This window comes from Hyaena hyaena, unplaced genomic scaffold (genome assembly GCF_003009895.1).
Source record: "Hyaena hyaena isolate Hyena2069 unplaced genomic scaffold, ASM300989v1 scaffold_798, whole genome shotgun sequence".
NCBI classification, from domain to species: Eukaryota; Metazoa; Chordata; class Mammalia; order Carnivora; family Hyaenidae; genus Hyaena; species Hyaena hyaena.
The window spans coordinates 483,873-555,961 of NW_024081428.1; the positions used below are offsets into that span (position 1 = coordinate 483,873).

Consider the following 72,089-nt stretch of genomic DNA (forward strand, 5'->3'; position numbering starts at 1 on the left):
TGGAAAGTCTTACCCTTAAAATTAGATGGGTATTCCAAGCATAGAATCATGGGTTTATTTCTATTTTGTGTAAACTCAACATCTGTTGCATCAAAAATGATAATCTTCCACAGTGTTGTTTTAAGTAAGTTATCTATTAAAAATCTATGAAGATATGCATTATTTAGCACCATAATGGTATATGAGGGATTTTTTTTTCTCTTAGTAATTATGTTCAGGAAAATAAACAATCTGTGGCACATTTGATGTCATCTAAACTGAGGTGTGGAATTTCATTAGCTTTGGGATGTATCTAATTTATCAACGTCTGAAAAGTCAGAGACTGTTGTTACTCTAATCAGAAGTGTCTTTACTTATAATGGAATAAATTGGTGAAATAGGTAAGCAAAGTTAGCTAAATAAGATTTGGAAAATTGATCTCACTGTAAGATGACTTTAAGGAAATAATATTATGGACAATAAGTCAACTTAGAATGGTGTCTTAAAATAACTAATTAATGATGTCCTTTAATGTGTTGTATGATGGTAAATCCCTCCTTACATGTCCACCTGCCAAAGCACTTAATCTAAAAATGGCGAAGAATCACTTTACGGATTATATAATTAGTATCACACAAATAGTGGTGTTTTTCAAAGCATTCTTGGCACAGGAACTCATCGTTATGTGCATATGCTTTTCCCTGTGGGTCCATTTCACTGACAATTTCAATAAAAGTACTATTTTCCAGTGTTATATCCAGAATTTTAGTTGGTGTTTATAGCCTTCTGGTGTCACTAAACCATACATTGTACCTACCTTCAAAACTGGCCTTGGGACAAAGATAAGCAAATATGAGCTTAACAAATAAATGTTTCACTTTCTTCTTTTTCAGTTACTATGATCAACCAACCACGGTCCAGAAACAAATGACCTTTCTGATGTATCATCATAAGGTCAATAGTAGCCTAACACTATGTCACAATGTCTACGCATATACCTCACTTTATCTCACATCATCACAAGTAGAGTGAGTATAGTACAATAAGATATTTTGAGAGAGAAAGACCACTTTTGCATCACTTTTATTTGAGTATACGATTGTAATAGTTCTATTTTATTATTAGTTATTGCTGTTAATCTCTCACTGTGCCTAATTTGTGAATGAAACTTAATAATAGGTATGTATGTATAGAAGAAAACAGTACATGTAAGCTTAGGTATTACCTGTGGTTTCAAGCATACACTGGTGTCCAAGGATAAGGAGTGACTACTGTACACAGAAGTGATCATCATGACTTTGGGTTTTGCAATGGATTATTAGATACAACACCAAAAGTCCAAGTAACAAATTTTAAAAAATTAGAATAGTGTCTGGGTAGCTCAGTTGGTTAAGCATTCCATTTTGGCTCAGGTCCTGATCTTGAGGTTCACAAGTTTGAAACCTGCATAAGACTCTGTGCTTACAGCTCCCTCTCTCTCTCTCTCTCTCTCAAAAATAAACAACACATTAGAATTGTTTTTAGAAATTAGATAGACTTTATCAAAATTAAAACTTTTGTGTATCAAAGGACACATCAAGAAAGTGAAAGAAAACCCACAGGATAAAAGAAAAAGTAAATAAGGGCAAATGACATGTGTTAGAGGAGACATGGAGAAATGGAAATATTTGCCCACTGCTGGTAGAAATGTAAAATGATGTAGCCGCTGTGGAAAAATGTTTGGTGGTTCTTCAAAAGTTAAACATAGAACTACCATATGGCTGAACGATTCCACTCTGAAATATATACTTACAGGTATTCAAACAAATATGTGTACACAAATGTTCATTGAAACACTTGTCTCAATATCCAAAGGGTGGAAACACAACCCAAATGCCTACTAATGAATGAATGAATGAAGAAAATGTGGCACATACATGTAATAGAATATTATTTACCTATAAAAAGGACTGAAGAGCTGATACAGATTGAAACATCGATAGTCTTTGTAAAGATTATAAATTATATATATATACAAAAGTTCACAAATTCCACAAATCCATTTATATAAAATGTTCAAAAGAGTTAAATATATGGAGACAGAAAGCAGATTGGTGGTTCCAATGAGCTTGGAAGAAGTAGTGAGAAATGAGTCACTACTTAGTGGGAATGATGTTTTCTTTTGCGGGATGGAAATGCTTGTAATACATACAGTGGTTGCACAACATTGTGAATGTACTAAACGCCATTTAACTTTACACATTAAAATGGTTAAATTTATGCTATGCAAATTTAACCTCAATTAAAAAATACTTAGCTATTGGCAGGGGAGGATGTGAAAGGACAAAGAAGTTTGTGAAGCGTAATCATATGAAGACTGTCCAAACAGATATTTTAAGCTGCTAAAGATTTAAAGAATATATTATAAAAAATTATGCATGTACTCCATTATGCAGTACACTTTTTGAGCAGCTATAATGTGCAATCCACGTGCTAAAACTGATAATGCATTAATTCATGTTTTTGTCTTAATAAAGCTTGAATTATAATAGAGAAGATAATATTAAATACCTAAATATATTTGTGTTGGGATACATATAGACATGGAGGATTTTACAAAATCATGTACCTGGAAGAGATTTGGAAAGACATTTCTGAGTAAGTGACATTATCTTAGCTCTGCAAGATTCATATATGATGGATAAGTAATAGACAGTGAGAAATTTGAAACATAGGGGAAAATAAAGACAGAACAAGGTCAATATTCTGAATTGCATGAGACTACAGTTTGTGAATATTGAAAATAATTAGAATAGAAAATTAAGCAGAATGAAAAGGTATGTGTATCACAGGATAATTGTTACATGTGTATGTTTCTATATTTCTGAGTATTTCTCCATATACACTTAAGAAATGTATATTTTATCCACACCAAATTAACTAACTGGGCAATATTAATAATCTTAACATAATTATAATTATTAATTTGGGAATTTACTTATGCCTTTATTAATATAGCAGATTGGTAGTCACCAAAGGCTGGGGGAAAAATCAATGGGGACTGAATATATATAACAGAGAAATACAGAAGTGAGGTGAGAAAAGAGAGAGAGAATTTAACAAGATGCTAGCTGCAAATGTAGACTGTAAGGTTAAATTGATAGAACTGAATACAAAATTACAGATTAAATACTAAAAGAAAGAGATTTTACTTATTTTCATTTTCTGTGTTAGTAAATGTTAATTAATTGGTTTCCATTTGGACACCTTCTTTAAAAGATTTAGAAATTTGTAAAATATATTTCATTCTTGGGATATTGGAATTCAGATATTTGTTTCATGAGGGCTGCATTATGATTTGTTTCTTCCTTTTTTTAAAAAATAACATTAGGGAAAACTGGATCAAATATCTGTTTAATTCTGTATATTTCTATTTAATAATTATGAATCAAAATTCAAGAACTAACTCTGGTAGAATCAGTATATTAAATTTAATTAAAGTCACTGCTATTATGGTTCTTGGCAGTCTCTGGATTAGTGCCAATTTCTTAGGTAAAGAAAAAAATGGTATTTGTAAGCTGATATAATGGTTGTCTTCATGCAGCTGGATGGTAATACAATTCATACTAAATTTGGTCAAGCATCTTTTTAATACAGACATGGATTACATACATTAAGAACAAGACAATATAAATAAAAACCAAATAAAAGTGTAACCAAGAACTAAAAAAACAAAAACAAAAACTTGAAATTATCCAAAACAGCTGTTAAAGATTTACAAACTCATTTTGCTTATGACTTAAAGAGCTATATCAAAGCAGAGAAAAGGATAAAAATTATTGATAGAAAAAAATCAGTAAAATCATGATTATTAATTTCTTTTTTAAAAATATTTTCATTAGATCTTTCTGACTATAAAATATATTGATTTGTCCAGAAATAAAATAGAAAAGGAGAAATACTGGTTATTGATATAACTAAAATTATGTTGGAATATTTATTTTATCTATACAATATTTTCATAGAAAGAACATTCTTGTATACACAATAAAAATAATTACTCCAATAGTTTTTAATCATTTACTTATGAATAATTTATAATCCAAAGTTGTATTCCTTTTTAAGTTTTTTATATATTTTCTTTATTTGAGAGAGAGAGATCATGCTAGCGGGTGGGGGGCAGAGAGAGAGAGACAGAGAGAGAGAGAATCTTAAGCAGTCTCCACAGTAAGCACAGAGACTGATGTGATGTTGAGAGCCTATCCTGTGATCTTGGGATCATGACCTGAGCTGAAATAAAAAATTGGATGCTCAATCAGCTGAGCCACCCAAGCTCCCCTAAAACTTATATTACTTATATTCACAAATGCAAAATTAAGAATGACAAAAATTTTAAGCAATTTTCTGAATAGAAAAAAATTTATTTTATAAATTAGCATGTTTCAAAAGATCACTGAATGCTAGTTGCTTATAATGTCTCAACATAGTTAATAAATAAACAAGTCTATTTGGAAATTGCTTTATGAGCCCAATTCGGCATAGAGAAGAATTTTTAGCCTCATAGATGTAGCTGCTATAGACTTTGAGCAAAATGGGCAAAATCCTCTGGCAAAAGAAAATTTCAGTTATACATTTTCAGGAGCTACAAGATCAGCAAATTAGTCATATAGAAGTAATACGCTCTTACTCGATCTGATTTCACTAGTACCTGATATTGCTTAGGTCTCAGGTGTTGTACTATGTCTACAAGATGGAATGATTTTTATGAAATACTCTCAATTATAAGATCTAGGAAAGTAAAACATAATTTTTAATGGATAAAAATAGTATATAGAAAGTACTTAGTGTATAAGAAAGTATTAACCTATAAGCCAAGATTTACTCTTATGAGAGAGATTAGTATATTTTAGAAACTTTTGGCAACACAGGAGAACACTATGAAATGGACATGAATGAAAGTTGGATAGCATGAGAAGAATATGTAAAAGAAAGAAACTTACACCAGTAAAAAGCAGCAACAAAAATGAATGCAAACCTAAGAATAAGTGTGATAATGACATGTAACTACAAGCCTGTTTGTTGAGTGACCAAAAAGGCAATGAAGGCAATGAGACAATTAGGCAGGGATCAAAATTACAAAAGGAGCAAGAAGCAAAGAAGTTTTAGGTAAACAGGTAAAGATAATTACCCAAAATCATATTGAGGCTAAGATGTTTACTCCAATAAACCTCACTATATTTTACTTACATTTTTTTGTCACAGTAAAATGCATTATAAACAAAACTTGACTTTGTTTTCTATTGTGTTACTTGCTAAATATTCAAAATATAGAAAATAAGTATTGAATCTGAATACAAACATTTGAGGCTCTCAATTGCCCAAAAAAGGACAGTAATTATGTAGAACACAAACACCAACACACTTATATAAACATTTTCACTGTACTGAAATTCTTATAAATATGACATTATTTTTTTTCTTCATAGATATTGTGATAGTCTGTTTGATGTGTAAAATTGGTTGGATAAGAATCCCCAGTTATTCAATCAAACCCTAATCTAGGTGTTTCTTGGAAGATAGTATCTTGGAAGATACTTTCTAGGCATCATTAAAATCTATAATCAATAAGTTTTAAGAATGTCAACCAGAAGAAAAGAATATTATTCTAGATAATCTGAATAATCCCATCACACATTGCCTATTTCTATTGGTAGAGAAACAAATAAAGTCCATGCATGGCATGGTGTGGCAATAGAAATTGCCACTGGATAATTCTAATCAAATACTTATAGACAGCAAAATCTGGGTCACCACATGTTTCCTCCCGGAGAATGATGTAGTCAACAACACTGAGAAAATGGGCAAAGAAAAGAAACAGCTCAGGACTCTAAATTCCAAGTTCAATCTTCACATAAATTACTTGAAACATTCTATATCTGCCTTGACAAAACCTGTTATCTCCTGTATTTGTAGGCCGATGGCTTATGAAAACCAAGCTCAAAGTTTAGTTCTTTAAGTAGCTAAATTACAACACAAATTTCTGTTAATATGAAAACATGATTTGAAAGAAATGGAAACCTAAAAATTGGAGTAGGGATATATGGGCAATCTTGATGAAGTTGGAGGCATTGATCCTCCAAATTATGATGAGTATTATTTTCTCTCTCACTTATTCCTGAGGAGTTTAGCCTTCCTTTGCCTAAGCATCTTATAATGGCCTCCTCTGAAATAGTTGCCATCCAAGGCACTACTGATTCCCCTCATGACTTACCCCCAACATTTTCTTTGTTTTTAGATTTATAACTAGTTTCATGTTGGAGCACGCCCTAAAGGATGAGGTACAAAGTGTGATTTCACGATGAGTTGCATGACTTTTCAAATTTATACAGACAAATTTTGAAATGTGTGAGAATTAATCTTAATGATGTGAAATTATTGTAGAAAGAATAATCAGGTTGGATCAGGCTCAGTTTATTGATATGGTCCTCCTAAACAGAGATTCTGGAGGCAGTGTTTCAATTCAAAGGGTTAGAAAGGGCTCTAATAGTTTGGTGGGCTGAAAGATGCACTCACAGTTTGCCTACGGTAAATAAAAGTGAAATTCTATAGGTGTCTTTGTTTAATATACTGAAAGATTTGCAGAGACTTATGGATATTGGAATATTAGCATTAAATTATTTTATAAGACTTACTATCCTGTTCTGTAAAGGCCCAGGGAACAATTTTTTACCATTTTTTTTTTTTTTTTTGGAAATAAATTGGTGAGGTAAATGTCATCATCTTTGAAAGAATGGCATGATTGCTTTTTTTATAAGCCAGAAATTACAATGCACCCAGTTTCTATTGAAATGAGATACCTAAATGCAATAGGAACAATAGATAGTGATGGGGGCCAAGTGGTGGTACTTAATGCCAAAGAGAGGGAGTGTGTGTTTAGTATAATAGACAATGGAGTCAAAGCTCTAATATGAATGATTTGACTTGTGGAGACCTATGGCATTAACTATTTGATCATGGTCATGGTATCCCCTGGCCTCAATTAATTCCCAGATTTGAACCAGTTTATAGACCTAGAACCCTCTGAATGAGGGAGAGACCATGTTCCCTTGAGACAGGGACTTCCTACAATATCAAAAATTTATTCTGTTAATCTCACTCTTAGACTTCCCCAAAGGCACTTATGTCCATTTACTAGGGCAACTGTGCATTGAGAAAAAGGAAATAATCAGAATTTTTAGGAATTACTGGATAAATGGCTCTTAATCAACAGTCATTCCTGAAAACACAAAATAATGTTGTTATCCACAACTCTGAATAGAGGTCTATAGTGGTCAGGTAATGAATGGAGTTTTAGCTCAGCTCTATTTTCCAGTGGACCCAGTAGGGTCTCTGAGCCAACCATCTGGTTATTTGTCCCTTTTCAGAATGCATAATTGGAATAGACCAGCAATTGGTGAATCCTCACATTGCTCCCTTGACATTAGAGTAAGGGCTATTATGGTAGGAAAATCCATAAAAGTGCCACTACCCACAAAATCTAATGTAGGCAGACTCCTACATTCCTGAAGGGGTTACGGAAATTGGCACCAATGTCAAAGACTTAAAAGATGTAGGGATAATGATTCCCATCACATCCTGATTCAACTATTCTATGTAGAAAGCCAGCAGATCTTAGAGAATGAATGTGTATTATTAATAACTTAATCAAATGTTGACTCCTATTGCAGGCGCTGTTCCAGATAGTCGCCTTGCTTGAACTAATTAACACATCCTCTGATACTTGGTATGGACCTATTGGTTTGGCAAAGGCTTTTCTCTCCATACCAGTTAGTAAAGACCACTAAGAGCACTTTGACACTGGACATCATGCCAGTCAATTATTGTCATGACATGCTTATGGGATCTGAGAACAGAATATAGCAAGTACTCTAGATATATGGGCATAAAACATTTGCATGTCACAAGATGAGAAAGAGATCCCACAGTCCCATTTCAGGAGCTTTCCACCTCAGTGAAATTACTAGGTGCTCAGTATTAATGGCTATGTGGACATATTCAGTTTAAGGTGAAAGATAAGTTGTTGCATCTTGTGCTTCCTACCACCATAAAATAAACATGATGCCTAATGACTTTCTTTAGATTTAGGGGGCAAAATATTCCTCATTTGAGTACTATTGTTTTCAGGGATCTGCTAATTTTCACTGGGGCTCAGAATAATTAAGTCTCTGCATGCAAATTGCCTTGCCACTTGGAGCATATGATCCCACAGATCAGAGAAGTTTTAAAGTGTTGGTGGCAGATGAACACATGTTTAGAGTCTTTGGTCAGCTCCTATAGATGAAATCTTTCAGACCCTTAAGATTTTTTTTTTTTTATCAAAGACTGCCATCCTCTGCATTTAACAACAAACCTTTTGAAGACCAACTTTAGGCTTCCTGTAGGGCCTTAGTAGAGACTGAACGCTTAACCACGGATCACCACATTTGCATGGAACCTGAGTGGCCAACATAAACTGAGCTCTGTCTAATCCAACAAACCACAAGGTTGGTGTGCATTTCTAATGGGCCTATCTGACATTGGGCTTTACCAGGTCCTGAGGATATAAGAAAGTTACGTGAGGAAGTGGCCCAAATGCCCATTGTCCCTACTCCGTTACATTATCATCTTTCTCCAAGTCTATACCTCTGGCTTCATGGGGGTTCTCTATGGCCAGCTGACTGAAGAAAAAAAAAATAGGCCTTATTTACAGATGCTTCTGCATAATATGCATGCATCACCGAAAAGTGGACAATGGCCTCTATCTAGGACATTTCTAAAGGACAATGGTGAAGGAAATCCTGCTAGTGAAACAGCTTCAATCAATGCCCATGGCTTTTCATTTTGCCTGGATGGAGAAATGTCTAGCATTTCAATAAAAGTTTATATTGACTCATGTATTGTGGCCCATGATTTTGTTAAAAATCAAGGATTAGGAAAGAATAATGAAGAAAATGATGGTAAACAAAATGGGGAGGAAATATGTAAATAGACATCTCTGAATGGGGACAGGATATGAAGGTATTTATGGTATTTATACATCATCTAAATGCTCACCAAAGATGGTCTTAACAGAGAGTGATTTTTTTAATAATATAGGACATTATTACAACCCATTCAGGGGCTACCAGTCAGCCTCCTTCCCCAGTCCCTGCTATCATTGTTCAATGAGCATATGAACAAGGAGGCTATGGTAGCAGGGAGGGAGACTTTGTATGTGCTCCAGAACTGGGCTTCTTTCTAACCAAGGTTACCTTGGCTGTAGTGCTGCTGCTGTCCACTCTACCAACAGCAGACAATAACAATGAGTCCTTGATTCAGCACTATTCCCAGAGGTGAACAGCCCAGCTACTTGTTTGTCCATTGATCACTTTGTGCTGCTTCTATCATGGAAAAGACAGTGCTTTATTCTGCTGGAATAGATAAATTGTGTATTGCCTTCTGCCAAATCTACCATCTAGGGACTTAGAGAATGCTTTATCCATCATCTTGGTATTCTACACTGTTTTTTATCCAGTAATTTGTTTCACATTAAGTGCAATGTGACAATGGGCCCATGAATATAGAGTTTCCTAGTATTACCACCCTCTCAGTCATGAAATACTTATCTATATCGAAGGGTGAGTTTGCCTTTTGAAATCTGAGTTACAACAGGAATTAGGTAGCCATACAGTTCAGAGCGGGGGCACTCTCCTCTGAGTTGTTGTATATGCTATACAGTGCTGCCCACTAAATGGTCTTATTTCTCGTATAAAATAATTTACTGGTTCAGGAATCAATGGAAATAGGAGTGACTCCCCTCAAAATTATCTCTAGATAACCCACTATAAAAAATTTTTGCTTGCTTGTCTCTAAGTTTAGGCTTTGTTGATCTAGAGGCTTTACTTCAAAGAAGGAGAAAATCTTCCACCAAGAATCAGTAACCATCAGGTATCACAAAAAAGATTCCACTAAACTATGAGTCAAAAGTGCCACCTGGTTACTTTGGGGTCCTCATGTATCTGAATCAGTAGGCAAAAAAGTGGGTCAGTGTACTGGCCGGGAAGATTAATTCTGATTACTAATGCAACACCTCACTGCTACTACACAGTGAAGCTAAAACTATGTCTGGAATACAGCGGAACCATTACAGTGTCTCTTGGTACTGCCACACTGCGATTGAAGTCAATGGAAAACTGCTATAATCCACTGCAGCCAGGACTGCTAATAGCCCAGAACTTTAAGGATATATGGTTTGGGTCATCTTACCTAGGAAGAAAACACAATCAGCTGAGTCTCTTTCTTAGGGCAAAGCGAATATGGAACAGATGATAAAGGAAAGAAACCATGACTATGTGCCCAGTTTTAGAAATGAGAACAAGAAGGGGCACCTGGGTAGCTCAGTTGGTTAAGCTTCTGACTTCAGCTCAGGTCATGATCTCACAGTTCTACTGTTTGAGCCCTGGGCTCTGTGCCAACAGCTCAGAGCCTTGAGCCTGCTTCAGATTCTGTGTCTCTCTTTCTCTCTGACCTTCCCCCACTCATGCTTTATTTCTAGCTCTCTAAAAAATAAAAAAAACATTAAAAAAATAAAAGGAAATGAGAACAAAAATACTATAATTGTTAGGAGTATTTCTTCCTTATTCTGTTATGATTTGGAGCCATGCACACAGTCACAGATAGCTAGCTATGTAGAGATGATAGATAGATAACAGATATATAGGAATATATCTGTGTGAAAGGAAAGTTTTAAAACTACCTAAATAGTAGTTTGTATCATAAAATCATTGTTTATAATCAAATATTACCATAATGAAATGATAAAGCTTACCTCTTGTATTTTAAATGCCTAAATTTTAAATACATAGCATTAGAGGTCACAATAGTAAATAAAAGTAGTCATATCTTTACTTTGCAGCCCTTCATAAAGGACAGTTTCTCTAGGAACCACATTTTACCCAGACGGTGGCAGGGATAATTTTCAGCCTACTTGAGACATTGCACTAGATTCCACTGCTGCTATTCAGCTGATCTCCTCTCATTTACAGGTAATTTGGGTTTTTTCACCATTGCTCTGGCCTGATTTTCAAATTTTCTCTTTATTTAAATTTTTTTTTCTTTTTCAAAAGGATAGATTATCCTTTATTTAAACTGCCTGGAGGTGGGTGGTTGTTGGCCATGTGAAATTTCATACTGGTCCCTTTCATCATATTTGAAAAACTCCAGCCATCACTTTCCAAATATTACCTCAAACCAAATTTTGCTCCCTTTTCCTTCTGAAAATGTGGTTAAATATATTTCAGAACGTATTCTATCCTGCATGTCCGTATCTTTTTTCATATTTCCCATCTCTCTGCCTCTCTGCACTGCCTTCTGAATAAAATAGTTTCTTCTGTCATATTCACTTCACTAATCCTTTCTCCATTTGTGTCTAATATGTTTTAAGTCACTCATTGAAGTTTTAGTTACATTTTGTTCCCATTCTACTCTTATACCTTTTGCTTATTTTTTCCCCCCAGTTCCACTAAGTAACTTCGCTTTTGTTCTGACTGCAGATATTTTAAGCCAGACATTAATTTCTTCAAAAACAGCAATCAGTCTCAAATGTCTAGAATGTAAATGTATCTAATTAGCAACAGCATTTGATGTTGTTGGTATGTATAAAATGATTCATAACTGAGAATGTTATTAGCTGAAATGTTTGCAGGTCTGTAGCTAATGGCTACCACCTTGGAGCCTAATCCTCCTATGTAATTATATTTAATTCTCTCATGTTCTATTGTCCTTGAAGATAGCTCTGTAGATACTTTTTAAACCCTAAGGTGAATGGGTTATTCACTATGGAAGAATTGAATTTGTTTGTGCCAGGGACATTAGAATTCTGGTATGCTGTGACTACTGTACACTACATGTGTGGCTTGATGCCTTTTATGCTTTTTTCCAAGCACCAGATAATTGTTCTTGCCATTCCCTAGATTTTGGGGACAGTAGGAGAGTAGGAAAGTTCATTTGGGTTTACTCTCATCCTAATAATGCAGTTTTTTAATAACCCCAAGTGGGTACTCATGTGTGTGTGTGTGTGTGTGTGTGTGTGTGTGTGTGTGTGTCTAAGCAGGATTTTAGTTATAGTTAGATCCTGAAATCTATGCATCTTGTCTTGTATGGTTGAAGCAAATGCTAAGATATGGAAGATTCAGAAATATGCTTAAATACAGATATTTGTTTTCATTTACATCTTCCTGGTATTCCCTTATTATTTTACAATTAATGCTTTAAAGAAGATTTCATATTTCTTATGTTCTGCATTTTCATAGAGTTCATTGGGGAAAACACAGCAAAGTGTAAATGGCAAATTTTTATAGGCAAACAACCAGATGGCCCAGGCAAGCGAGTCATTTGGGGCAGTCAATGAAAATTTGACTTGACAATAGAAATTATTTTTCTCAAGTCAGATATTGTGTAGAATGTCACTTATTTATGTGATTATGTTAATGCTTATTTCTCTAGAAAGTTATATTTACAGTATATTGAATGTTTAGGTGAGAAAATGTGAATTTAAGCAAAGAATGTAACACAGAGAAATAATTTGACTTATTTTGAATAAGGAGACTTTTGGAAGAGTGAATGAGAAACAAATTTCTGGAGTAGTTATATTTATTAACAGATCTAATCTATATATTTGTTCAGTTTTCCACCTTAAATCGTCTAGATGTAGACTATCTGAAACTGTGAAAAACTGATTTTTAAAAATCCTATCTTTTATTTTAAATATATATGTACACACACATATATAAGTGTATGCTAATCCAATAAACTTTTAATTATTCAGTTGTGGCACCATTTTCTGCTGAAACAAAACATATAAACACAGGATGTGCTCTGAAGAACACCATTTAATGTGCACATTAAACAGGTAATAGCACATTCTTTGTCACTACTTAATAAAGTTCAAACCAGGTGTTCTAAATGTAGAATTATCTTACTAAATAATACCAAATAAAATTATTATTTTCAAAGGCAATGCTTATGCCCACATATACATGTTCAGAATGTCTGTTTTTGTACTTATTCTATATAATCTGCTAACAGAAAAATTAATATTAATAATTAATATTAACTTATTTTGATGATTATGAGATATTCTTGTCATTTTTTCATTTTAAGCCTAGTTCTCAGTTTTAATTTTTTAAATGTTTATTTATTTATTTTTATTTTTCATTTAAATTTTATTTTATTTTATTTTTAAAATAGTTTATTGTCAAATTGGTTTCCATATAATACCCAGTGCTCATCCCACAAGTGCCCTCCTCCCTGCCCATCATCCCCCCCTCCCCTCCACACCCATCAGTCCTTAGTTTATTTATTTTTGAGAGACAGAGCATGAGCAGGGAAGGGGCAGAGGAAGGGAGAGACACAGAATCTGAAGCAGGATCTAGGTTCTGAGTGGTCAGCACAGAGCCCAACCCGGGGCTCGAACTCATAGACCACAAAATCATGACCTTAGCCAAAGTCAGACGCTCAACCAACTGAGCCACCCAGGTGCCCCGCCTAGTTCTGAGTTTTGTACTGACCAGTGAATGAATACTTGGACTTAAGTCACATCCAAGCAAGCTCACGCTCTTCTCTAGCTTAAAAAAATATATGTGCACAGAGATAGTTTTTGAAAGTAAATAATCTAAACAAAATCTCTTTGAAGTATTTACCTTAACAATTTGCATAAATAAATTTTTGTTAAAATTACAGTTTTATTGCTGCTGAGGTGCCTCAGAGATATGTCATATGTGATATATCTCATTGAGTCATGTTTTGCTTATTGTTTGGGCTGTCACATCAAACAGTGAAGGTTTTAGAAAATGCTTTAATAAAGCATTTAGATGTAAATTTACTCGAAATTCTAGTAATTAACAACATATTGGTTGTTACAGTACATTTAGATAGGAAAATATGTGGGATATTTGAAAGATAAACAGTATATTGATTTAACAATATTTGAAAAATGTCTTAATAAGCTCTGCCTACAAGTAACAAAGTTCCATTAAGGATTTCTCAAGTATCGACAGTTCTTTAAAAAAGGTATGTGACAATTGATAATGACAACTTGCAAGATTCTAATAAAGGGGAATGTGATACAGTGAATCATAGAAATTGGAAATCAGTTGCAGACGTTAGCAGCTGTATTTATTATGTACATGTATATATACTAACTCTCTGTCATTAACCTGAGACTGTTATTCCCGTTAGTATTTCTCTTCATAAAATAGAAATATTTTTATATGGAATATATCTTTCTTTACCAACTAATGATTTCTTTAAGGATTTACACATTGAAATTCATAGGGTAGAGTTAAATACCTCACATTCCTCGCACCCCCAGCATAATACACACACACACACACACACACACACACACACACACACACAAATACAAATTCAGATACCTTAAATTTCAATTTGACACTGCAGGGTTATTCTCTCCTTTTTGCATTTGTAATAACAACAGAAATCTTGCTTTTATCATCTACAACCTATTTACTTACTCAGTTCTAAAAATGCAGAGAAATTATTTTCAGAATTGCTAACCTATGCTTTTGTCAGTCAGAAGCATTCTAGCCATGCTTCATAATCTGCTTAAGGGCTTTTTCTTCTCTAAACTTGGGGCATAGAGTCTAATTACTGCGTTACTGAGTTCACTGATGTAGTTCTTTCTGTTCATCTTCAGTGTGGTTGTTTCACTGTTGAAAGACTACAATTCGTTTGAGTTTATTTGTTTTATTTGCAGCTCATTTTAGCACCCACTCCTCCATGTGGACTTTATTTTCATTAATCATGTTGCTGGTTTTTCCAGTCATCACTTGTTTGGAAGAGATTTTCTTGTGGTAGATCTTAATGAATGGTTCATTGATATAAAATATACCAAGCTCTTTGATATTTAAAACATTTTTCTGTAGCTTTGCTAAAGGAAAGATAGCTTCACTTGATAGAAGATCCTAGGTTAAAAGTTTCTTTTCTTTATAGTTTTGAAACTATGGTTCAATTTTTATTTGTTTATGTATGTTGATTTTGAGAATCCTGATGTCAGCTTCATTTTACTACACATGTAAGTTACTTCATCTATCTGGCTAGAGACCCTAAGTGTTTATTCCTTATTTTTGAATTATAATTGCTTTATCAGGATTTATCATGAGATTGATCTTGCAGGTGAATTCTTATTCCCTATTGAACAAGTTGGTATGCATTTGAATCAACCAATTATCCTCTTTTTTCTCTAGCACATTTTATTTTTTTAAATTTTTTTAAAACGTTTTACATATTTCTGAGAGAGAGAGAGAGAGGCAGCGTTAGCAAGGGAAGGTCAGAGACAGGGAGACAGAATCCGAAACAGGCTCCAGGCTCTGAGCTAGCTGTCAGCACAGAGCCCGACTCGGGGCTCAAGTCCACACGCCGTGAGATCATGACCTGAGCTGAAGTCGGCCGCCCAACTGACTGAGCCCATAGCACATTTTCATTAGCTAAGGGTTTTCCTCCCTTTCTTCAATTCCTTCCATTACATTTTTATTTGAATCTACAAGCCAGCTTGTTACTTAGTCTTTACTACTAATATTCTTTTTTTCTTTTTTTTCTATTTCTTTTTATAATGTCAGTCAATTCTGGTTTCATTTATCATTTTTGCGCATTCTTTTTGAATTTTGATTCTTTTTTTTTTCCTCCTTCAGTTCCAAACACTTCTTTCAGGGAACTAAAGTTTGACTTGTTACAACTTTCTTCTGCTTCAGAGTTCTCCTCAGCTGAATTCCATGGGCTCTCATTTTTACTCTTCCTTTTATCAATGTTTTGTGTGCATCCACACTGGATGCATTTCTGAGGACATAGCATGGCGGTGTGACTACAGGATTGCGAATTCGAATGCCTCCTTTTTTCAGAGTCGAAAACATGATTCATTTACTGAATGCCTTTTTGGGGGAGGGATATTTCATACGTTTAATTTTTTGATATTCTTTGTCTTCAAGGATTTAAATTCCCTGTCCATTGTCTGTGTTTCATCAGACAGTTTTCAGTGGTTACCTCTTTCTTCCATCGAATCTTCTCCATTGAAAAAATCACATTTCCACAGCTACCACTTCATGCCTCCTTCTAATTTTTAAGTTCTTCCCTTTAATCAGTGTGCTGATCTACCATGGTAGATCAGGGTAGATTTTTCTCTTGCTGGCTATGGCTGCAGATTATTTGTAGGATTTTGGGTAACTCCCTTTTTCTCTATTCTGCATAGTTTGTTTTTATTTTGTTTATTACTCAAACTGCACTTGCTGTTTGAGGAGACTTGGGGTCGGGGTGTGAAATAGAAGTATGGTTCACTGGAATTTGATGGTTAATATTTTACTTACAGGTCATTTAAAATTTGGATATTCTGTCTTTTTGTTTTGTTCGGGGCTTAAATTTTATTTATTTCTCATTATTACTATTTAGCTTTATAGTTCTTCTTGCTCTTTGCAGGATTATTTTACAGTAAGTTAAGAAGTACAGATTTATGCCCTAACTTAAGTCTGGAATTTATTTTATAAATTAGTAATTATTTCTGGATATTACATGTTGTGTATAGTATGTACATAGACAAGAAGGATCTATAAGTCATGTAAAATATAGTACAGTTTAGAAACAGTAATATGATATTTAATTTATAGCACATATTATACTAACTATTCAAAGTGCATTATAGAATAGATACTACACAAAGCATAACTTATTTATTTTTTAAATTAATGTTTATTTATTTTTAGAGACATAGAAACAAAGCATGATCTGGGGAAAGGGCAGAGAGAGAGACACAGAATCCGAAGCAGGTTCCAGACTCTGAGATGTCAGCACAAAGCCCAACATGGGACTCGACCATGAACTGTGAATTCATGATCTGAGCTGAAGATAATCGTTTAACTGACTGAGCCAGCCAGACTTCCCACAATGCATATTTAGGTAAAAAACAAGAGACACTATTTGCATAAAACATATTAGATATGTTCTTTCTGGTATATTTATATATTATATCAAATGTTTTAAAATTGTTTTTATATATAGTATATATTATAAATCATACACATATATAATTAATATTTTATGTCAATCATAAAACATACATATGTGTAGCTATTTATGCTTATATATATGCAAAATGTGTATTTATGTAGACTGTATTAAAAATGTGCTGTTCTAACACAAACTTTTCATTTTTCCATATTTTAATGTAATTTAACTTTCAATTGAGAAGACCCCCTTCATTACAATTCTTTTTCAAAAAGGTCTGAGAATTTCCCAGGTTTTTATCTGTATAAGTTTGCAATCATTTTATCAGTTCAATTCCCATAATATTAAACAAAGTTAACTTGTAACAATGTATATCATTTCAATATTGATTATTTGCTTTCTCGATAACAATGTTCTCTTCTTTTTTCAAAATGTTTTATTTATTTATCTTGAGAGAGAGAGAAGGAGCAGGGAAGGAGCAGAAAGAAAGGGAGACAGAGAATCTTAAGATGATAAGTTCTTTGAGTTTTAATTTGTCTGATAATATATTATGCTTATCTTGAAAGATAGCTTCCGTGGGTTTATAATTCAAAATACATGGTATTACTCTAACCAATTTAAAAACCTTATTTCAGCATCTCTGTATGAAATTGATGCCATTGAGAAGTTAACCTTCAGTCTTATGATCATTGCATTTTAGTTGCTATGTTGTTTCTTGATATCTAGAGATACTCATCTCACTCTTTTTGTTGTTCTCCAGCTTCACCAAAATTATTGTAAGTGTGTTTGTATTTTCTTTATTTTTATTAAAATTTTAGGTCTCCAGAGTGTGAGATTTGATGTTTTTCAGAAAGCATTTTTTAAAATATTTTTCCTTCATTCTTTCCTTAATGTAATTGCCATCCTCTAGAGTTCTGAGGAAACACATCAGTTCTTCTCCCTGTATCTTTCATATTTCTTAAGTTGTATGCTACATTTTCCTTCCTTATGTGTGCTAGATGGTACATGCGTTGTTCAGATCTATTTTAAATTAATGTTTTGGGTGCACTAAGTAATCATTTTCCTTTGTAACCCATACTTTCAATGCATAAGGATATTTCTTTCCTTTGTTATTTTTATCTCCTCTAGAATAAAAAAAGCCAGTAATTGCATATTTATAAGGTAAGTGGTTGTTGTTAAATTTCTCACAATTTCTAATTATTATTAAGTCTTTCACTAAAGTGAATTAAAATGGGATAATCCACTAATTCTGTGCAAATAGTCCACTAATTTGTTCTGATTGCATAATTCTTTTATTTCTAGATATTATATTTTTTTCATGGCTGTTTTCCATTTGTATAATTTTTATTTCCAGTTTATATTTTCTTTTGCTTCTTAATACATAGTATATGTAGTAAATATTTTATATTTTATATACCGTTCCTGATAAGTCAATGCTGATCTGATTCAGATATCTGCTTTCTTCTGCAGTAGCTCGTTCATGGCTCATGGTTCATCATTTTGAGAATTTTGATTATCAAAATGTTCTAGGTATTTTTCTTTGGGAAACATACAAAGCCTGGGTAGAAGCTGTGATAGGATTTGCTCTTGCTTTTCCCAATCTCTGGGGTAACTGTTTATCTCAGATCACTATCGTTTGAATACTACGACTTAAACTGCACAGGCAGTGTGAATATTCTATTTAATTTCACATGACGCCTGGATTGTGCTTATGAATATTCAAGGATTGTGTGTATGTGTGTGTTGTACAGTAGCCACAAACTCAACACAAGTAAATTTCCTTGATGAGCACTTCTGGGTAGCAGAATCATATCTTCTTGTTCACTTTTGCACTGTACGTATTATCATTTAAAGTTAGACTAATGGAAAAGTGTTTCATTAGACTCCCTATTGCTGGAGAAGGGACTTAAACTTTAGCTCTCTCTCTACTCATCCATTCAACAAAAAAAGTAACGTTAATAAATCTTTCCCCGTTATCCTGAGGGTGAAGATGCTTAGGGTATGTGCTTAATAAAAAGAGTTCTTAATTTTTCTTAGATTTTGGCTTCTGGGATTCCATATACCTAAGCCAGTGATTAACTTAAGCATGTTTTAATTTTTTTAATATTTATTTATTTCTGAGAGAGAGAGACAGAGCGTGAGAAGGGGAAGGGCAGAGAGAGAAGACACAGAATTGGAAGTAGGCTCCAGGCTCCGAGCTGTCAGCACAGAGCCTGATGTGGGACTCAGACTCACTGACTGCGAGATCACAACCTGAGCCAATGTTGGACGCTTAACCAACTAAGCCACCCAAGTGTCCCCTTAAGTATTTTTATTATGAGGCACCTGGGTGGCTCAGTTGGTTAAGCATCCAACTGCCACTCAGAACGTGATCTCACAGTTTGTGATTTTCAAACCCCTCCATGGGTTCTCTGCTATTGTCAATGAAAAGCCCACTTGGGATCCTCTGTCTCCCTTTCTCTTTGCCCTCCCTTGCTAGGGTATAAGTTCTCTCTCTCTCTCTCTATCAGAAAAATAAATGAACATTAAAAAAGTTAAGATAATTTTATTGCCTATTTCTAATTTTTAAATTCATTTTACCCTGAATGGGGTGACTCTTTTAATATATTAATCCACCATATTGATACATATAGGAGTCTAAAATCTTTTTGAAATGATTTTGTGAATGAAGTCCTTAAACATTTGTATGATTTTATTTTTTCTTTTGGAGGGTCTATGGATCTCCCTTTCACTTATTTCTGCATGCTGTATAGGGAGAAAGTGCTTACAAATGGACAAGCTGTATGGCTCATCTTAATTTCAGCTAATAGTCAAAATTTCAAATTGTAGCAAGCATTCCACTGTGATTTGTTAATTTAGGAATTTAAATATGTTCCTACTTTCCATATTTCTTTCCTATTTTTTTAAAGTTTTTTTAATGTTTATTTATTTTTGAAAAAGAGAGAGAGACAGAGTGCAAGCAGAGGAGGAGCAGAGAGAGAGGGAGACACAGAATCTAAAGCAAACTCCAGGCTCCAAGCTGTCAGCACAGAGCCTGACATGGGGCTTTAACCCATGAACCGTGAGATCATGACCCGAGTCAAAGTTGGATGCTTCACCTACTGAGCCACTCAGGCACATTTTTTAATTCTTTTTTTCTTTATTCTTAATTCAAGATAAACTCAAGAGTTACTTATCTTAATATTCATTGAAACCTTTTTTTCCCAAATGGATATAAAATATAGAGGATTTTTAAGAGTTCCATGGGCCCCCATTTTAATAAATGCATCTATGTGTTAGTGGAATATTTGTTTAATTTGGCTTTCTGTCCTGGGTGAGAAATGAGGCAGCCAATGATAACCTACTTCAAAAAGCATATCATACTGGACAGATAGTCCAAGATTTAAGCTTGGGATGATTAAGTATTTTTGTTGCTGTTTATGATTTGAAAATTGGATCCATAGTTATGATTAGAGATGGGTCACTATTTTAATAGTTTCCATATTTAAAAAAGTTTTTCTGTTTTTACTTTCTTCATTGGAACTTGAGTGAAGATATAAGGATTCAATTATGCACACATTGCTAATTTCAGCTAGAGGTTACAATTGCAAATTTCAATAAAGGGAAAGTTATCATATTTGTTTCTTTCCTCAAAATAATATGTTCTCAGTCATATCTTTGTAAAGGAGACTTGGAAATAACTGAAATATTTGTTTTTAAATTTTTCCTCCCATTGTCTTGCCTACTTACTAGCTTTACACTTCCATGTTTTCCTCTCTAAATATCAAGACATCGATTGTATCACAGAATATAAAGTTTTGAGACTATGGAATAATAATAATAAAAAGTATGTTAAAATAACAACAGTTCATTATTTGGATCTTTTTGAAAATGGAGGAGGAGAATGAATTCAGGACAATTATCCAATGAAGTGTTGTATTAAAGCAAATTGGGTGTTCTTCTGCCCTCCCATACATGGTGAATTAGTCACAGACCTCTGATGAATCAAAGCTCCTTTTGATCTGCAAGTTATTAGCAAAGGCATAAGGGCTAGAGTGCATTTGAACAAACATGTAGTTGTCAAGTGTTTATTCTGGTGATTACAACAGATTGACATGAAGTTCTTTGAGATTCTGCTCTGCTTGCCTTTTGTAAATGTAGAGTACTTCAGGTTGTGGAAAATGTCTGTTGTATGAATCAAGTGACAGACGAGGGCAGAGGTTATTGACAGGTGAGAATAGTTATTCTGTGACATAATCTCCTTAGAAATAGCTATTATATTAAAGAGCTGATGCTTGGAGTGCTCCAGCAATGCTTATTTCAAATGTGATCTACTCCTGGTCAAAACTGCTTCAGTTAACTGAGATCATGAAACGGTAACAATAATAAAATTGACCATTTTAATGAAATATAGTATCAAGATTGGAGTTATTGTAACATCAAAATAATTTGATGATCCAGGTACTGAAATGTGAAACTGTGCTTATAGATGAAGAAATGTTTTAACATATTTTCCTTGCCCCAAGTCTCTTGTTGGAAATTATCTTCTAGTTTTGCTGTCTTCTCTATCTTTTACTAAAACCCCTGTAAACAAACAATTGAAAACAAAATCACAACAATCAAAACTTTTCAGGGGCTCCTGGGTGGCTCAGTCGGTTGAGTGTCTGACTTTAGCTCAGTCATGATCTCGTGGTTTGTGAGTTCGAGCCCTGCATCAGGCTGCGTGCTGACAGCTCAGAGCCTGGAGACTGCTTCAGATTCTGTGTCTCTCTCTCTGTCCCACCCATGTACGTGCTCTGTCTCTGTCTCTCAAAAATAAACATTTAAAAAAATAATTTGAAGGAGGGCATCCGTGGGAACAACCACATTGGCCTCCTTTCCATTCCTCCAGGGCGTTTGTTTGCACATCCTGTTCCCACATACTGAAATGTTCTTTCCACCTCCTCTCCTCTTCACCCAGAAGTCTCCTGCTCATTCTAATGGTCTTGGTTTGTATGCGACTACTCATCGAGGCCTCACCTGGGGACTTTCTAAGAGCTTCCACTCTGTATTCCCTGTTCTCTTCATAGCACAGTGTCTCTCTTAGAAGAGGTTCTCAAGAAATATTTGTTGAACAATGGACGAATGGGTACTTTGCCCAGTTGAATTTTTATTAGTGTTTTAATATTTTCTTGTTAATTTTTAAGAACTTCAAGTACTTCTTATATATTAAGTATAGTAATGCTTTTTCTTTTAAAAAAATAATTTGAAAAAAAGGAAGAAAAAAAAACCCCAAACCCTTCAGCAATGTATTATCTGTATCCCCCCACTTTTGTTTTCCCTTATCATGGGCTTCCAAAGCCTCAGTAGAAGTCAAATCATTGAGATATTGGAGCTTTACTTCCCAGATACTTTCACTTCCTTTTTCACAGAGCCATATTTTATTCTCATGAATTCAGTTAGTTTAATGTATTCAGTACCACACACATCCATTTTTAAATGTGTCAATTTACAGATCATCAAACAATGGGCATTCTCCCTACACAGGAAAACCATTGTCTCTCCCTTATGGCTCACTCGAAGGCATATTTAAATAAGCTCATTCCATATTTATTCCAGAAGACTATAGCATCAAAGCCAGACATTGCTTTCTTATACACAGTTTCACTGAGAGAAATTACCCATACTACCTTCTGAAGGATTTAACCAAATAGGACATGATTTTTCGGAATTATTTTATTTCCCCCTAGCTACAAATGATTCTGGGAATGAGATATGCCATCAAAAAGTGGGACTAATACCAAACGTATCATTTTTCCTGCAAATTTGGTTTGGATATGAAAACTAAGTTCCATTAAATAACCCTGGGAGCTTAAGCTTTTACATTAGAGAAACTCAATGAGTACAGGTTCATGCTGGTCCATATGCAATCCAAAGTAAGGTTGTTCTTCAAAAGGCGTAACAGAGATAATGGGAAATGAATCACATGAATCATAAGAAAAATAGTACAGAGACAATGGTTGTACGTAATCCAGTTCTTATGTAATGTAATTCTACTTCTTGTTTTTTTTCTTCATATAAGCTGATTTTAATATATTTCTATTTCAAATAGCTCAAAATCCACTAGATAAAATCCTTCTGTGGCTATGCTTACTTACACTCTTTTATTCTTCAACCTCTGAATTTTTGACTACTCCTGTAAATTGCTGATTTAAAATTTCATTTTGTTTGGTAATTGTTTCAGTTTTGTTGTTTAAAATTTTTTTGTTAATGTTTATTCATTTTTGAGAGACAGAGAGAGGCAGAGTAAGAGCAGATGAGGGGCAGAGAGAGAGGGAGACACAGAATCCAAAGCAGGCTCCAGGCTCTGAACTGTCAGCACAGAGCCCAAAGTGGGGCTCGAACTCACAAACAGCGAGATCATGACCTAAGCTGAAGCTGGATACTTAACTGACTGAGCCACTCAGGCACCCCTAGTTTTGTTGTTTTAAATGCAGGGTGTGTTTACCATTTTCTGCCCTTTAGATACAAGTTTCATAAAAACAAGAACAATATTCTCTCATTCTTTATTCACTGTATAATTCCACCAGTATAGGATAGCATTCATGTACACACTGATTATATATATACAAAAATATTGTTTACTATCATACATTAAGCATATCATATTCATATATAATATGTTTATTAATATTGTATATAATACATATTAACCACATAATATTTAAAATATTTGATCAGACAAACATAATAAGATGGTCAAGCACAAGTCACCGTGTTTTAAAAAACACAAAAAGAAAGCTTTCTTAAGGCTGTCACGCGCAAATGTATTGTCATATTTAAGGGTTTGCGTGAAACACCATTTCAAATTTAATCTGTTACCTTGCTAAGATAGAAAGTATTTCACTCTCAGCCATATGCCTAAAATACATTTTAAAAACGCAGCCTCATAGAGAAGAAACATCTATTTTCACCTGAATGTATTAGAAAATATATTTAGCCCTATGTGAGGAATATAGTTTGTAGTTAACTATGTATTTTTCTTACAGATGACAGTATCTGTCCTCATAGGGCATGATTCAATTTACGAGAGACACTTAAAATGAGATTACAGAGTCACAAATGTACAAGGAGTATCTAGTGTGAGAAAAACTGAGTGATACTTTTCATATTTCACCCTGAGGAGGCAGCCCCACGATGGGCCAGGACAAGCATGTGAGAGAACAGCACATCAGGTGAGCCTGGGTGCTATTTTGCATGCTGAAATCTCATTCTGGCCTCACTGTCTTCACAGTCTGTTCAGTGAACTATAGTTACACCCCCCAATGGCGTATGTCACCTTTGATGCATGCTACATTTTCCATAGTATAGAAATAACTTAGGATCCTGCAGGATAATAGATGTCCCGGCAGGAGAATGATGATATGCACGAAGCTTCTAAAATGAAGTTGTCTATCCTGTTCGGGAGCGTTGAGTCAGACATTGACTTCTCAAATATTACCGAGAGAAATGTCAAACTGTGCAATGTTAATTAACTGACTTATATTGACTAAAACTGAATGAGAAACTAAAGGAAAACTAATAAATTTGGACTTGAAATAAATTTGGGAAAGGATGAGAAAAGTCCCTTTTGTCATGTGAACTTTGGTATTTTTATTACCCAAGAAAGAGAGATAGGTGAGATCAAATATTGCATCATTGAAGGAAGATCTGACATTGCAAGAAAATCAGCATTTGATAAACAGCTCAATATAAAGTAGAATTTTAAAGGATGTATGCAAATATTTGAAAATTAATGCTAAGATCATAAGGTGATTTGCTATGATGTACAATTTATAAAAGCATGTATTTTGGTCCTTTTTCTTTAAGTTTTTTAAAAACATCACCATTTTTAAAATATACTTTTTCCCTATGAAAAGGTAGTATGTATTTTAGCCAAATACTGCCATTGTGAAAAAAACACCCCTAATAATTATCTGTAACCTAGAAGCATAGAGAAATTCCCATTAATACAGATCAACCATTTCTATAGTCTTGGGACAATGGCCCTGAAAATTTAATTTCTGAAAATGTTACTAATACCGAATGCTTAGTAAAAACACAAATTTCTGCACACTTATCCCAGAAATCAATTTATTTGTTCCTGAGGGTCCATGTAGCATCCAATACACTTTTTAAAATTTCTATGTCTTTTATCACTGTAAAGCTGTAACGGCCCAGAGACATCTCTTCTGCGGAAGTCAGAAATGAAATTCCTCCAGAATATTGCAGGACATTTGTTGGTAACAGCCTTAGAACCTCAAGCGTCTCTCAGAATCTTCTAAGAATCATTTGACTCTGGAAGGTACTTTTGGACGGCCATTGCTACATGACTTTCCACATAACAAGTGGGAAGTGAAAATTGTCATGCTGTAATTGTCGAAGGGAGATACACTGAGGTATGTTCGCTCTCTAGTCTACTATAAAACTTACTCCATTTCTAGGATTTTTCTAGATATAAAAGGAAGCAATGAAGTGGCTATCATATATTCTGGTATTAAGGAAGAGAGGTAAAGATGAGGTTAGATTCAAGCCATGAAGTTCAAAGTATTTAAGGTACCACTGCCAGCTTTGAAGATAGAGTGATCCACGTGCCGAGAAATGTGGGCAGACTTGAGCTGAGAACAGACCACTGGCTGACAACTAACAAGGAAATGGGGATCTCAGTCTACAACCACACGGGATTAAATTCCACCAACAGCCTCACTGGAGGAGTTCTCTGTCAGAGTCTCCAGATAAGTGTCCAGACCATCTGAAAGTTTGATTTAGGCCTTGTGTTACCATAAATGGGGAAATCAATTAAACTCACCCAGACTTCTGACTTACAGGCCTGACAGCTAATAAATAGATATTAATTAAAGGTGAAAAACCTGTATAACTTATATGCTGTAATAACAAATTAATACAATTTTATAATGCATCTAGGTCCTATTGAAGACCATGGGATCTTTCTCACTGGACATCTATGGATTTCCCATTGTGGGGTTTCTTTGATCTTTACATACAATGACTATATTAAAATGCCATCAAGGTCTTGGCTGACATCTGAATACTGGCACTAGAAAATTAATACAGTAAGAGTACAAATGTCCAGGATTTGAGGACTGTGCATTTAATGAGGCAAAATATCTACTTTTTATCTTATTTTATTTAAAAAAATAATGTTGTTATTTAATTTTGAGGGAGAGAGAGACAGAGCATGAGCTTGGGAGGGGCAGAGAGAGAGACACACACAGAATCTGAAGCAGGCTCCAGGCTCTGAGCTCTCAGCACAGAGCCTGACGTGGGGCTCGAATTCGTGAACCACCAGATCATGATCTGAGCTGAAGTTGAACACTTAACTGACTGAACCACCCATGCACCCCAGAATATCTACTTTTTAAAGTTCATCTGCTATTTGGGGCGCCTGGGTGGCTTAGTCGGTTAAGCGTCCGACTTTCGCTTAGGTCATGATCTCGCGGTTCGTGGGTTCGAGCCCCGCGTCGAGCTCTGTGCTGACTGCCAGCTCAGAGCCTGGAGCCTGTTTCAGTCTGACTCTCTCTCTGACCCTCCCCTGCTCACGCTGTCTCTCTCTGTCTCTCTCCTAGAAATAAATAAAACATTAAAAAAAAAAAATTTGAAGTTCATCTGCTATTAACAACAACCGTCACTAACGTACAAACAATATCTCTAACAGACAGACATACCTACTAGCTCCCATGTCACTCAATCCAAAGAGGAGAGTCTGATATCCTAGGGTAGGGGAGGGAAAGGTTTGAATGCGGACAATACCACAGGAACAAAAGGACTTTTCAAACTTCCAACCACACACCTAAGGAACTTATTTCTAAATAGCAACAAATGTTTCATTTTTTCCTTGACTGTAACATAAGCAGAATTAAAAGGCCAGCAATCTGTCCTCCACCCCCTAAATGGGAAAATAAAGAAGCATGTAGATGTTTTATAATTCTATAAGTAGTACAACAGATGAATGCCCATTACATTATAATTTTTGATAATTTTTATTCCAACTTGCAATGAATTTCTAGGACCTACATGAACCAAGTGGTATAGCTTTTTCTCTGTCAATACAGAATGTAGAATGATAGGCTATAAATGGTTAAAAGTAACAATAAAAACAACTAGACTGACTTCCTCTATTAATCAGACAACAACAGCTGAACCAAAAAGATGTGCCCTTTCCAATTTAGGCATGATGTTCTCTAGACAGTGGGAGTGACTTTGAAGCATAAAAAGTCGTTAACCTTCCTGGCATGATGCTGTAAAAGGTGTCTCCTTAGATCTATCTGCTTCCACAATCATTTGGATCAAAGAAAGGTGCCACTGGTCTGGTTTTCTCTTGTGACTCAGACTTCCATTTCAGGGGAAGTAGCAATGTGTTGCTTATTTTGAATCAATTAATCGTTTCGCCTGTGACTGTAGAGTTGTTCTGTTGTACTCTGAGGAAAAGAAACTTGGGCAAGTAGTTTCAGACAGCGTACCTTTTTTGCTTGCAGCAATTATCATCATTTGCTTTCACTTAGTAACACTTCCAGAGTCGTCTTAGTTTCTTTCCTCATAAAAATGACAGCACCTCAAAAATATTAGGAAATAGATGTTATAGGATTATATATTAAATGTGAAAACTAATGAGGCAGAGAAGGTAACATTGGTTGATTATCTGACTAGGAACAAAATTAAAATTTGAACAAGCACACTTGAGAACAGCAGATAAAATACTAGAATCAATTTTTACTCATACTTTCCAGCTGATGTTGGGGATGAATGATGGAATTTCTGCCCCAGACTGTTAAGAAACAGATACTTTGCAATTGGCTTGCCTGCGAGAAGGGGAAAAGTAATTGGTGAAATACTAAAATGTAGCTTGAAAATGGCCTTAAATTGAGTTCTTATTGGTAGTTAACTGAGATCCCTTCACCATGTCTGTCTCGGAGTGGATAAATTTATTATATTTTTGGCTATGGGTACAAAAGTAGTGGAGGGAGACAGCTCTGGACAATGAACAAGACAGCAGTATAAAGAGACTAACCAGGTATATACAGGCAGCTCGAGTTGATAAGATTATTTTGTTTGATTTGACAGTTTATTTAACTCCTGCTTGAGGTTTTTGAGATTTTGTAATTGCTGAATGATATATTGAGATGGAAGATCTTAAAAATGCTTTCAATGAATAAAATAAGAAGCAATGGTGGCATAACTTTCTCACTTTCAAAGTTAGCAGTGAGCTACTCTAAGGATTCAGAATGGCACATGGCAATGAGTGATCAAGGCAAACCAGGCCCTAGGTTGTGGAGGTTGAACATTTGGTAACAGAAAAGACACTGAGATAAAACAGAGTGATTAAGGGGAAGCTTAGTTAAAAGGAAAGTTTAATAAACCTTAGGTTGAGATATTCAGGATTTGTTCAGGAAAAATCAGGAATCAGGGCACTGGGTGTCTCAGTTGTTTGAGCATCTGACTTTTGATTTCGGCTCAGGTCATGATCCCAGAGTCATGGGATGGAGCACTTCATCGGGCGCTGCACCGAACTTGGAGCCTGCTTAAGATTTTCTCTCTCTCTTCCTGTGCCACTCTCCCCTGCTTGCACTCTTGCACTAAAATATTTTTTTTATTAAAAAAAAGTCAAGAATCTATTTCTGTCAAAAAAAATAACAAAGCCACACACAGGGCACTGCTTGTCACTTATTAGATTGGTAAAAGTCAAAATGTGTTGTAAACAGAATCTGCTAGTGTTGGTAGGATGACACTTTAATACATTATTGGTGGAAATGTAAACTTTTAAACACGATGAAGGAATGACAATTTAAATGCTTATCAACAGTTTAAAATATACACACTTTTTAAAGTTCATTTTTATTTATTGAGAATGATACAGAGAGCAAGTGGGAGAGGGGCAGAGATAGAAGGAGACAGAATCCCAAGCAGGCTCCACCCTGTCACCGCAGAGCCTGATGTGAAGCTCAAACTCAAAATCCATTAGATCATGACCTGAACCAAAATCAAGAGCCTGATGCTTAACAGACTCAACTTCAGACTAAATCACCCAGGCACCCCTGTACATACTAGTTGTTGTTGTTGTTGTTTTTTAATTTATTTCTGAGAGAGAGAGACAGGGTGAGCAGGGGAAGGTCAGAGAGAGAGGGAGTTACAGAATCTGAAGCAGGCTCCAGGCTCTGAGCTAGCTGTCGGCAAAGAGCCCGACCTGGGGCATGAACCCAGGTGCCCCATAGTTTTCAAAACATTACAGAACTGGGTGCCTGGGTGGCTCAATCGGTTAAGCCTCCAACTTTGGTTCAGGTCATGATCTCACGGTTCATGGGTTTGAACCCCTCTTTGGGCTATGTGCAGACAGCCAGCTCAGGGCCTGGAGCCTGCTTCGGATTCTGTATCCCCCTCTCTCTCTGACCCTCCCCTGCTCACGCTCTCTCTCTCTCAGAAATAAATTTAAAAAATTAAAATTTTTCTTAAAAAGTACAGAACCTAGGAAAATTTCTCACAAATATTGTACATATATACAGCAAAACACAACTGCAAATGTAATCATTAAAGCATTTGTTTGTATTAGCTAAAGATTGGGAAAAATATAAATATTGAACAACATAAAACATGTTAAGTAATGCACAGTCATGTCACAGTATGCTTTGGAGCCATTTTCAAGAATGGGACAGGTCTAGGAGGATTTCCTGAGAACTCCAAAATAGAGAGCTAAATGAAAAACAAAAAACGAATTGCAAAAGAAGATATAGATGTGCTATAGCTTGCAAAGTTTTGGTCCTTTCAGGTCTTCCTGACTGCAAGACATAGTGAGAACAATAAGCGTATTCCCAAAAAGGCAGAGCAGACAGACAAAAAATATTGAGCTTTCTGATGACATCATTAAATCTACTTTTTTTCAAAGTTCTCATCACATGGGAAATATAATTCCAATTGCATATACTTTTCTATCAGCAAGAACTATTTTAAGAAAAACTTCCAGCTGATACATATATTTACCATATTTTTATTGTTAGCATTAGTGGATTGGAAAGTGTAAAATAATATAGAAAGGTAATGCTTTATTATGTTTCTTTAATGGAATATAATAGGAACAATATTAATAACTATATGCATATATTTCCTTAAGGAATATGACAATATTGTAGTATAGATTTGTTAAATATATGATGTACATAATTAACATATGCTTATATCCCAGCATATTTCTTTAAGGAATATACATATATATTTCCTTAAAGAGAATGGAATAAGTTAATATAGGGAAAACTATTTCTATGAATTGCTTTGAAGAATTTTAAATTCTATCAAGTTTTCCCTAAATCTTATAATTATGGATTATAGATAATTAAATTTTTATGTTAGTGGTTTTGAAGTTTGTATTAGTGCTTTTATGTTGTTGACTAGTAAGAAGACATTCACCAGAGCATGGCTTCTTGATGATCAGACATGTACTTAACAATATTTGAAAAAAATAACTATTATGTCTTGAGATGGTGTGTTGACTATAATTTTTTTAATCCTATATTTTATTTAGGATTTTAATTATACTATTTCTGTTTCAACACTTCACATATCCACAGATTTAGTTTCTGGTAGAAGCATATGCCAGTTATTGTACATTGGTTTATAGGATTAAATACAGAGCTGACATAAAAATGTTCTGTAGGGATTAAGATATTATATAAACATATATTTCAATCCTTCCATGTGTATTTCACTAATATAATGGTTGAGATTACAAGGACATATTTTACTGTACTAAGGTTTTAAGAAAATAAATCTTAACAATTGGTGTAGCTACAGCATAATTTCCTTCCAAGCAGGCAGTTTGGTTGCGAGACAAGTAATCCCCTGGGTAATCAGAATTGCAAAAGGCACTGATGATCATTTAGATAAAAGAATATAATACCAGAAATAAATCAGGGTAAGATGTCCAGCCCATATAGCACAAACAACACAGACATGAATTAAAAACAGAATTACTTAGAATCTTCCAGGAAAGGAGAAATATCCCATCAGTAGAATGAGTGCAGAAAATGTCATCTTTAAACAGAAAAATATCTTTAAACAGAAAAATACTTCAAAAGTAAAGTTAGTTATACTAAAGATTATGTCAAATGATACAAAACAAAACTTTAAACCCTGGCAGGAGAAATGTCAATAATGCTGCTTCATAATAACTGTTCAGAAAAAGGGCTTCCAAATTTTTAGCATGAATTTGAGGGAACCAAACCTTTAAGAATGATGCTATGAGGACACCACCTAACTACTGCTCTAAACAATAGAGAGAAATATTTAAACCAGGGGAAATCTTGCCTTGACTTTGCAGGATTAGAGAAGACTATCATTTCTTGTCATAAATGTCAAATATAGCACAGGGTCACAGATAAATAATACAATAATGGGTTAAAAATCACTTCTTGATAAAGTAGTTTGGGAATACAAAAAGATTTGTATCTACATTCTGTATTTTGGTAGGGTGTGGAGAGAATAAAGAAGTGGACCCAGAGAGGCGCCTGGGTGGCTCAGGCAGTTGGTTAAGCTTCCAACTTCAGCTCAGGTCATGATCTCATCATTCATGAGTTCGAGCCGCATGTCTGGTTCTCTGCTGTCAGCTCACAGCTTGGAGCTTGCTTTGGATTCTGTGTCTCCCTCTCTCACTGCCCCTCCCGAGCTCCTGCTCAGTCTGTTTGTCTGTCTGTCTCTCTCAAAAATGAATAAAAACATTAAATAAAGAAGAAGAAAGAAAGAAACGGACCCAAAATCATCTTAGACCAAATTCCACAGTGCACTTGTAGTAGAAGAGCGTTGAGCAGTAACAGATATTGAAAAGTGGCTGTGAGCATGGTGGCATTAGCAATCAAACAAAAGACAGAAAAAAAGCCACTTTTGTTAAAACCAAATACCTGTTTCTGAAATTACTGGAGATCCCAGATCTCTCCCCAAATCCACAGAGTGCTAAATACATTAACTAAAAAAAAAAAAAAACCCAAAAACGAAGCAAATAAAAAGGCTTATTTAATAATTATTTCAGCTATAGAGCTATAAGAAATACGTGAAAAGTATTCCAAAGAACAGAGAAGATATAAAAAAAATATTATTTCACAGTTTGGGGATAAATAAACAAGGAAGAATGTTCAAACATTAATAAATAGTATAAAAACAACATCAGGAACAGAAAGAAGATGAGGCCTTTGGAGAGATTCTATAACTCAACTAAGAAGAAAAACAAGGCATTTATTAAGTCAAGAGCATAATCTAAACCAGATATTAAATTTATAAATTTTAAACCTTGTTTCTGTTATTAAATGATTTCAAATTATCTGAAGCAAAGACTAAGAAATAAGAGGTGAAAGATCAGAAGTTGACTGGCAAGTAATTTTGATACACAGTGTTGATATAGATTAAATCAACAATATTAATTGCATTATTCACCTCTCTGTATTATTTTAATAATGTTTTGCTGAATTGGTCTGTGAAGAAATGAGAGAGACAGATTAATATTCCAATGTTAATATGTACTGTCAATTTTTCTTTATATGAATAACTTGATGTTAAATTAATGGATTTATAAATGCTGATGATTATGTTTCCTTTACTTTCTACCTTATCTTTCACTGATGCAGAGAATACAATCCTTTGCTTTTCAATTATACAAGATCCTTTCTTTAAAGGCCACCTATTATAATTCTCAAAAAAAAATTAACATATTTCAGAAACATCATAGAGAGTATAGGTCAAATTGCTGGGCAACAATTCAATAAAAGTGGATATTAACATGAAGATAAATAAATAGAATCTGACTGCTTAGACTTAAAGAAAAGATATTATATTAATATAGCTTGAGCTATTAAAATTCCAGTTTCAGGCCGTTTTGAAATTAAGTATTATAAACATAAATTTTAGAAAATAATATTAGCATTAAAATATATGGGTGCAGGCAAAGCCTTATCTATAGAATAATTCAGTGGTATACCTTTCAACAGAAAACATAAAAATAAAAAGTATAGAAATGTAATACAATTTTTAGAAGAACATTAAAAGAAGCTAAGAAAATCAGAAGGTAGAAATAGTAAAATAAAAACAATTTAGTTGATACATATCTTCTAGAATGTTCTTTAAAAAAATTATCTAAATGGGGCACTTGGGTGGCTCAGTCAGTTGAGTGTCCGACTTTGGCTCAGGTCATGATCTCATGGTTCGTGAGTTCCAGCCCCGCACTGGGCTCTGTGCTGACAGCCTGGAGCCTGCTTCTGTATCTCCCTCTCTCTCTGACCCTCCCCTGTTCACACTGTCTCTCTCTCTCTCAGACATAAATTTAAAAAAACATTAAAATTTTTTTTTTAATTATCTAAATGAATAAAACAGTAGCCGGTATAAACAATGGCAAAGTGAGAACATTCACCTTGTTTAATATATATATATGTACTTCTGCATGCCAATATATTTAAAGATGGTATTAAACATGTAAGTTTTCAGAAAATTTGTATAAATGAACACATATGATTCAAGGATATAGAAAATTTACATGGATGCTTCATGAATTTAAGTTTTGATGTTGCCAAAGGAACTTTAAAAAGAAAAATGTCTATGGGTTTGCATGTTTCTTGCTGGTTTTAAAACCCTTAAGAAAAAAAATAAATAAATAAAACCCTTAAGAAAAAAATAATATAAAATAAAACCCCAAGAAAAATTAATTAAATTTTTAAATCTATCTATGTTAAATTTATCTATTTTAATCTATCTGTGTTGAATCTATATGTTGAATATTGGACATTGTAAAAAGCTTATAAAAGTTGAAAGTTATTAGAAAATGCCAAAGATTAATGTGGTTTAAATAAGTACTACCCAAACAATAATAGTACAATATTGAAGTATTTGAAAAAATATGTCATAAAATATTAGGTGTTATTTCAGAAATAATAGAGGTGTGGCTTCATAATATTACCTGTTACTGGGTAAAATGTATTTCATTAATATTAATATATACATTCTATTTTATATTCCCAAGCAGCTTCTATTGCTTCAAGCAGCTTTATACAAATATGAATTATATCTGTTTAGTAGACTCTGGCCAAAAATAATTCTCTTCTGGTGTTATCATTTTCCAACATAGAACACCTTTAAACATATTTAAAAAAATCAAAATCTCTTTCTCCAATTATATTATCAGAAAGTCCTTTGGATCATGGCTTTGTGTAACCATGAACAAATCGTCTCATTTCCATTTCTTGAGCTGCTAATTACATGCAGCACATTAAATCAAGTCCACGTGGGGAAAGACCACTTAATAAATTAATTTAATTAGCAGTAAGACAGATGAGAAGATATGGTTATCATATGATAATCACTCCTTTGGGATATTTTTCTGGCACAATGTGCTCCATATTTGAGTGGTAAAAGAGTAGACACTCTTTATTAGTTTTATTAAGTTGCACCTAGATGAACCCCTAACCACAAATCATAGGATAATGTATTTGCACTTAGAATTCAGACAAAAAGAGATTTTTGTGGAATCTCAAAATATTTAAGAGCTTTTAATTTTTTATAATTCAATTTTTTTGGTATTTGTGAGTCAGGGTTATTGATAAATGCAGCGGTTTGCTTCCAGGAAATATTTGCATACTGTTGAATATATATTTTACAACTAGTCAAGTTCAAATGTAGAATTAATACTAGTTTGAATGGTTTTTAGAACCTTCAACAAAATACTGGGCTTTTTATCAGTTTGCTACAAATTCAACTAAAGAGAAGTTCTTTATTACTTAGACAATGGAAACTATAAAACAAAATCTTTTAAAATTGAATATAGTCATGGTGATTAGCTAATAAACTAGAGGTGCATTACTGCCCTCCCCCCCTTATCCATGGTGGATACATTCCTAGATCCCCAGTGGACCGATAGGCACAGACAGTGCCTACATATATGTACTATTTTTTTTTTCTATACATACATGTCTGTGAGAAAGTTTTATTTATAAACTAAGTACAGGAAGAAATTAAAAATAATAACTAATAATAAAACAACAATTATGACAATATACTCTAATAAAATGTTGTGAATGTGTTCTCTCTCAAAATGTTGTACTATACGCACTCTTCTTCTTGTGATGATGGTGATGCTAAAATATCTACATAATGAGATTAAATGATGTGAATGATGTAAGCATTATAACATGGTATTAGGTCTTCCGACAATACATCAGAAAGAGAACCATCTGCTTCCAGATTGCAATTGACTACAGGTAACTGAAACTGCGGAAAGTGAAACTGTGGATAAGTCTTTTGGATAGATAACTATATAGCTTAATAGTTTTATTTTTAATATTTATTTTTGAGATAGAGAGACTGAGTGTGAGTGGGGGAGGGTAAGAGAGAGAGAGGGAGACAGAATCCAAAGCAGGCTCCAGTCTCTGAGCTAGCTGTCAGCACAGAGCCTGACATGGGGCTCAAACTCATGAGCCCTGAGATCATGACCTGAGCTGAAGTTGGACACTTAACGGACTGAGCCACCCAGGCATCCCAACAGTTATATTTTCAAATGTGGTAAATACACATAACATAAAGTGTGTTATATTAACCACCCTAAGTGTACAGTTTAGTGGAAGTACGTTCACATTTTCCTGCAAACATCACTACCATCCATCTCCAAAACATTTTAATTTACCCAGATTATAATTATATACCCTTTAAATACTAATTCCCCACACATTCCTCTCCCTAGTTCCTGCCAGACACCATCCTGACTATGAAATAACTACTCTAGGTTTGTCACATAAGTAGACTCAGGCAGTGAATGTCCTTTTGTGGCAGGTTTTTTTAACTTAGCATGATGTCTTCAAAGTTTATCCATGTTACAGCATGTGTCAGAATTTTCTTTTTATTTAGTGCTGAATAATATTCCATTGTATGTGTAGATCTCATTTTATCTATCCATTCATTGAAGGACAGTTCTGTTGCTTTCTCCTCGTGGCTACTGTGAATAATGTTGGTATAAACATGGATGGAAAAACAGCTGTTTATGTACTTGCTTTCAATACTTTTGAGTATTTACCAGAAGTGGAATGCAGGGCCTTATGATAATTCTATATTGAATTGCTGAAGAATTGCAATGTTTTCCATAGCAGCTGTTTCTTTTTACATTCCCAAAGCAATACTCATGCATTCCAATTTCTCTACATCTTCTCCAACACTTATATTTTTGTTTGTTTTTTGTTGTTGTTGTTATTTTATTTTATTTTATCTGATTTTATTTATGTTTTATTTATTACTGTCATGCAGGGAAGGGTCAGAGAGAGAGGGAGATACAGAATCTGAAACAGACTCCAGGCTCTGAGCTGTCAGCACAGATCCCAACGTGGGGCTCAAATCCACGAATCCGGCGAGATCATGACCTGAACCCAAGTTGGACGCTTAACCAACTGAGCCACCCACGCGCCCCTTATTTTATTTTATAATAGCCATCCTAATCGGTGTGAAATAGTATCTCATTGATTTCAATTCCCATAACGTTGAGCATCTTTTCATGTGCCTATTGGGCATTTGCATGTTTTTTTTTTTGAGAAATGACTATTCAAGTTCTTTATTTTTGAGTCAGATTAATTTGTAACTGTTGTTGTTGTTATTGAGTTGTAGAGTTATTTATACATTCTTGATTTGACCTGTTATCAGACATACGATTTACAAATATTTATAAAAATATGTATAAAATATATATAATTTACACATTTTACATACATTATAGATATATGATTTAAAATATTTCCAATTCCATGAGTTACCTTTAAACTCTGTGTATAGTGTTCTTTGTTGCACAAAAGTTTTTAATTTTTATGTAGTCCAATTTATTTATTTATTTCCTTTTATTGCCCGTGGTTTCGGTGTTATAAGCAAATAAATTATTACCAAACTCAGTGACATGAAGGTCATTCCCTATGTTTTCTTCTAAGAGCTTTATAGTTTTTGCTCTAATTTGGTTTCTGATCATAGTCAGTTACTTTTTGTGAATGATGCGTTTGTAAAAATGCTACTTCATTCTTGCGCGTGTGGATATCCAGTTCTCCCAACATTATTTGTTGAAAACATATTTTCCTATTGCACCATTGTCAAAAATAATTTGACCATATGCAGGAAAGTTTATTTCTGAGCTTTCTTCCATTCCATTTGTGCATATATTTATTTTTATGTCAGCATCACAGTTTTGATTGCTATCAATGTGAAATATGTTTTGAAGTCAGGAAATGTGGTCACCCAAGCTGGTTCTTTTTCAAGATTGTTATAGCTAATTGGATTCCCTTCAGATTGTATGGTGACTTTAAGATGGATTTTTATTTTTTGCAAAAATGCCATTCATATATTGATTAAAATTGCATTGGATATGTGGAAACTTAGGGTAGTATTGACATTTTAATAATTTCATCATCAATCTATGAATATGATAAGGTTTTCTATTTGTGTGAGTCTCTGTGTGTGTGTATGTGTGTGCCTTTTTAATATGTCTCAGTAAAATTTTTTAGTTTTTAATTTACCAGTCTTTTGCCTCTTTCATAAAATTTATTTCTAAGTATTGTATCTTAGTTTTGATGCTATTACAAATAGAATTGTTTCCCTAATTTCTCTTTTGGATTGTTCATTATTAAAATATAAAAACACAAATAATTTTTCAGTGTTGATTTGGTATCCTGAAACTATGCTGAATTCTTTTATTCATTCTAACAGAAGTTTGTGTGTCTTATTATTTTGTGTATCTAAAATCTTTTGGACTTTATTCATGTAAGATCTTATTTTCTGTGAACAGAGACTACTTCCATTCCAATTTTAATGAATTTTATCTTTTTTCTTGCCTAATTGCTCTGCTTAGGATTCTAATACTGTGTTAAATACAAATGAGAAGGTGGAGACTCTTGTCTTGTTTCTGATCTTAAAGGAAAAGTTTTCATTTTTACATTATTGACTACATGTGGTTTTCATATATGGCTTTCATTATGTTGAGGTTATTTCTTCTAGTTTGTTAAGTATTTTATCATTAAAGGGGCTGAATTTTATCCAGTGCTCTTTCTACATGAATTTAAATGATGAGGGGTTTTTTTTTTCATTCTGCTAATGGGTAATAAAAAAAGGTCATTCTATTATTCTAAAGAGTTATTAATGTGATAGTTTTCTTTTGCCAAAGAAAACAAGGAAAATTGCATACAACAACTTAATATGTCAATAGCTAAAGTAAATTTAAAATTGTTTCTCACTTGTTATCTTAAAAAAAAAGAAAGAAAACATGTTCAAGGCAACTATTATCCAATTTAAATTATTTGTCTCATACTTAATGACAATGACCTGTAATCTACAGAATAAAGCCAACTTTTCTTTTACTAGTCTTCAATTAGTTTATGTAGCCCTTTGCCAGTGATAACACCATTGCATTTGCTTTGAATACACATCCTAATTTGTTCACTAGTTGAGATTTTTAAATTCATCCCTTAAAATAGAGTTTAAATTGCAGATGTAACATTTAAACTCTATCTTAATTATATTAAAATTCATATTATATTAATGCTCTATTATATTAATATTACATTATGCTCTATTATATTAATGCATAATCAGATATGACTCTTTAATATAGTTTTCAAAATGTTTATGTTTCATAAGTAACAAAAATTTTAAGGTCATCTCCAGCTTCTGAGTAAAATGCCTGGCATAAAATGGGCTCTCCATACTTGTTTAATTGAATGAGTACATGACTAATGACTAGCCAGAATTATTTTTCCCAAACCTTAGTAACCTTAGTATTTTCATTAAAAAATTAAATCCCCATTTGAGTTCATTTCTTTTGATTAATATCAGTGTTCATATAAAATGTCTTTAATGTTGAACACACCTCATGGGAATAGACAGTACTTTAATTTTATGCATATAGCATCCATCATACATACTAATCGAATCTATTGTAGAAGTCTATAGTTTTTAGTTTATTTATCCTTTGATTATAAGCCATTTACTCTTATTTATTCATTTATTTATTATTTATTTATTTTTAATATAATTTATTGCCAAATTGGCTAACATACAGTGCATAAAAGGTGCTCTTGTGTTTTGGGGGGTAGTTTATTTATTTTGACAAAGAGAGAGAGTGCAAACAGGGGAGAACAACTGGGAGGAGGGAGAGAAAGAATCCCTAGCATGTTCTGCACTTTCAGCACAAAGCCTGATGCAGGGCTCAATCCCACAAACTGAGATCATGACCTGAGCTGAAATACAGAGTTGGACACTCAACTGAATAAGCCACCCAAGAACCTCAACCATTTCCTCTTCTAACTCAAGGCATATGAGACATTTGAATCATAAAATGTTTTACTAAAATAAAATTGCAAATATAAATTAATCTTAAAACATATTATTTGAACCTTTCAAAATAATAGCAGATGTCTAAGGCCAGCGTATTGGGTAAAAAATGGCTTTGGTATTCAGCTGCAAAATACAATTGGAATACTGAGAAGGAACATATGATGTATCCGAAGCTATACATTAAAACTCTGTTAAAAATTACTAAATTTTATATGGGAGTACACATGAATATTAATTAATATTAATTCATGTTATATAAGAATTCAATCTGTAAAATATAAGAACACTTTGAATTTCTGAGGGTCAAATAGTTTTTATTTTTAGTGGAATTGAAATCTTTTCAGTATGCATTTATACACAATAGTGGATTTTGTAATCTTCTTACTGTGAAAGGACTTCTCAATATGTAAATTACAGGCTAATATAATTCAGCAGTTCAATTAAATCAATAAATAATTGATAAATTAACATGTTCAGTTTTCAGAGTTTTAGTGAAATTTCTGGAACTCTTAGTATAAATTGCCTGATTCCTTCCTCCTCATAATTCCATTTTATTCTGTTAGTGTTTTTATTTTAAAGATATGTTTGATTGATCTGAGTATAATTTAAGTGCATTCTTCATTATGTATTTAAAGTTATAATCCAGAAACCAAAAGTAATTTCTTATAATGACTGTTGAAATGTGTTTGAAGCTGTGTGATGGCCATAGCAGAAACTCAGTCACAATTTGTTGGTAGAATGAATGAATGAATAAATGAATGAATCTGAAATAGGATAGAGGATTATGAATTACATTTAGCTGATAACTAAAAATGATAGAATTTGTAGTTAGATCTGTAATATTAAAAATTATTTATATCTAGTTTTTCTTCTTCCGTATAAACACTTGAAGGCTGGAGATTTAAATGATGTATTCTGATCACAGTGGGAACAGAGTTAAGACATCAAATTGAAATCCAGAATTTTTCAAATAAATGCCTAAGCATGATATTGAAGAGTAAATGCTCTCTCTGGCAGACATTTATGTTCCACATAATGAAAACTATCCCTGTGCTCTATTCCAGGTGGAGGGGAGCAAGAAAACCAGGACTCTCACTCCCTGCCAGCTCCACGTATAGGACTGTCGTTTCACTCAGTAATGGCAGGTGAAAAGTTTCCAATCCCAAACAAGTCCTTTGTTAGAGAAGTTTTATTTCATGCAGGTGCATCTGAAAAAGACCCAGGCTCCGTCTCCCAACCCAAACCTATACAACTAGAATAGAAGCTTTGCCTTAGGAAGAGCAGGCTGAGGTCCTGAGCCATGATTCTCCTTGCCTCTGCTCCAGCCACAGCCCATTTACAGAGGGGAGATTTTACACTAAGGGGGGCAAGCTGACAACACCAAGAACCATCACCCACTCCAGGGCTTGCTGGTAGACCATGTGTGGGTGTCACTCTGGGAGAACCCAGCTGCTATTCCTAACCTCAGTCCAGTGAAATGGTGCAGAAATTCTGCCTTATGTGGGAGGAAGTCCATAAGGACAAGAAACTTCACAGCAATATTAACGAAGATTGATTTCATATGGACTATAGCTTGAAGAATTCTATGTCTAAGAGCATTGTTGTAAAGAATGGAGACACTGATGGAGAGCAAATAAAAGCAGAGCATCTAGAAGTTTAACAGAGACAACTACAGGAAAAGACATCCAGTGAGAATCTTCCTGAGATTACACTCGACCTTGAGTTTGGGAATCCTGTGTTTGCACTAGAGTGAACCTATTCTGGAGCAATCCGAGGAGCACAAAGGCCAGCTTGAAAGTGTTACCCATGCTGCACATACATCCATCAACAAAAGATACAACCTTACTGGCACAAGAAATTTAAGCAAAACCTTTGGCCAAATACTGGCTGAATGATAATCTACAGTTATCCATGGATACCTTTTTTTTAGGAAACCAGTCTTAAAAATAAAATCACAAACTTCCCTGAGTATCTAGAAGACCATATGCATGGCTAAAAGTATACTTTCTCAGAAGCAATCAGAGAGAAATTCCAAGCTGCAAGGCTGAATGTCAGAAAACATAAACATTCTGAATTATGATAGCAATCTATCATTCACACATATACATCCAAATAAAAAAAAGGGGGGGATATAACAACCCTACCTTAAGGTGGAAACAATTCTACCTTAAGCCTTTTGGCCAATAAGCCTTTGATTTACATTTTCCCTTTTATAAAACACTTTTTTAAATAAAGTTTATTCATTTATTTTGAGAGAGAGAGCAGGGGAGAGGCAGAGAGAGAGAGGGAGAGAGAAAGAATCCCAAGCCCTCAACAATGGACATGATCTTGTTTCCCTGAAATCATGATCTGAGCTGAAATCAAGAGTTGGAGGCTTAACCGACTGAGCCACCCAGGCACCGCTAAATAAAAATTTTTACTACATCGCCATGTATATGAAACTTACTTTCATCTTTTCTAACACATGGAAATCCAAAGCTCCATCCAGTTGGCACAAGCAACTTCAGAAGCAATATCTCTGGGTCACATTCTGTCCTCTTTGTTATGCTTATAATATTAGTTACCAGACAGATTTATTGCTAATAAATTCATTGATGTTAATAACATTTTATTTATTCCTAATTAATTTAATAATAAATATATAGCTTTACATTATATATGCTATTAATGATCTCATTTTCTTTCAAAAAGATGAATTACCACATGATTTGATGAGCAGTATGATAGTGTAGTTAAAACAAAGCACATTATAATTCTATTACTTTAGTTAAAACTTAAGTTCTCACAGCTACTAGCAATGTAAACTGGGGTAAGTTCTATAAACTCTGTCATATTCTTTCCACCAGTAAAACTGAGAAACTATCTTGCCTTACTTTATTTCTGTATAAAATGTCATAATCTGTGAAAATGGTTGGAAGACTACTGACATAGACTAAATGTTCAAATTTGTTAGATTTTATTGAGGGTAAAAAAATTATTGGTACTTTACTGAGTGAAGATAATGAAATAATACTTACATTAAACTCTAACCCTGACCTAAATCTTTGCTTAGAAGTATGAATAGAAAACTGACACATTTCTACAAGGTTTTCTCTATTCTAGATTTAAATATAAGGTTTTAATTTATTGTATTGCTGAAGGTTATATAGCTATAAAAGTTATATAAATTTGAATGCTGCTTATTGAAATAAAAGAAAATGAGGTTTTAACATATAGGTTCATATTCCAAGAATGTTGATCACAAAAATATACCTATTTTTACTAATTGCTCTTTAAATTGTGTTTGATTATTTTCGCTCTTGAATATTTCGGCTTCTTAACAAATGTGAGAATCAATGAAAAATCAAATATTATTCAGACCAATAATTCAGATTGTCTAGTGTAATTTTAGGCATTCATTTAAGTTGCCTTGATACCATTTCACTTTTTTAACAAGCATACATATTTAAATATGAATTCATTCTGTAAATTAACACATTAAAATTCTACATCAATCATTTTGAAAAGTTAATGAAAATGAAATATAACACTCATTTCACATCAGTTCATAAAGTATTAGTATGCCATTAGAACCAAAAACTTTTTGATTTATATAAATAAATGCTGAATCCAATTAGCCCATTGTCACAAACCTGTATGCAATGGCAATTTTCAGCACTGGGACTTTTTCACATGTCAAAAAGATGTTTCTAAGGTATGATATTCTAGTATAGAATAGTTGAGTCACTAATTGTACACCTGAACTGATATAACCCATATGTTAATAATACTGGAATTACAATTTTATTTAAACTTTTAAAAATATTTATTTATTTTTGAGAGAGACAGACAGAGCACAAGCGGGGGGTGGGGGGAGGGGCAGAGGGAGAGGGAGACACAGGATACAATGCAGGCTCCAAGCTCTGAGTTGTCAGCAGAGAGCTGGACGTGGGGCCAAACTCATGAACCACGAGATTATGACCTAAGCCAAAGCCAGACATAACTGGCTGAGCCACCCAGGCGCCCCAGGAATTATAATTTTAAAAAATTTAAAAAAAAGTAAAATATTCTAAAATGAGAGAGAATGACTTAATATGCCACTGCTTCTCAACCTCTCTCTCTTTCTCTTTTAAGAGCATATTAGCTTTCACTGGTGTGCTGGCAAAAGTTAACTGGCACTCTGTGAAAGCAGTGATGGCTTGTAGGATTTGCCATTTTCATGATGTAATGTCTTCGGTGGTGGCTGACTCCTCCCTACCGATGTGATGCCACTAAATGCAGAGCGGAGAAGAAACGTCCACAATGCCTCTTGTGTAAGGTGGATGAACAGGAGCCAACTCAAGCACACCGCTGCTGGAGAATATTCAACAGTCAGTTGCATTATAGTGGTTTTCAGGGAATACTTTTCGGGAAAGTAACAGAATGAAGGTCTAGGAGTAGTGAAGCTATTGTGTAGCTGATTCTGTACATAGTGTACACAAAATGTAACTAGTTTATTGAATATCAAGTCTTTGTTTAATTAACATCATACATGCTTTTATCCTAAAGTAATTACAGCATTGTTTTTTAGTTTCACATAACACTTTTAGGTTTCTAGAAAATGTTTTCTGATTGAGTCTTTTAATAAGATTAGTAAGATTTAAAAAGGAAAGTAGCTAGTAGAGTGTTGCTTAGGGATTTCACTGAGGTGGTCCAAAAGTAGTAAATGAGCTTTTAGCTCATTCACTTAAGTGGTGTCCTTTCAAATTTTTTGCTCAGACAAAAATAATAAGAAGAAGAATCAATATAGTATCTGTTGCTTAAAAATGTATAAGACCTAGTACATTGTTAATAGACCACAGAACTGTAAAATAGATGGATATGATTTCAAGTCCTAACTGTGTAAAATCATATGGCCTCTGTCAATAATTTTGACCTTTCTGCACAGTGCATAAGTCTTCTTATTAATTTATGATCCTATTTTTTTCCTCTTTAAGTTAGATTCCCTATATTTTAACAGTCAGTTTCAAAGCCTATCTTCCTCTTTGGTCTATTTCATTCATCTCTTTCAACCTTACATTTTCCATTGTCTCCACTAAATAATTTGTTCTCAACTTATTTCATAAGTTGAAAAGTTTATCAAACCGCTTGTTGGTCCAACTACAAAGTGTTAAATGAATTTGCATATATAACACAATTAGAATCACGTCTGGCTAACAGAAAAGACTCAATAAATGTTATCTATAATTAATACATACATATTGAGTTTTTATTATGTCATGTGTTCTGTGAAAGGTGCTAGTGGTTAAATAGCTTACACAATTGATGCCAACTGCTCTGAAAAATCATTGATATTTAAGATGAGATAAAGAAAAGTAAACTGAAAATTACTAACAGAGAACATGAGGTTGTCCTAGAAAATAGCTCTGAAGACTAAGGAAGAGTCTTTGAAAGAAGCTGAATCTAAGCTGATTACAGTAAATATCAACATTTTCATCCATGTTACTAAAAAAATTTGTCCTACAAAATTGTATCAGCTTTTAAAGATAGAATATTATTTAGTACTATTTAATATGTATGTAAATTGAAGAAATATGTACTCTAACTTTTATTGCACCAAGGAGAAGAATCAGACTCAAAGAGACTAATCATATGTCTGTGTTTTCAGCTAACATTTCAAATAGTTTATTTTTGAAACACAGGAGTAGTTCAATGGTTGAGAAACAGACGAAGTCCAAAAAATATTTATTTATTTATTTATTTATTTATTTATTTATTTATTTATTTATCCATCTATCTGTCTATATCTAAAATAACTTCATAGTCATCTTATAGTCATGTTAACTTATGAGGAAAAACTGTTGTTAATGAGTGGAATGAAAATCTTTGTTAATCCATTCAACAAATATTTTTTGAGTACAAACATTGTTTTTTAGTTTAGTGGAAAAACACAATCTACTTTGCTTCTACCTGCTTATATTCATATAGAGATGGACCAATAATATAAATATTATTAAGAATAAATAGTAGGAATAAGAATAAAATATAAACCAGACAGTAATAAGGGTTTTGGAGAAAAATCAGATAGGGAAGACAGAATGTTACATGAGGTTATGTTTCAAAAAATAGTAAAGAAATAGTCACAGAAAGCCTCACTTTTAATGTTTGTTTATTTATTTATTTATTTATTTTTAAATTTTTTTATTTCTAAGAGAGAGAGAGAGAGACAGCGTGAGCAGTGGAGGGTCAGAGAGAGAGGGAGTCACAGACTCTGAAACAGGTTCCAGGCTCCGAGCTGGCAGTCAGCATAGAGCCCGACGTGGGGCTCGAACTCACGAACCGCGAGATCATGACCTAAGCGAAAGTCGGACGCTTAACCGACTAAGCCACCCGGGCGCCCCTATTTATTTATTTTTAATAGAGAGAGTGTAAGGAGGGAAGAAACCGAACGAGAGAGAGAGTATCCCTAGAAGATTCCACTCTTCCCATTAACTGAGATCACGACCTGAGCCAAAGTCAAGAGTCGGATGAAGATGCTTAACTGACTGAGCCACCCAGGTGCTCCCTGCCTTTCTTTAAAGTTTATTTAATAGCTTCACTTTTAAAGATGATATGTGATCAGAGATCTGAAGGAGATGAGTGAATCAACCAGGAAACAGATTTCACAACAGAAGGAAGATCAAGGACAAATGCATTGTTTGTAAAAGTCTTGGGTCAATTCGAGTAAAAGCAACGAAACCATTATTGCTGCAGTGAAGTAAAAGAAGAAAAGAGGAGAGGAGATGAAGGTGAGGATATTAGGTAGAAAATCTGGTAGAGTTTTAGGTACAAGTAAAGAGTTTGAGGATGTGTGTCGGGAATTATTTCTGATGGACCCTGGAATATAAACTTAGAAATAAGAGAAGTTAAGACATGTTTGAGTTTAAAATAAGTGAATTATATATTAGAATATGACATTCCAATGTGAAGTTCAGTGATACATAGACATATATATGATGATTCTCAATCCATGAAATAACTATATTGTAGTAAGATGAGATTCCCGAAGTATCAAAAAATCTCTTCCACTAAATAAATAAGCACCTTGTCAAATGTATCATGATTTTTGAACCAGAGTTTTTTGTTTTGTTTTGTTTTTTGATAGTGCACACATGAGCGAGGGAGGAGCAGAAGGAGAGAAAGAGAAGCTTAAACAGGCTCCAAGCTCAGCACAGAGCCTGATGTGGGATGTGATCCCATGACTCTGGGATCATGACCTGATCAGAAATCAAGAATCGAAGGCTTTACTGACTGAGTCACCCAGACACCCTGAACCATGAATGTTTTATACCAGATATGCCTATAGCAGTTTGGGTTTATAAGGTTAAAATGAAATCCCACTATATCTAGTGGAATACAAAATTATTGTATCCTAAAGACAAACACACATATCATGGAATATCAGAATAATGCAACCTATTCTCACAACTATCAAATCTCTTGAAACTCTTGAGTGGTTGAAGCTTTAAAACCTTCAACTGAGATTGAATAAGCAGATAGGGAAAGAAAAACATTACTAAAGAAACAATGAAAACAAATAGGGAATTATATTGAATTAGTGTATTGAAATGATTGGAACAAAAATATTTTCTAGTTTAAAAGATTGATTTTCGTACAAATTCTTAGAATAAATTTAGTATTGGCACTGAATGTTACTGTTAAATGATTCCAAAGTATTTTGGTTTTAATAGTGAGGAATAACAAGACTCAACTTTTCAGTAGCTTTAAAATGTTTTATAATAATTTGTGTTTGCTTAGGTCAGCCTGTTGTATGAGCATTAGATGATGAGTTTTATGTTACTTGATGTCTGGAAGGAAATTAAAACAGATTATTTGAATTACTTGAAATATTTGATTTGAAAGTATATTTTCTTCAATGAATGAATAAATCTGAGTTTTAAAAATTATAAGAGAATTTCATTTTTCTATATGTAGTATGATTTTATTTATGCTAATAAAAGAAACTGTCATTAATTAACATTTTAATCACTGTAGGTATTTCTGGTAATTGCATGTTTTCAATGCTGTCATATTCTCTTCTAAAAAGATTCTAAATCATAAATATTCAATCACTTGTGTTCATTTTCATCATAAAAGCATCAATTCCTATGTTATTTATAGGAAAAGTAATATAATTACAGCTACTGCTTAAAAACCTAAATGTCTTCAATTGCTATTATTAGTGCATGAAATATGACTAGATAGTTAATATAGAAAAAAAAGATAAAAAGAGCAAAGAAGTATCAAAATGGAGGATAGATCATTCTATCAGACTTAGGAAATTTCCACTTAAATTTTGTACTTACACAAAACATTCGAAATAAAAAGCTGAATAATAATTGGTGTATGAATGTAATCAGTATAGTCAGTCAAACATGCTATCCTTTACAAAAACCCCTATTGCAATGCCACCTCTGTTTTATAATAATGGTTGTGGAATTAATGGAGTATTTATTCCACATTCCAATTAGTTTCACAATTTAATGATTCTTGAATAATGAGGGTTCTTAACCCAGATGAAAATAAATGCCCTCAGCTGTTCTGAATCAGTTGACTAGTGTGGAATCCAGAAATTCTTTCAAATGACTATTCTAGGTGACTCAGATACAGAGATGTTTATATCTATTCCTTGAGAAACACTGTTCTAGAAGAATTACTTGCCTCATTTTGGGGGGAGGCTTCAATGGTTTCTTATAAAGTTGGCCTTTGAATTTGATGTGAAATTGCTTTTAACACCTCGAATTTCATTTCCAAGATTATATCAATTTGCTTTAGTGAAGCAAGTTTCTCTGGAAATATATTTTAAAAATATAACATAAAAGACAAACCACATGGTGCTTCTTTGCTTTTTCAGATTGTCTGTAGCTTTAGGTTATCTATTGCAGGTATAATTAGAGTTTTTGTATTATTTTTTATTTTGTTAGTCAGAAACATATCCATTTTCTCTTTGTTGACAATATAAAAAAAAACTATTTCTAGACTGTAATTAAATCAGTAAAACCAGGAGTATTTGTTCAGAACCCTAATGTTCTGATAAAAGAGGATAGAAAAGACATCACTGGTGAATCACATTCAATTTCAAATACAAATGGGAATTTATAGCCAAGGAGCAGGGTGGATGGGGGTCGGTGATTGGCAAATTACTAAGGGGGAACTTCAGGGATAACTAAGGACAATTTTTGCTGGAAGCTGGCCAAGGTAATCAGATACTAAGAGTGGAGAACAAGAAATCCACTCAGGTATCCAGGGTGGGGATTCTTGCTAAGCTGATTTAGCAGAATTTTTGTTAAAATTGGGTGATGCAAAGATAAACACAGAAGTTCAAATGTAGAAGCCTGGTTAAGAAGGCCACTCAGAGAAATGTGACTAAAGTTTGCTCAGGAAAGTTGTCTTCTCAGCAACAAAGGGTTTCGATTTGAATTTTAATTGTTAAAACTTTCAAATTTAATTTAATATGCAGAAAACTTGAGTCCTGCAAGATTTTGTTTTCCATTTTTCAATTTTTTCTTCAAGTCTGTTCTTTTTTATAATGTTTATTTATTTCTGAGAGTAAGAGAGAGCACGAGCATGAGAAAGGGAGGGACAGAGAGAGATGGAGACACAGAATCTGAAGCAAGCAAGTGCCAGGCTCTGAGCTGTCAACACAGATCTCAATGTGGGGCTCAAACCCATGAACCATGAGATCATGACCTGAGTCAAATTCAGACAATCGACTGAGCCATCCAGGTGTCATTCCTCCATTTTTTTAAATGAGGGGCTTTGTGAATTTCAAATTTGTTTTGTGGTCCTGCATGTTCTAAAACATGACATGACTTTTTATGTCTTACTTCAAATAATTGTTTGTTTGGTGAAAAATTATTTAAATCAATTAAATGCATACTATGCTGCATCAGGATATATTCACAAAGACTATCAAAAAGACTAAGACATTCTGCTACTAAGGTTTTCAAATTGATGATTGCTCATCCTATCCTCTATCCCCAGTAAAGTAGTATATTTCTAATTTTGTACCTAATTTATATAATGACACATTCATATGGAATAACATTGGCTCTACTGGTCAGCATATATTATTTTTCCTTTTTTTTGTATGGTACTCTTCGGAGTCACTGTCAAGATACACTAAAGGAGTGGGTTATTATGCTCTCCTGCAATTAGAGTGGACTCTCCACAAGAGTAATTTAGAATTCTTCTGCATTGAGGCACCTGGGTGACTCAGGTGGTTAAGTGCCACGACTTCAGCTCAGGTCATAATCTCATAGTTTGTGAGGTCGAGCCTGGCATCAGACTCTGTGTTGACTGCTCAGAGCCTGGAACCTTCTTCACATTCTGTATCTCCCTCTTTCTCTCTGCTCATCTCCCACTCATGCTCTATCTTTCTCTGTCTCTCAAAAATGAATAAATGCTAAAAAAAAAAAAAAATTAAAAGAGAGGCACTTGGGTGGTTTAGTCGGTTAAGCGTCCAACTTTGGCTCAGGTCATGACCTCACTGTTCATCGGTTCAAGCCCCCTGTGGGGCTCTGTGCTGACAACCAGCTCAGAGCCTGGAGCCTGTTTCAGATTCTGTGTCTCCCTCTCTCTCTAACCCTCCCCTGCTCATCGTTGTCTCTCTCTTTCTCTCTCTCAGAAATAAAACATTAAAACAATTTTTAAAAAGTAAAAAAAAAAATTAAAAGAAAGAAGAATTCTTCTGCATAGGATATTTATCTCCTCTCCTTCATTTATTGATTCAGCATGTACTAAGGGCTATATAGTTTATATTTTGGGTTATAATTCAATAGTTTGTTATTAATTTAATTTTCTGGTCTAAATTCCAGCTTTAGATTTTGAAACCACTTTCATTTGGCTGATTTTAAGGTTTGTTTTTTTGTTTGTTTTTGCCTTTTGACACTATAAGATACTCCAGTTTCATCTTGCCTATTCTTCGCTTGAGTTCTAGAATCAACAATTTCTCCAAGGGATTCCCCCCCCCCCTTTTTTCTATTTGGAGAATGGCATTAGAAACCAAAAGCTGAGGAGTGGATGTGTTCTTTGCTACTGGGGCATCATTGTTTCAAAAGCTTCTTGGCTGACAGAGAAAAAAAATATGTACTTACCATACTATACATTCCTATGTTATAGGAATGTATACATGCACTTTTTTTACATATTACATTCCTATCTTTCTGTTGCTTGAGGTGTCTTTTTAAAAAAAAGTGTTGAATAATACTTCATGGTAATATATATTTATTTACCTACTAAAAAACTTCTTGGTTGCTTTGCATTGTTGCTAATTATGAATAAAAATGCTATAAATAATTATGTGATGGTTTATAAGGCCATACATTTTTAAACTAAATGCATAAATTTCTTGCCTGGCCTCATAGAAAGAGTTGAGAAGTATTCACTCTGATTTTATTTTCTGGAAGGAATATTTGTATGATTTCTTTCCTTGAAGTTTTGTAGAATGCACCAGTTAGGCTATCTAGGCAATTTTTTTAAAGATGATAAATGATTGAGGCAATTACTTTAATGTTTGTAGGCTTACTGAGATAATGTATTTCTCCTTGCTTGAGTTTCAATAGGTTGTGTATTTTACGAAATTAGTTTATTTTATGTAAATTACCAAATTTGTGTACGTAGAGTTGTTTATAGTATTCCTTTATTATCCTTTTAATGCCCATAGGATCAGTAATTATGACCTATCTTTCATTTCTGCTATTGGTAAATTTTGTCTTCTCTATTTTTCTTGGTTAGTTTTGCTAGAATTTTTTATCAATTATATTTATTTTTTCAAGGAACCAATTTTTTGCTTTATGCCACTTTAAGATTGTTTCCCTTTTTTGGGGGGCGCCTGGGTGGCTCAGTTGGTTAAGTGTCCAACTTCAGCTCAGGTCATGATCTCACACTTTGTGAATTCCAGCTTGACATCAAGGTCTATGCTGATACCTTAGAGCCTAGAGCCTGCTTCAGATTCTGTGTCTCCCTCTGTCTCTCTTCCTCTCCCCTGCTTGTGTTCTGTCTCTCAAAATAAATGTTAAAAAAATAAATAAATAAATTTGCTTTCCATTTTTTTCAATTTGTTTGATATCTGCTCTAATTTTTATTATTTCTCTTCATCTGCTTAATTTAGGCACAAATTACTTTTCTTTGTTTACCTTTTTAAGGGAGCTATATTATATTTTAAAATGTCTGGCACCTGTGTTACTTTTTCTATTGAGCTTCAGACTTGATTTGGTTATGAATCCAGCCTGGTGGGATTGGCTCAGTGCTGAGGGTGGAGCCTGCTTAAGATTCTCTCCCTCTCTGTCTCTGTCTCTCTTTCCCTCTGCACTCGCCCACTTGTGCTCTCTCTAAAATTGAAAAAAATATATATATTTTATACATATATATATTTTAAAGGCATAACAAGCAGCTACCTTTTATTTATTTTTTTTAAATTCAGGAACTTTTGTTTTATTATAATCCGTGGGCTGGACCTGATGGGAGGGAGGAACTGTAGTGGGCAACCACTGCTCTGATTGCCCCTCTTAATCGTTATGAATGTGCCAAGGGGCGCCACTCTACGTCATGATTTTCCCACTGCCACCCATCAGCTCCAGATCATGTGCTCTGATCCTAAGACAGGAAAAGGTGTGGAAAGGTTCCTCGGCCACCGTGCCCGCTGAATGGCCCATCGCAAAGCCCATCTTCATGATGTCGAAGCAGCCAGGCTGGTACTGAACATAGTGCCCCAGAGCCACCGGCATCTCTTTAGCAGCTTTGGTTGCTAGTTTTAACTAAATCTTTTTAATTGCATTAAGTTTCCCAGATTAAGTTGTTTGGAGTTTATACTCCTTACTCTCTAATGTCAAGGAAAGTTTTCCTATTAAAGCAGCCATATGGATGTTTCTAACAGCACTTCTAGCTGTAAGAGTTACCTATTTATTCCATTTGGTGGATATAAAAATTTTGTCTAGGCTGTTGAATGGACTTTGGAAGACAAAAATGCTGAAATTTGTATTATTAAATTACAAACACCACAACCAAGCAATTATCATTTTAAATGCATACACACTAAGGGAGACTATGCATTTCTTAGTATTTTTCATAAATTCTCATATGTAGCATTTCAGTTGAAGGCATAAATGTTTATCTGTGTGTCCCAAAGGTATTCAGTACTAAATATTCATCATATTTAGTCCATTTCAGTGTTAAATTAGAAGCAGAATAATTATCTTTATGTATGAGTCCTAAAACATAAATAATACTGAACTCATCATGTTATTAGAATAGCAGTATTTAAGTACAGATTTTATTCCATTAATGACATCTGCTGAATTTCACTGTTTGCCATGTCGTCTTAGGAAATCATACCACTAAATGCAACCCAGATTTGTATTTCATTTAATTTTTACACAGCAGAAACTATTATGGCCATGAGAATAAAAACTATGTTAGTAACTTGATATATTCCTGCTACATAACAAATCATATCTGTGATTTATGATGAGAGTCCCCCAAACATTTCACATAAAAAGGCATTGCAAAAAATAATTTAAAATATATTATCATGCAACAAAGTAATTGTTGACATGTCCAAAAATATCTCAGAAATTCGTTTTCCTTATCAGATATTTATCTTAAATATTTGGATAATAGTGAAAGTTTTTTAGTTGTTCTCAATGATTTGAGTTTCTGGCAATTTTCATGCCAGATGACTTAATTTAAAAAATGCATATATGTTACATACATATACAAATAAACATACATGCACACACATATATATACATGATACTTTTTTAAAAACATGTCTTTCAACATGATAAACACAGGAATACAACTCACTCTTCATACTATTGCATTCCAAATGGAAAATGCAACAATGTGAAAATAAATATTCTCTTCAAGTTAGTAAAAAAATTTAAAGCCTTTATCAGAGACTTCAATTATTTCATAACTTAATACAATTTTGAAAATTTTGTTTACCAAAGGGGATGGAACACTGAGGGAACCTTCTAATGCAGACCGTAATATGAAACAAAACTCTCCTTGAGAAAACTTAAATTGGGTGTGTGTGAGGGGGGGTCAACTTTTGCAACTTCCGTTTTATGACATTAGACAACAAATGCAGAGAAGATAAAGAAAAACCAAAGAAGTAAGGATGACAAATAATGTTTTTAAAGAGATATATGATGATAGTATAAATATTATCAGATAAGATGAATCCTTGGTAAGCCAGAATATTTTAGCTCATCATCCAGGAATACAGCTGAACAGAAAGTAGTCCAGTTCAAATAGGAATGGAAGCCTAGTTCAAATGACCACATTCTCAGAAAAATGTACTGTATTAATCTAGGATTTCTTATGCCTGTGACCACTTACATAGAGTCAACATAAGTTCTTCTCAAGGAAGATATCATCATCCTAGTCCCCAAATTTTACTGCAATTTTTTTCACATACCATGCCATGTACATTAACATATACATTAGTATATCTAGATATCTAGATAGATAGATAGATTGGTAGATTATAGATAGATAGATATTATAAATCAAGAAAATATCACTAAAAAGCAAAAGAAGCATTGCACCACAGAAAGAGATCCAAAAGCAACCCAGTTAATAGAATTTTTAAGCATGAATTTTTTTTTAAATTTTTTTTTAATGTTTTATTTATTTCTAGGAGAGAGAGAGAGACAGCGTGAGCAGGGAAGGGTCAGAGAGAGAGGGAGTCACAGACTGAAACAGGCTCAGGCTCTGGCTGGCAGTCAGCACAGAGCCCGATGCGGGGCTCGAACCCACAAACCGCGAGATCATGACCTAAGCGAAAGTCGGACACTTAACCGACTAAGCCACCCAGGCGCCCCTAAGCATGAACTTTCAATGTCCTGAACAAGTTCAGGAAAATGCAAACAAAATTAGAAAAAATAGCAGAGAACTGGAAGCCATAAGATATGTACTTAAATTTTGAACTTGTGGCAGTTACTGAAAGTTTAAAACCATAATATTAGGAAGCAATCAAGTGAAATATGCTGCGTACATAAAGTAAATGTTGAATACATTCAAAATTGACATTAGTAATGCAGTTAATATTTTGAAGCTTAATGTGGTACTTCTAATACAATCAAAACAAATTTTGTATTATGTTGTCTGATACCTAATGGGAAATGAAAAGTCATTTGTTCATTGAATGTATATATATTACTGACCTACTATGTGATTAGAATTTAATTAAGTTCTAAATGAATAGTTCATTCTTAGACTTACTAATTGGGATAAATGGCTTTTGAAACGTCACCTCACTTTTAACATCATGCAGTATTAAAAAGTCAATTTCCTTCTTGGATAAGTGTAGATTTTAAAACGAATGGAAGAGAGAGGCCTAGACAGGGTAAGAAGTTGGTTCCTTTATTATAATTTCTAATTTCCTGATGTCATCGGCAACTTAGCTATTTAGGCACCTACTTAATCCCTTTAGAACTTTTTTCTGATTTTTCAAAATTTAGCCTGGAAACTTTATTTTGAATTATTATGTAAATTGCTTTATGAGAGAATATAACCTTATGTCCTCCTGATGGAAACAGAAATTGAAAGAGACAATCCTGAATTAATGATTCTATCCCTGAAGAGTCTCAAGTGTGAAAAGCTCACAAGGGAGCATTATGAATTTTATTCTTTTCACATCTACTTTTGACTCTCAACTAGGGTAGAATAAGGGTTATATAAAAATAATTTTATTCTTTGTTTCTTCCAATTTAAAATGAGAACAAATGTTCTTTTCTATGGGAAGTTGCAAAAGGTTTTCAGATTAATCTATTAATGAAAATTACTAATGACAGGAAGAGGAAATATGGATTTTATAATATCCAAATATTTTAATTAAATTTATGTATTTTTATCATGACATACAAAGAGGAAAATATATTATTTCTTATAGGCAAATCTGGAAACTGCAATGCCCAGTTTTGTGATAATATGCAAAATACACATTCCTTTCAGAGAAATTTTATGGAAATTATTGGAGACTATATTTAGAGAATGCTCAAAATAATTGTTGGATACTAATGGTAAAAATTCTGTCTTCTAGATAAAGATTATACTGCTTATTAGGAACAAACTTAGTTCACATTTTCAGGCTTGATACTGTTTTTCCTTTTCCTTATCTTCCTGACCATGTGAGCATTTCTATTAAGGCCCACTTAAGTGGCTCAATACAAACCCTAATCACGAGAATACCACTGGAAGTTATGGAAGGGGTTAACTAAGTAAGTCACCATTCCATTTTCTGCATCTCCCTTACCTCAGATCTTTTAATACATATCTCTGGGATGCAGACAAAATAGTTTCTTGTTCCATACAAAAGTAAGAAAGTAATGTTGCCTAGTTTTCTTGTTTGAGCCACAAAAAATTATATACATATAATTTATATGTATATATGTATATATATTTATATTTAGATATATAAGTATATATGTATATATTTATATTTAGATATATATATTTATATATACTATCTTTTTTATTTATATATACTATATATTTATATATACTATATTTAGATATATATTTAGATATATAAATATATATATATGAATATGTAGGAATACATATATTCTTATTCATTGTAAAAATAATAGAGTTGATAACCAAATCTACAATTAAGATATTGTCTAAACATCTACATGCTTATTGAAGGAAGATTCTTGCATTGATCAAAGACTCAAATTGATATATTCAGTGAAATCTTGCCATTATGTTTGCTTTCATTTGCACAATCTGTGATTTGAAATATTCCTGTACCCTTTTTATTGCTTTTCTGAGGCATTGTGATTCTAGGATTCCCTCAGATGATAATGTGGGTGTCAATTCTACTGAGAAGTGCTGCCACCTCTCAGTATTGCTCATAAGAAGTGACAATTTATCTTTTCACCATTCTCAATGAGCACCAATGCAAAACTCTAAAAAAACCTCTCTTTTCCATCCCTCCCATATTAAATAAGCATTCATTCAGAAGCAGGAAATCCTGTCTTCTAATTTTTCATTCATTCAATCTATTTCTCAACACAAAAGAGAAGATAGCAGTAACTTGGCTGGAATTATATATAAAGGGAGTGGAAGCACAAGGGAGGAAAACTTCTAAATTATCTTCTTTTCATTAATATGAAAAAATAACTTATTCTATGAGGAATTATAAAGTTGACACATAGAAATAAGACAAAATTGATATGTTCATGGGTATTATAATACTACAAATTGAATACTTCTTCTGTGCAGTTTGTCCAGAATATAATCCCAAAGTGAGTGATATCCTAAAAGTATTCTCTTATATTAATTCACGCAGTTTATCTCATGGCTGGATATATGCAAGTTTAAATACTAGTTTGATGTAACACCTGACAAATTTATAAAGGTACTGCTGATATATCTTTATCATAATAAAATGGATAAAGTAAAACAAAATAAGGAATATGTTTTGTATTTTATGATTTTTAAAAATAGTTTGCATATTAAAATTTGTATTGCCTTCTAAATTTATAATTTTCAGGCCTGTACTCAACAGATTCATATGATTTAATTAAAAAACTAAGAGAATAGCCCATGAGTCCCAAATTGGTTGAGTCCAAACCCAAACTGCTCCTAAATAACATAGAAATAAGTATTAAATAGTGAAAATTCAAATTCCTTTGTTGAAGATCAGGGTATGTTGTTGTTTTTCATATTTAAAGTCCACGTTAATTGGATTTATTATTCATATAAATAGTTTCACAGAAAGATGCATTGTGAGTAAATCTTGTGAGTCACCACCATGGCAAAGACTATCTTTAAACATACATATTTTCTTGAAATGTATTGAGGAACTTTTTTGGACATGTGATATTGCCAAATAATTGAAATTTAGCTTTTAAAAGATTAAAATTATCTAAACTCTATGTTACATTATAGATGTGCTTCCTACTAACTTACTCATTTTCTTGAAGGGGAGCATACTATCCTGATTCCTATTTGATGCCATAGCATCACTGTTTAAAATATTGTTACATAATTAAAATGATGGCATTTATTACATACATGGAGGTCAGTTTAAGTGCACTTACATTTAATATTTTTTTGTAATTTGAGTTCCACGTTGAAATAGGTACCATTATCATCTTCATTTTACATACAAGAAAACAGAGTTAATAGTAGTACCACTTTGGAGGTAAAAAGAACATGTGTCTATGAAGCAAATTTGAATTTGTACTCTGGACTCATCAATAATACACTCTACCAAGTAATAATCACCAGTAGAACTGTGGTAATGTCAGAATTCTGCTATCTATATACCAATTTAGATTTCCGAACCCACGAACCACGAGATCATGACCTGAGCTGTTGTTGGAGGCTTAGTCGACTGAGCCACCCAGGCGCCCCACCAGCTATTACCTTCTTAAGACTGGTTATGCCTGAAGCTGTGTCACGTTTCCTGATTTTCTACCTGCTTTTCTGTGTATTATGTAAATGTCCCCCAAAACTCTAAGTCAAAGTTAGTATCTTGAGAGTGACTTGATGTCACTTTGAATGCACAGATTTTATGCACATCATTTCATATTTTATTCCTTTTTGTATTAGTATTCACATATATTCGATCTGCAATGTTGACCTGGCAGAGATCTCTGGATAATAGAATGTTTTAAATTTGTCAGCATATATCTCAGGTATAGTTACTTCATTGGAAAGGTTCTATTTTTAACATATGTTAACATAATATTTTATAAGATTTCACATTCATTTTTGATGTGACTACAGAGGCAGAGTGATGCAGCCACAAGTCAAGAATGCTGGCAGCTTCCAGACATTGAAGGAAACAGAGATAGGTTTTCCCCTACAGCTCTGGAAGGAGTGTTATTTCAGCCCACTGATACTGATTTGGACTTCTGTTCTCTAGGACTGTAAGAAAACAAATTTCTGTAGATTTTACCTCCAGGCATGCAGTAGTATGTTAGACGAAACACTGAAAACTAATACACACTTTCATTTACTTTCCTTATTCTGTCTTGATTATCGTAAAGATTATACAATGTATCTGAAATTTATTGTGTCAATAAATACTGGTATGTTATTTGCTTTTAGACAATAAATACTTGGCAATATTGTAATAATATGTATTAATTATGTGCATATGTAATTCATTTATATATATTTAGATTCAAAAGAGGCTATGAATTTATATTTGCCTTCCTGTTACATTCTTTTTGTCCATAGCACTTCTTGCAATGCCTTGATATCATCTACATGCAAATTTCCTGTTATGAATTTTACTTTAGCACAGGGCTTCTGAGAATAAATTTTTTCAATCACAATTTTTCAGAAAATGTCTTAATTTCTTCTTGGTTCTTGAGCAATATTTTAATTGTGATTCACAATCTGGTTTGTCAGTTACTTTCTTTGTGCAGTTTGAAGACACTGTTCCATTTGTTTCCTAGCTCCCACCGTTTCTGTTAAGAAGTCATCTGTAAATCTCTTACTGTTTCTTCTTTGAAGGCAATGTGTATTCTTCTGATTCCTTTAAATATTTTCTCCTTCTCTTTAGTGTGCTGTGGTTTGAAACCACAAGTTCATGGCACCTGGGTATCTCAGTCGGTTAAGTGTCTGACTTCACCTCAGGTCATGATCACACGGTTGGTGGGTTCAAGCCCTACATTGGGTTCTGTGCTGACAGCTAGCTCAGAGCCTGGAGCTTGCTTCAGATTCTGTGTCTCCCTCTCTCCCTGCCCTTCCCCTGCCTCATGCTCTGTCTCTCTCTGTCTCAAAAATAAATAAGCTATAAAAAATTAAAAAAAAAAGAAACCACAAATTCTATTGTACCTAGATGTGTTTATTACAATGAAACATTGATAATGCTTCTTAATAATGTATACTGATGTAATTTTTTTTAATTTTGAACATTCTTAGTAATTAATACTACATATTTTACCTTTGCCTCATGCTTTTTAATGCTTTTATAGGATTCCATTTACCCATATGTTAGAACTTTTGGTCCTATGATATCTGTCACATATGCAACGCTCTTTTATGTAGTTTCTATCTGTTGGAATTTCTGACATTACTGGTGGAGTATTTTATATCTCTGTTAGGTTGTGACCTGTTTTAAACAAATATTTTGATTTTATAATTTTGCTTTTTTTGTCAGATAGGAAATTTTATTTCTTTTAGTATTTATCTCTTGAAAATCTCACTTATTTCATTATGTTACCTTAGTGATCACAGTTATTTAAAAATCTCTTTTCTGGAAATTCCATATTTGGTTCTCATCTATTCTCTCTTCATTGTTTCTATTACTGAATCTTTTTTCCTGATTTCAAGTTGTGCCAATTGTTAGTATGTCTGAGTATTTTGTTTGATTTTACAAAAAAAATCAGCTATTGTATGCAGGAAAAATTTGAACATATGAATATTATTATTATTTTTTAGATATAATTTGGATTTGGTTCTGGGAAAGAACTAGAAGGAGACAGCACATTAGATTGTTAATTATATTGTTAATATATTTAAAATATATTTAAGGTTTTTATTTTAATGATGGCTGTATTTTCCTGGCTTATTCTTATTTCAATAGTAGCAACTTTTCTGGTGTTTCAAGTAGAAGTCTACTGTGCAATAGTGTTCCCATTCTTTGGGGAACTCTAAACTCCAGTATTTGAACGTATGCCTAACATGCTGACATAAGTTCTCTTCAACTCCTCAGTATCTCAGAAGGAATTTTTACTCAAGTTTATAGCTTTCCACATATTTTCTTTTCTTGAATTAACACAGGATTTAAAGAGAAAGTAGTACTGAATGTCAGACTCACTTTCTGCCTTCCTTTCTTTGTAGGATTTTCTTTTCTCAAGATATTAGTACCTTGGCAGCTTTTCAATTTAATCAAACTAATTCCAGACATCAATATCATTAGAGAGGGAGAGAAGGAAAAAAAGAAATATTTTAAGTTCTCCTTTGCAGGTTAATTAACAATAAAATAGCTTTCCATCACTGGAAAAGGAAATGAAAATGTATTCTTCTAAGCATAAAATCTTTAACTCTACACTTGTAAATAATGTAAAATTTAAACTTTCTAGGATAAATGTTGTAATAAAAGAGGTATTAAGCATCCATGAATTTCAATATATTTTTCCTTCTGTAAATAATGCCTATTGAAGAAATTGACCTTAAGAAATAAGCAATCTAAATAATGTATTTATTGAGCAAATATTTATTGGTCAATTGCAATGAGTTGGCCTTTGCACCATGTTCACTATCCTAGTACTCTCATAGCTCAGAATTAAGTACAATACATCCTGGAATAGGTATGGGCAGATAACATACTTTGGAACATATTTAGCCTGCCACCTGATTTAACATTAGACATGAACTAAAAATGGTTTCAACATTTTTAAATATTTGAAAACATAATAAAACAATTGTGACATGTGAAAATAACATGAAATTCAAAGTTCAGTGACCATAAATAAAGTTTTATTGAAATGTGGTCACATGCATTTATTCCCACCTTTTGCTATTGCTGCCTTTACAGTGCACTGACAGTGTTGAGTGATAGCAATCATCTGACCTTGAAAGTTTAATACGTACAATCTGGCCCATTACAGAAAATACTTGCTAACCCTTTATTGAACCATTGTTTTTTAAAAATTTTTTGACCCAAACCAGCCTGACAACATGGATTATATTTTAAAATATAAATATAAATACATATATATGTCCTTTTATTTTAGAGAGAGAAAATGAAAAGGGGAGAGGGTGCAGAGAAGGACACCTTATACAAGCTCCATGTTCAGAGCAGAGTCCAATGTGGATTTCAATCTCATGACTGAATTTTCATGACCTGAGCCAAAATCAAAGTCAGACGCTTCATCTACCGAACCACACAGACACCTCAGCATGGGTTATATTTTGGAACTTGATTTTCCTGTTTAGCATAAAAATATAATCTTTATTTTACAAACATTCTTGAGGAGAAGTTCTATATTTTGATTTTACCTCAATAAAAATTCAGAAAGCATAACCTTATTTTCATTTCTTTGTCTATATATTGGCAATCGTACCATATATATTATCACTATGTAAATAACATCCTGGAAGGTTCACCTCTAATAAATCTTGAGTTTCTAATTTGTGGAACATGTTATCTTCAGAAACTGTGTTGACATGCCAACTCCAGCTCACTGATTTTCTTAGGTTCCTGGAATACATTTATCTTTTATTGCAAGCATGTATAACACATCTTTTAAAATACATTAAGAATTATATGTGTTACGTTTCAGTATAAAATGGCCCACCTATTTGAACACATATACTTGCTTTTCAGTCATTTAGAAGTTGATCATTTTAATTTTCTAAAAAAATAAGCCATATATATTTTAAAAAGCCTTAAAAAACACTTCTGGACATGGCTGCATGATAAATATAGCTTAAGACACTTCAGCTGGTGGGAAACTAGATAGTTTTATATTTCTTATAGTTTACCTAGTACGCTACAAAAGTTGTTATTTACTTTTTTTTTTAATCGAATTTTCTTGAGCCTGGCATTAAGTTTTAAAAAATAAATTTACTGGGCAACTTAGATATTTTCGAGCAAATGATTTGTGAATCAGGTCCAAGTGTTAATCCAAGCTTTAATATTTCTAATTAATTAACCTTGGCTACAGCTGCTGTAAACTGCAAAACAAGGGATTACTGGGTGACTTATCTGAGAATAAAACAAATCCATTATTTGAACAAAATATCTTTAAAATGGTTGCCTGAAACCTCCAGAAGCTTTGAAGCATGTTGATATAAAAATCACTCTCAAAAGCCACTTAATTCCCTTACGATACTAAAACCCACTCAGCTTAAAAAAAAAAAGCCTTAAACTTTAAATACTTGGAGATTAATCCCGTTGTCTTTAAACTCAAATGCAACCATTCTAGTGTTTGAACAGCAATTGAAGTAGAACACTTATGCAAACCAGAGGAGACATTACTTTCTAGAAAAAAAAGAATGTTGATTGGGTTGAGACTCCACTAATTTTTGGCTACCTTTCTAGAAAATCTTGAATTAGGCAGTGAAGTAACTTTATATTTAAACAAAAGCAAAGTAACACAAAATTCACAGAAGTTTGCCTTTTTGAATGTATAAATAAACTCATTACTTTCACAATTTTCTGTTGACCTGAAGTATAGTTGTGCATATTGACTTTATATAAAATGGAAATGAAAATTTAAACTTTGTATAGAATCAAGTCATTTCTCAAAATATTTATTTTTAATTACTAAGCACATTATTTAGAACCTAAGAAGCATAAATGCAGTAAATATGAATCTGCATATCTTTTCTGCCTGATAGTATCACTTCAATATAGCTGTAATTAACTCTACTATATTTGTGATGTTGTATACTTGTTATAATCTTAAATTCATAAGAATTTGGGGAATATTAGAAGAACTCATATTCATTTTTAAATTAAACTAATGATAGTATAAGTGATCACAAACCCTGTAATATGTACATCCCAAGGTTTTTTTTTTTTAATTTGGTTTAGAGAACATCCAGAATAAAAGGGAAACTTTTGGATTAAAGTGACATACTAAACACACCTATTTTGCTTCCTTCTGAAATCTGTACTAAAGAACATTGAGTCGATTTTTAAATCATGAGCCCATAAAAATGAGGCAAAGGGAAAAAAATAAGGGCTTAGTAGAGAGTCACTAAAATAAGGCAGATACCATTTGTAAAACGAGTAGATTCTCTAGGTGCTCTTTCTAATGCTATGTAGGCAAAAAATCATCTGTGTCCCATTTCAGATATATTTTTTTTCCTGAGCTTAAAACAGAGAATTAACGGCCTAGATACTGAGCACTGCAGACCTCTTTTGCTGTTCAGGTCCCAGTATTCTGGATTATAGGACATTAACATCCAGGTGAGATGGAGGAAGTCTTTATTAGAAAATCCAACCATCCTTATACGATTTAAAAAGAGATGATATTACCATATTTCTCCAAAGAACACTTATCTGGATGTTGTAGAATATATTCTACATTTGGCAAACTGGATCTCCTAATGAATCTTCCAAGCCTGTAACTCTTAATTATGATCAGGCTACTGGAGATTATCTATGGAAACCCTCTAATCTGAAAGATAGAGACAGAAACATAGCAGACAGAATAAGTTAACTTGGAGAATATAGTGAGTATTCATGGCAAAGGAAATATTAAATATGTATCTTATCCCTTGCATATAGTTTTGGATCAATTGAACTAATTTTATGTATGGGCAGTTAATTCTATTCTTGAAAAAGTACTATTTTGAGTATTGCTAATTTTATGGAAAAATTAACATATTTAGAATTCTATTCCCTTTTAGAGATCTTCCAAGAAGAAGAAGCAAATATACTTATTTTTTTAATTTTTAAAAATATTATTTATTTTTGAGAGACATAGCATGAGCAAGGGAAGGGCAGAGAGGGAGGGAGACACAGAATCTGAAGCAGGCTCCAGGCTCTGAGCTCTGAGCACAGGGTCTGACATGGGGCTTGAACTCACTAATTGTGAGATCATGACCTAAGCCAAAGTCAGACACCTAACAACTGAGTTACCTAATTGCTCACAGATATACTTATTTTTTTAATGTTTATTTATTTATTTTGAGAGAGAGAGAGGCAGAGAGTCAGAGACAGAGAGAATGCGAGTATGTGCACACGCAAGCACAGGAGGAACAGACATTGGGGGAGAGAGAGAATCCCAAGCAGGCTCCACACTGTCAGTGCAAAGCCTGATAGGAAGCTCGAACTCACAAACCATGAGACCATTACCTGAGCCAAAATCAAGAGTCAGACACTTAGCCAGGTGAGCCATCCAGGCACCTTGATATACCTTTAATTATTTTTTTAATAAATTAAAGCTCATTCTATCTTTCAATTATCATATGGACCACTGGGTACTTTTATAAATCTAAGACACAATATAGAATCTTAATCTTTAGTCTACAAAAATGTAATTTGCTATTTCATTAATATAGGAATTATTTTATTCATCATCAATTATTCCCAAATAAAGGATCAAATAACAAGAAGGGGAGAAAATTCTGGAATCACATAGAATACTGGTGAAAAAATGAAATAAACAATTACCCTTTAGGGGTGACTGGGTGGCTCAGTCAGTTAAGCATCTGACTTCGGATCAGGTCATGGTCTCACGGTTCGTGGGTTTGAGTCCTGTGTCAGGCTCCATGCTGACAGCTAGCTCTGAGCCTGGAGCCTGTTTCAGATTCTGTGTCTCCCTCTCTGACCTTCCCTTGCTCATGCTGTCTCTCTCTCAAAAATAAATAAAACATTAAAAAAATTAAAAAAAACAAAAAAAACAATTACCCTTCAGTTTTTATATTCTGTAAAGAATGTATTGCATTATCGTTCACAAAGTACAACAGAAAAGTAGGGAAATCCATTTCTGTAGTATGCTTTTAAATTTCTTACAACTGAGAAATAAAAATTTTCATGTTGGTTCTTGATAGAAAAGAGAAGAAAATTAACAGAGGATTATATTTCACAGTTATTAGATGTCTCTGAAGATGATTCCAATGAGGCTGATTGTATTCTAGACTCTAATTATGATGCTAAAATTGATCATAAAAGTGAAATCTCAGAGTATTATATTCGTCTTTAGATGATGATTTTCTACTTGAGTTTTCTCAACCTCACAAATTAATGAGTGAACAGTATATTTCTAAAGACAAAAAATAAAAATACATTCTCATGTAGTTAGTAACTCATTAGGAAGAACTTAATGATACAATAGTTTTGGTAAAATCTGGTCTAAGGCAGTTTTCTGAAAGAATGTGTGATAGCAGTCTTTTGTAATGTTTGCATACCAAAAGTTATAAACAATAAAAAATTTACAACCTTTAATTTATTCATAAAATCGCATTAAAATTAGTATCTCTTATAATTATCATTTTATTTTATATCCTTTTACTTATTGTAGTTTATTATTCCTTTACTCTTATGTTTGTAAATTAATCATTTAAGCAAAAGGGTTCTTTGGAATCAGGTAGTAAATGCTAATAATGTTTTGTGAGGGATAATATTTTCAGAGAGAAGGCAATGCATCCATGAAGAGATAACAGAACAATATTAAAAGGGATATCAAAGTAACAAATGATATAGCATTTGTCTTCCTCAGACTAATTTATTTCACTTTGCCTTATGCTTTCTAGCTTTATCCACATCATTGCAGAAAGAAAGATTTCATTCTTTTTATGGCTCAGTATTATTCCATTGTATATATATATACACCACACTTTCTTCATCCATTCATCAGATGAGGGTCATTTGGGCTGTTTCCATAATTTGGCTGTTGTCTATAATACTCCTATAAACATTGCGGTTTAAGTATTCCTTTGAATTAGTGTTTTTGTATTCTTTGGGTATATACCTAGTATTGCAATTACTGGATCATAATGTAGTTTTATGTTTAGAGGAACCACCATACCGTTTTCCTCCATACTAGTTTGCATTCACTCATATGTAGAATTTAAGAAACAAAACAAATGAGCAAAGGGAAAAAAGAAAGACAGAAGCAAACCAAGAAACAGATTCTTAACTCTACATAACAAATTTCCCAGAGGGGAAAGTGGTAGGGGGATGGGCTAAATAGGTGATGGGGATCTAAGAGTGCACTCATTGTGATGAACACCAAGTGTTGTATGAAAGTGTTGAATCACTATGTTGTACATCTGAAACTAACATTACACAGTATGTCAACTACTTGGAATTTAAATAAAAACTTTTTTAAAAAGCGACAAATAAGCGTTCTCAGAAAATAGAAATGTGTAACAAAAACGATCAAAGAAATCAAAAGAAAAATGGAAATTAAAGATAAATGTCTAACCAAAAATTGAGTTAAAAGACAAGAATTGGAAACTAGAAGGAAAAAAGAATAAAATATTTCCAGAACATTCAATATGGAGTTATGAGGAGTTCTCTAAAAAGAGAAGAGGAAACTGATGAAAAAGCATCATTATTGAAGTAATTTTTTAAAAGTTGACAAATTGAAGAATATTGACTTTACAAACTGAAAGAGTTCACTTAATTTCCAATACAACCTATGAAAAAATATGCCCAGTTGCACTGCCATGGAATTTCATAACTATGGAAACAGAATCACTGCAAGTCTTCCGAGTCAATAAAGCAGCACACAGAAGACCCATAATAATATCAGCATTAAACTTCAAAACATTCGAAGGTGAAAACAGGTTTTCATAGTTCTAAAGAGAAATAGCTTCTAAGATAGACTCTATACTTAACCCAGCTGCCAATCAAATGTGAAAGAGAAATTTGTACACAAGTCATACAAATGGTTAACAATGACAAAAATTACTATATATGTATTTTAAGTAAGCTAATAAAGGAGGTAGCCACCAGAACAAGATAGTAAGCTGGAAACAAGAAAAACTGAGAGATCCTTTAAACAGATGATCGAGCAAGAAAACTGAAGATGTGAAGAACTCACCCCTGTCACGATGAAGTGAGATCCGGGTATACACAGATACAGGAGAACAAGTATAGCGTAAAATAGTGGAACTTAGAAAACCGGTATATTAAAATCCTCATTGCTGACGTATCTTTTAAAAATGTTTTTTACTAATATAAATCTGGTTAAAGAAATTAACATTTACTAAGGAAAGAAATTATTGTTTGCTATAAAGATCAGCCCCCCAAAGTATTTAAAGCATCACATTCTATTAATGAAATTGATGCTTTCCTCCAGTGATATAAAATCAGTTGCACCGTCATCTTGGTTAAGTTTCCTTGTCTTTAGTTACAAACCAAGCTCAGTTCATGAATAAATAAAGTTTATACAAATAAGGTTTTCCCTTGCAAAATTTTACCATGATATTAAAAAATAATGAATGCTTCAGCAGTAATTTAACACAAGTTCAATATATTACAGGTGTTTAACTAGGGAAAAGCAATCAAATAAGCCCCTTCCTTAGTATTTGCTCTGTTTCAATATTTTTGGATTATTTTGAAAAAAATCCTTGCTATTGTCATTATTTGACAAAATCTAGAAATCTGACTAAATGTGTTACCTCAAGGGGACTTTTATGAGAGGGACAGAGAAATTACAGATTCCTGTGATGTAAGCATATCCACTAAACTTTCTTTCTGAGAATATGCCAGAAAATCTGCAAGACCTCTAGAGATTTTGATACATGCATACACTTTAGATTAACTGCCTTAGGAAATTATAATTAGCATGATTAGTTTATATTGTCTAATCTTCAACAAAGAATAGTTGTATAAAATGCCATTACAGTGTACAACATGGTACAATCACAATTCCTCATTGAACGTAGAGGGATGGTATAAATAAGGTAATAGACTCAGTATAATACAATTGGGAATTTGTGGACATTGGGGCAAACTGATGAGAAAATGAAATGCCCCATCAAAAGAGAATAATGCATTGCCAGCTGATGGTTGCCATGTAGGAAATTGATCTTAGTGATGCCAGATCTGATTTTTTAAGGAATGATGAAAATAGACATTTTTAAATTTGAAGTCTCTTGACTTAAATCTAGGCAATCGCTTCTTTTTTACACACTGATAAGCATCAACACAGAAGCCAAAAAAACCAATTTGTAAGCTGCCTCTATCTAGCAAGCTGACGATTTGCAATACCTTACATATTGCTATTACCATTTGATGAGTAAGATGCTAATTGTATAACAAAATGTATTTTTTTATTTCTCATACTTTGTAGGATGGAAAATAAGAATACACCAACTCTCTTTTTTCCCCTGAGAAGTAGCATTTTAATAAATGTGTACGTACATATATGTATGTATGTATACATGTATGTATACATATATAATTTTCCCAAAAAATTATTTAAGCAGCATTCTTGTAGGAGAGAAGAAAATTGAAGTTCTAGTAAATAGACTCTCTGATCTTCTCAGTGATTGTGTGGTGAACAAAAGTTCTGACCTAGGATTGCAAAACTGTTAAGATGCAATTTTTATATCTAAAGTAGCAAGCTCATTTTCAATAGGTGATATCAGCTCAGGAATGGCTACGATTAGAGGTTCAAAGTGCTAGAAGTTCACTAAAAGATCATACTAGAATCAAAGGGCAAGGAACCATGACAGTTTTATCCATCTCCTCTCTTATTTTAGACGTACCCAATGCCTTTCTGCACCCTGCCATCCTGCCTCTCAACAAAAATTCTTTATAACTAGGTAAGAGTAAGAATATGAAACAAGTATTGAAAAATTTAATGTCATATAAATGAATGTACTAACAAAAGTGCTGTAGAGCCCGGATCCAAAATACTTCAATTTCTTTCCCCCCATTGAACCTCACTTAACTATGAGGAAGTACACAAATTTAACTCTGTATTTCAGTTGTAGAGGAAATAGTCTTTCACACGGTAAATGATCAATACGTATTTGCTTAATGACAGAATTACAGTACATGTAGCAATATATATGCACTGTACACATGGTATATTGATATAGATAGATATAGATGTAGATATAGATATAGGCAGATGGTACAGATATAGATAAGATTCTTCGGCATTTTTCAATATATTTGAATTTTTTGTGTGTAGACATTCCTAATCTTGCCTTAAAAGGTTATATCGAAAATGAAAACATTAATTACACTAGATTATTATTTCCTAGCTGCCTATTTTGTTTCAACAATATGTGAGAGGGTATAATAGTGAATACATTTTTTAAATCTATCAACCTTATAAAATTACCATCACTTTGGGAATACTGATGAGTCAAATAGTCATTAAACACGGTGTGTTTAATAAGACCCGCTATAATAAGAGCTAGAGAACACAAGGTGGATGGCTTACCTAAACCAGAGTTGAAGGCCAGGGATTTCCTGGAAGAAATCACTTTTAAACTAAGATTTGAAAGATGAATAGTAATTTGCTAAAGGAAAGTTTCCTGTGGCTAAATTTAACATAGAGGAAAAAGGAAAGACTTGAGGCTGAAACAGTAAGGGATTAGATTGTTTTAATAATCCTATGACCGTGTATAATGAGCTTGACTTTTACCCATAAAAAAAAAAAAAAAAAAACTGATTGCAATGCAAATCATTTGGAGACCTTGTATTATACCAATCTATACTGTAATCCCAGAGCTGCTGCATTGAGACCATTAGAATGGATGCTATTTCAATAATATAGGGGAGAAATGTTTTTGGTTACAAGTCACCAGAACAGCAGTCATGGGAGGAAGAGACCTAGAGAGATTTGAACCCAATTAAGTTGCTGGGTGCAAGGTGAAGTATGGTTGAATACCAATGATTTCATGGGGTTTAACATGTAGTATTGATAGAACATATTTATTCACTGAGAGAATTGGGGAGATAGCAGGAACTAACTATAATGCTGAAGTTTCTGGCTTGTGAGTTTCTGGCAGTGATATTATTACAGAGGACATTTTAGGATTAATAAATCCTTAAAACAGGAATTCCTTGTTTGCTATATTAAACTTCCCAGTGTCAAAACTAATAAACTGACAAGAAACTCAGCATTTTTCTTTCTCTGTAAAATGTGTGGCTTCTAAAGTTTGAGTTTGTTCCGGTTTCATGTTTTTGGGGACATATATGGTTGCTAAGAAATGGAATATGGATTGAAGAACTCTCTTACCTTTCCAGATAAGACCTACCTTATGAAGAGTACATTCAGGAATTATTACTGCACACACACACACACACACACAGGCCAGTAAGTACTACCTTACCACAGGTAACAATACATAATTATTTATAAAACACTTGTCAATAAGAAATTCGTTATGAGAGATATTTTTTCTATTTTTCCTGTCATATTTTCAAAGTATTAAGCAAAATTCAAAATGAACAAGCAAAAAGAACAAAACGAAGAAAACATTACCAGAAAAAGCAATAAAAGACACTTAAATAGTTTTATATTGATCTACCTGATATTGCTAATTTCTCATTTCTTCAGCCTGGAATGAGTTGAGCTGTTTCATCTATTTTTATCATGAGAATGGAAATTAAATAAAGGCTGGAGACTGTAGGTTTTCATATTTTCATTACTTTGAGAACATAGGATTAAAATATGGAGCAAACTCCATAAAAAATATTTCAAGCATATACTAATTTTATGTAATGTTTTGCTTAATAGAATTTAGCACAATACAGGTGATGCTGTCTCCATAGTTCTCATCTTTAACACAGAACTAAAAATGGTATCATTTATTCACTGGAACTTGTTCGTGCTATAGTTAAATCTCTATGTATCTGTCAAACTGTCGTTCCCTCACTGGAGAGCCTGTCAAAAATAATCACTTTACGGTTTCACATTTATAAAGGTGCAAACCTCAGTTATTCTTGCCTTTTGTATGTCAAAAATTGAGGACATGAAATGTTTAATGAAACTACTATGGACACACAGGTAAGTACCCCCTCCCTTTTTGTTTTCCCTGTTTCCTTCTCTTGTGTGTTATTTAAGAGTAGATCCTGCAGCTTAGATAATCTGCAGGTTTTAAAATATGTATCCAAAACAATTTATTGCTTTACTAAAATATATTTATAAAATATCAAATTAAATATGAACTTCTACTACATCAATGGATATTTTATGAATAGAATCCCTAACATAAAGTTATTTGAAATGTTTTATAGGAGCCAACACTCTTAAGTTCTTTGATTTTGTTTTTCTTTTTTTTTTTTGAAGTACAATTGCCATATGGTATTTTTTTTTTAATGTTTTATTTATTTCTAGGAGAGAGAGAGAGACAGCGTGAACAGGGGACGGTCAGAGAGAGAGGGAGTCACAGACTGAAACAGGCTCCAGGCTCTGAGCTGGCAGTCAGCACAGAGCCTGAAGCGGGGCTCGAACCCACGAACCGCGAGATCATGACCTAAGCGAAAGTCGGACGCTTAACCGACTAAGCCACCCAGGCACCCCGCCATATGGTATTTTATTAGTTTCAGAAGTAGAGAATAATGGGGATTCAATATCTGCATACATTGGGAAATGATCACCACAATAAGTCCAGTTACCATTTATCATCAGTAGAGAGAGTTACAGAATTATTTTTCTTATGATGAGAACTTTCAAGATCCACTCTCTTAGTAACTTTAAAATATGTAACACAGTGTTATTAATGCTCATCACCAAGCTGTACATTATAAAATTTCTTTGTTTAACTAAGAAATCTAGCATAGGTTAATTAACCTCATGCATGTTGTTAAAGAAGAAATGACAATAATGCTCTTATGATTCAATAAGAAACCACAAAAATATGCATACACTAGAGAAAACAGAGCTGTTAGTTTATATATTATTACAGGTTATACATAATTTAAGTATACCATTGAAAGAAATCAGAGATATTAGCGATTAAATATGTTGTATGTTATCTACAATCCAGGTATTCTACAAAACTTTATTTTTTTTACTAGAAATAGGATTTGCAAGAATGTAGAATTGAATCTGCATTTTTATTGCTCCAAAGAAAAGAATATATATTTTTTTCTTTCGTGCCTTATGTTATATTTTCTCCTAGCACTTAGTAGGCTTTAGTTGCAGGGCCAAATACTGTAATTTGGTTTGTTAGAATCATGGGACATGATTTTGTATATCTACAAGATAATTCCCAACATATTAATGCCAAAAAATATTGATAAAACTTCTAGTGGTGCAACATTCAAATCAGTATGGAAATGATATGATTTCATTGAGGAAAAATTTTAATTTCTATGCTAATTTCATGAGATTGCACAACAGATGTTCATTTAGGATATAGCC

The 72,089-nt window shown here is 33.4% G+C and overlaps 1 long non-coding RNA gene across 2 annotated transcripts; it reads left to right on the top strand.

Moving 5' to 3' along the window:
- Nucleotides 1-23,716: 23,716 nt before the first annotated feature.
- Nucleotides 23,717-41,979, top strand: LOC120221646. Of its 2 annotated transcripts, none has more exons than XR_005525860.1 (3): nt 23,717-24,182; nt 25,154-25,385; nt 40,389-41,979. It is a non-coding gene; the product is annotated as an uncharacterized LOC120221646 (long non-coding RNA). The 2 variants fall into 2 exon arrangements; XR_005525861.1 differs by lacking the exon at nt 40,389-41,979 and adding an exon at nt 36,265-36,300.
- Nucleotides 41,980-72,089: the final 30,110 nt, after the last annotated feature.